At 38.0% G+C, this 72,089-nt stretch overlaps 4 protein-coding genes, 1 long non-coding RNA gene and 1 other non-coding gene across 8 annotated transcripts; 2 read left to right on the forward strand and 4 right to left on the reverse strand.

Moving 5' to 3' along the window:
* Window positions 1-15,299: 15,299 nt before the first annotated feature.
* Window positions 15,300-15,405, forward strand: LOC118488689. The gene has a single exon (XR_004885233.1). It is a non-coding gene; the product is annotated as a small nucleolar RNA R71 (small nucleolar RNA).
* A 7,070-nt stretch (window positions 15,406-22,475) lies between these two features.
* LOC110919367 lies at window positions 22,476-24,017 on the reverse strand. Its single transcript, XM_035985423.1, has 5 exons — window positions 23,866-24,017; window positions 23,369-23,492; window positions 22,887-23,207; window positions 22,676-22,807; window positions 22,476-22,598 (listed from the first exon to the last, which is right to left on the reverse strand). The coding sequence occupies exons 1-5, from the start codon at window positions 24,015-24,017 to the stop codon at window positions 22,476-22,478; spliced, it is 852 nt and encodes a 283-aa protein (XP_035841316.1).
* A 655-nt stretch (window positions 24,018-24,672) lies between these two features.
* LOC118488200 lies at window positions 24,673-29,399 on the reverse strand. Its single transcript, XM_035985424.1, has 4 exons — window positions 28,271-29,399; window positions 26,721-28,182; window positions 25,592-26,652; window positions 24,673-24,779 (listed from the first exon to the last, which is right to left on the reverse strand). The coding sequence occupies exons 1-4, from the start codon at window positions 29,397-29,399 to the stop codon at window positions 24,673-24,675; spliced, it is 3,759 nt and encodes a 1,252-aa protein (XP_035841317.1).
* Window positions 29,400-32,741: 3,342 nt separating this feature from the next.
* Window positions 32,742-33,681, reverse strand: LOC110917931. The gene is made up of 4 exons (XM_022162364.2): window positions 33,445-33,681; window positions 33,315-33,380; window positions 33,101-33,214; window positions 32,742-33,023 (listed from the first exon to the last, which is right to left on the reverse strand). The coding sequence occupies exons 1-4, from the start codon at window positions 33,658-33,660 to the stop codon at window positions 32,856-32,858; spliced, it is 564 nt and encodes a 187-aa protein (XP_022018056.1). The 5' UTR covers window positions 33,661-33,681; the 3' UTR covers window positions 32,742-32,855.
* Window positions 33,682-34,699: 1,018 nt separating this feature from the next.
* LOC118488331 lies at window positions 34,700-37,201 on the reverse strand. Of its 3 annotated transcripts, XR_004884192.1 has the most exons (8): window positions 36,753-37,201; window positions 36,605-36,678; window positions 36,468-36,524; window positions 36,219-36,328; window positions 36,056-36,142; window positions 35,833-35,896; window positions 35,449-35,511; window positions 34,700-34,944 (listed from the first exon to the last, which is right to left on the reverse strand). It is a non-coding gene; the product is annotated as an uncharacterized LOC118488331 (long non-coding RNA). The 3 variants fall into 3 exon arrangements; XR_004884191.1 differs by having other exon boundaries at window positions 36,219-36,524; XR_004884193.1 differs by having other exon boundaries at window positions 36,201-36,524.
* Window positions 37,202-37,312: 111 nt separating this feature from the next.
* On the forward strand, window positions 37,313-42,218 carry LOC110917426 (protein unc-13 homolog). The gene is made up of 4 exons (XM_022161987.2): window positions 37,313-37,944; window positions 38,820-40,139; window positions 40,376-40,565; window positions 40,979-42,218. Exons 1-4 carry the CDS (start codon window positions 37,549-37,551, stop codon window positions 41,911-41,913), a joined length of 2,841 nt encoding a protein of 946 aa, XP_022017679.1. The 5' UTR covers window positions 37,313-37,548; the 3' UTR covers window positions 41,914-42,218.
* The last annotated feature ends 29,871 nt before the right edge of the window (window positions 42,219-72,089 follow it).

A 72,089-nucleotide genomic window follows, 5' to 3' on the forward strand; every position in this document is an offset into this window, starting at 1 on the left:
ACACCACTAATGGATGTTTAATAAGTTTGGCCCGTAGGCACTACATTACTAATGGATGTTTAATAATTGATCATCTTTATTGACGATTTAACCCATGATTTTCAAATCATTAATTTGGGCTTTGGAATCCTTAAAAGGATTCTTATATAAGAATGACGCGTGCGATTTTAACGAATCACATCTGCCAAGATGTTAACATGTTTACAGAGGTTAACTGGGAAATTTGAATCTTTTAATCAGGTCTTACCATCTTGGCCGGGTCTTATAATGACACCTGGCTAGGTTTCACTCTTAAGATTCTTTATTTAATAATTAACGTAGAACAATCCTTAATTGGAATGTTAACGAGGATCTGAATCTAATTATGGAACTACCATCTTGGCCCTGCCTTAAAATGACACATGAGCTAGGTCTTGTCCTTTTTAGATTTTGCCATCTTATTATAATGGTAGATCTTATATAATATAGGAATGATATCTTAACATAATCATTTCCTTTTTAAAAATTTTAAAACAAGTATATGGTTGCCCTAAACGGGGCTTCTTAAGAACATGACTTGCCCATGCAAGGGCTAATCAGAAAAAATAACAAAGAAGTAATGAAACGAAATGGAATTCGTCCTATGTTCTTGTCTAGACTCAAAATGTGCAATTGCGTAACTGAGATTAAACACAAGGCTAGTGTTTAATTCACTCAGTGTTGGCTCTGATACCAACCTGTCACACCCCGATTTCCACGTGTCTCACCGGTGGGACCGGTGGGGGATTACCGTGACGTGGTTGGCAACATAGTAGTCAAACAACACAATTATATGAATGCACAGCGGAAGCATAAAGATAATTATATTTCAACCATTGTTTGTAATATCAAATGTATTACGAATAGTCGAAAATGTATCCACAGGCGGATCGATAGTAAAACAGAAACAATAGTTCAACAGACTTTGACATCTAGAGCTTGCGAGACTTGAGTAATGATGTCTGGAGTAGCCAGCCTATTACGTCTAGCACATGCACTTAACCTTTTTGGAAAATACGTCAGTTTACACTGGTAAATACAACTCAACTGACTCGTTTTGAAAAGAGTTTGTAAATTGATTTGAATGCACTTCGGCACAAAATATCTTTATAACTTGGGACAGTTATTTGTATATAATCCTGTATACAGATTTACTTATTTGCCGTCCATTAGCACCGGTTAGAAGAGCCGGTTTAAGTTATCTGACACGCCACCGGTATAATGCCCACAAGGTAGATTCCTTTAGTGGATTACCAGTTTTTACATAATGCATATGTCAGGTGTACGCCTACACCCCGTGCATAGGTCGTGGCCATTTCGTAAAATGATGCCAAGGATATCCGGGACATGGTCATTTAACCCCAAGGGCCATACATCAAATAATACAGAACAAAGCGGGTTATGTAAATACATTAATCACAATCCGATTTAAATGACTACATACCCGACCAAGCGGTACTTTTATAGTACCGTATCCCAAGCCCGTATAGGGAAATAAGTTAAGAGTATTTACCTGAGCAAAGTATCAATCAAATACAGCAAATGCAAGTACTTTTACTGGGCTCCTAATCTGGAACGAAGGTTTATAATAACCTATTAAAATCCAAACGGGTCTTTAATTTAGCCTTAGCTCAGACCGGTCAGTTTCAAAGGATAACTATGGTTTAATCGCGTGAAAGGCGAAAACCAGGAATGGAATGTGGGTTGGACCCAACAAGTTTGAAGACTTGTTTTATATGGGTATAATAACCACACTCTGGATTTTGGGGTCAAAACAATATGGTTTGACCCGTTTCGGCTAGTTTATGTAAACTAGTTACATAAGCCGAACCGTGCGCGCAAAAGGCGTAACGGTTAACTGTAAGAGTCCTACACAAGATTCCTAAGTCAATATGCCTTAAAGAGGTTGTGGTGTCCATAGGATACCTTCCATAATGGCCGTAACGAGTTTAAATCCATTTTATGCCCCGTAGGGGTATTTCGGTCTTTTTAAAGATTATAAAAGAGGTTTCTGAGTTCTACAGGAAATCTGAGTTTCTCGAACAGTTTATAAAGTCCAAAATACTTTATTTATTATTTAAAATCAGTAGCAACTGGAATCGGGTCAAAAGACCTTGTAGAACTCAAGTTATGGCCGAAAAGGGTATATTCGGTATTTACCGAACCGTTGCCATAACCGCAGGTTATGAGCAGGTTAAAAATAATTAAAAATCTTTAAAAATCCCAAAATATTATTTTACATCAGTGTGTAAAAGGTTTGGTGTCGAAATCCGGGTTTAGATAAGCGTTATGCTAATTGCGCTATTTAATTACTAAAGTTTCCGTAATTTGCGCTATTTAGCATAACTCCTATTTTGGACCTCGGATTGACGTGAAATTTTAGGGACATGCTTAGAAATAAGTAACTAAGGTTATGGTTCTTTCACATGTCCAAAATTCTCGTTTTAAATTAAAAAGGGCGTTACGGTCAACTTTTAAGCATTTAACGGAAATGTGTAAAAGACTCGGACAAACAACGAATCGGTCACAGAGGGTTATACCATCATGTAACCTGGTCCTAAGAGAGTCCTAAGGCATATCTAAATCATACTTTAACGGGTCAGAACTGAAGTCAAAGCAAAAGTCAAAGTTTTGCGACTTTCGGCTCCGAACCGGGTCAAAACAGTAAATGGTCGGATCAAACAAGCTTAGACTAATTAATATACTTGTTATCATGTTATATGAGTGTTAAAACAAGTTACACGCCATCTATATTGCTGATTATGCATAATATCGCAAAATAGCATTCTGTTGACTTTTCCTATGCAAGTTTGACTCGACATTCGGACTAGTTAGAGTGGGAATCAGAGGGTGCCCTTTTAGGGGTTTAATGCCCACATGATTTCCAACACATAACTACCTTTGATTCGATAAACCACTGGACCATTTGTGATTTATCACAAAGTCAACCGTTAGTTACGACGGTGTGACTTCTAAGCTAAAACTAAGTGATAACTCAAATAAGAAAGGAGTAGAACACTTACTGAAGTCCTATGCACGAAATGTGACCACTTGAGAGAAGGTTTGAGCTCCAGAAGTGATCCAAGAATGCAGATGAAGGTGTGAACAATGGGATGCACATCATGGCCTTTATATAGTCCACTTCTCACCATAAGATGTTGACACACAACTCTACCACTGACCACAACTCATCAACATGTGTCCCTAATGCTTAGGGATTGTTTAGGGGTCACTTAGGAAGGTTTTAAATGCATTTCATGACGTTTAGAAGGCTGAACAGGCAAGTTAATCATTTTTCTGCATCTGTGTCTTTCACGCGGCCCGCATGAAGGATTAGGCAACATGGACGCGGGCCGCCTGAATCCTATTGTCAGGAACCGTATCTACAGATGGCTCGCGGCCCGCATTAAGTTACATGTTTCATCAACGCGGCTCGCCTGAGGCCTGTAAATCAAGATTTTCAAATCTTTTGCCATGATGAGCCTGACCTTTCGGTTTCAAAGGGGTAACTTTGCGATTTGGCCCTCGATTATTTACGAATAGGGGCCTCGTGACTATTACCCGCATTGTTAAGTCCCCGGTTAGTTTAATTACTATCCGAAAAGCCTTAACTTTTATTGTTGACGCTTTTAACCCCTCACATACGAATTTGGTCATAACTTTCTCGTTTTAAAACGGAACTTCGCAAAATTTATATCGTATATTCTAGTGAGCGTATTTTACTGTTACAAAGCCTCGGGTTCGTCAAAGGGTCATTCAGAGGTATAAATTAAACATGTTGACACAATTAACCCCTGTAGTTTGTAATCTCTCACTTTCTTCCGCGTTTCGCTCCGTACGATCCATGATTTATTCGTTTGAAGGTACGAGCATCATTTAGGGCTACTATACAGTATATTTACCCCTCGTTGACATTTTTAACCCTCGAATTTACACACTTTCAAGGTTTGTCAACTTTAGTCCTTTATTTAATATTTAATGCCACGTGTAAACTCATGACACGTGTCAACACATTATTGGACACAAAATTTCGAGGTGTTACAAAAATGATAAAAGATACTATGTGATATAAACCTAACAAACTATGTACCATGTGGGTAACATACCAACGGCGTATGATTTTATGGTCTTAAATCTTGCGTTGATAGATAGCCAACGTCTGAGGTTTTGGGTCTTTATATTGTTGAATCATCCGGGGATATCTTGGTTGTCCTTCTGTTGCATCCAGATTATATGCAGACCTAGACACAGTCAGGATATCCTAAAAGATCCCAAGAGGACAAAAACCCAAAGGAATCAAATCTCAAAATGAGAAAATTCCCAATGCTCAAAGAGCCAAATTCGTACCAAAAAGGTATTTGCCTCGCCCTCGTTGGACAAAAACATTGGTCGCTCTGCTGTACGAAAGTACTGACCTGTCACCAATGGTCTAACGTTGTAAATCAAAAAGGATGACATCAGTATACTCACTTGCTATGATGAATCGTTGTGCTTACCTTGATCGCGGGGGTATGCCTTGGAATGGGACACACGGGTATAATAGTTTAATATTACCTTAAGCATATCACGCAGTTGAAAAATTGAAAGTTGAGCGTTAAAGTTTAAGTGGACAAACATATTGGCAATGACATAGACCAGTTTTATTAGGCTCGTACTGAAAAGTGTTCCTTTGTCTGCCTGAGAACGAATTTTGATCCCATTGCAATTGTAATTGTATATTAGGGTAGTTGTTTATATTTTGAGTTTTTATTTGTTTCTAGTTCTTAAAAGGAAAAATTCAAAAATACAAAAATAGTGTCTTGTTTTTCTATAAAACCAAAAATCCAAAAAATAGAGTGCTTATTTGTTTTTCTTAAAATTAAACTTAAAGATTTGACTGATCATCAAAAGATGAAAGAATTTAAATTGTGAAATCCGAGTACAAGTACTTGGATGTACCTAGTGTTCATGTGGTACGTTCCTCTGTTGCATAAGAAATGTTTGCTTATGAGTTTGTGAGCGTGTGCAGAACATGATTTCAATCAAGAACAGGGGTTGATGAAGACTGAGATGTTGTTAGTTGCTGAAGAAGCCTGAAGCAGCACAATAACAAGATGTACGTGAGTCAGAAGAACCGGATACGAAACGCCATCTGACAGTGAAAGTACATTTGAAGAAGTACCGTGAACCTGCTTGAAAGATAAAGATCGAACAAGAAAAGAGATGTTGAGAATCCTCCTCTCACATTCTTTTTGACAAAGATTTTCAAGCAAAGCTGATCTAGATCCTGATATGAAGCTAACCACAAGATCTGAAGATAGAGACCCAGTGCTGAGAGTTCAGAAGTCAAGAACTTCCACAACATCTGCAGCATAGCGACGACCATAGATTCTGTTGAAGACGTTGCTGAACTCATGTTATGAAGACAATTTGATGGCATCAGTCTAGGGGGAGATTGTTAGGCCCTAAAGTGTGAGACTGACGTATCAAATTAATACAACGGGCTATGGTTACGAACTAGGCTTTACCGGGTTAGTTAGTATTAGGTTTTGGAACTTTATAGGTCACTTGGGCCAAGCTTTCTGTCACACCCCAACCGGTGGCGGAATCATCAGGGCATGGCACTGAGCGAAACAGATTGTCCAGAAGTTCCACAACAACTATTAATACTATTCAGTTGAATGATACGTCCCATACCGTATCCCGAATAATACAATAAATTATTACAGATAACAACTAGTCAAGTAATTCTGTTCCGATATCTCAGATTTAAATAAAATAAAATAAATATTGTTTAATTGCTTCTAGAGACTCGATCTGCAAGATCTACAGACAACTATGCTCTAGACGCTTATTCCTAGCTCGCCTTCCTAGCAGATAAGCATCCTAATTGCCTGTCACATACGTTAAAATAAAGTCAATACATGAAATGTAAAGGTGAGCATACAAGTTTGATGTAGCATATAGAGTTCGAAATAGTTTACGCATCACCAGCACGTACACAGAGGAAAACGAAGCATGTTAATTATCGACATAGATCTATCGATACCAATGACTGCGGGTTGACTGTCCGAGACAGTTCGCAATACATGATTACCACCGTAATCCATGCAAGTAATTGTCCTTAACAACCCCCGTGTGAACGAGTGCTGAGTCCAAACTATAGTACTACGTCGTTAAGGCACGTAGACAGCATTCCACGTGTAAACACAATCAACAAGCATTCATTTAGTCACGTAATACATGCATAATCAGTTAGCATTTAAAGTAATTGAGTAGTGTGTTCGATTGTGTTTTAGATAAGTAACGTATGTAACACCCAAAAGTGCTAAAGCAAAAAGGGTTCGAGTATACTCACAGTGATTGATTGATGGATTGAAGGGAGCGCTTGAGAGTAGGGTTAGCCTGAATAGTTCGATAGCATAATGATGAGTAACGTGTCAAATGGAAACGATAAATGTTGGGCCGAACAGCCTGGTCGATCGAACTGTAGGTTCGATCGAACGGGTCGTTCGTTCGGTTGGACAGTCCGTTCGGACAGCCTGTCCGATCGGCCGGTAGGCTCGATCGGTTGGACTGTTCGAGTGGATTGTTTCTTCCTTTGTGTAGGATGTGTTTGTGTATGATGGCTTGTCCTTTTGAAGTTTTCGTTGTAGTATTTGAGAACACTGAAGTGTCCTTACCTTTCAGGTCGATCGATCGAACGGTCCGTTCGATCGGCCGGCTTAACCGATCGGTTAGGAACTTTAGAAATGGGTCCTCAGTGGAATGTCACCTGATCGAACAGCATGTTCGATCGGGTGGCACTCCCATACGTCGAACGAGTTGCAAAGTCGATTAAGGGTTGAAGCATAGTATCTCATGATCCGATGAGTAATGTTATCGAACAGCTCGTCCGATCGAACATCACTTCGTTTAATACTATACTTCATGAAATTGTCAAAGTGGGGGGGGATGTGCTAGCCGATCGGCTGGCCTGGCCGATCGGCTGACATGTCTGATCGGTCAGCATCCTGACCTGGTCGGCCTGTTCGTCTAACACTTCGCTCTTCTGATTGTTTGACGTTATATCGAGGTATTTTGACAACGAGCTGAACCATGGAACCTTCGTTCTTACTTGTTTCTCCTTCTCGGACAGGAATCACCCAAGTCCGGCCGGTGAACGGTTCGGAACGGTGGTTTAACGTTTAACCCGTAATCGGTGAACCTCGTAGATAGAATCCGAATCTTGAACCACACAACCACTAGAATGACTAGTGAGTTGGCTCAAGCTCCATTTCTACCGGTTTGAAGGAATTGAGTGTAAAAGAGTTGAAAGAAAGTTGGAAATCATTCTTTCAATCCGTCACAACATGTAAATGTTTAGATCTGTGATAGATCTTAGTTTGTTTATGTGGAAATCGGTTAGATCCAAGTGATTCTTGGTGGATTGAGGCCAAAACATGAAGTTCTTGAAGAACACCATGATGACATCATCCTAGAATCCTTAGATCTTGATGATTTCACGGTTAGAAATCAAGATTTGAAAGATAGAAAGGTGTAGGAGTGTGTATTGATCAAGAAAGTACAAGATTAGGATGAAAACTTACGGAAATCGGAAGAAATCTGAGAAAAGAAGGGGAGCACGAGCTGGTCGGTCAGAGGGTTTCCAAAAGTGGAAAGAATGACAATGACAGGCCTATTTATAGGCTTCCCAAAGAGGAAAGGGCTGGCCGATCGGCCAGGCATCCCGATCGGACAGCCTGCTCGATCGGACAGTCTGTCCGATCGGCGGGGCCGTTCGACCGGCTAGGAGCCTGTTCGATCCACAGCCTGTTTCGAGTGTTCGGGGCGACGATTTTTGATATTTCGATTTTGATTGAAGACGATACGAGTACGATAGAGTTTCCTATTCAATTTACTTTTAGTCCCAACCACTATATCTACATACAAGCATCTATATACTATATTTGATTTCGATTTTGATTGAGTTCAATTGAGTTTCGAGTTTCGATTTGATTGATTCGATTGGTCACCACACATAACATATAGTAAGCACGCACAAGTAACACATAAGGCACACACACACATAATATAACGCCAAGTTCGCATAATTCGAGTTTCGAGTTCGATTGATGATTTGATTAGCTTGATTATTGATTGATTAACTTTATCGCATTGTTACTTCCTACTATTCACAGTCGTAAATCGTTTCGCGTCGATTAAACATTCGATTACTTCGATTTCTCTTATAGACAACACTTACTCCACATAATACAAATCATAAAATAGACTATTTACAGTCAAAGAAGTCAAACTTGACTTGGACTTTGACTTTGACTTTGACATTCAAAAACACGGGGTGTTACACTTTAGGCCATGTGGGCCAAGCAGGCCCAAGGGGAGCCCATGTAGGGAAGTGGGCTTGAGTTAGTATATAAACAAGTTATTAACTTGTTTTAGGGTTTGAACCTTTGGAACCTTGGGGAACCTCCTTGTTACACAATTTCTCTAGAGCTAGAGTGGAGGCGATTCGATTGTGGTGTACTCATACGCGACATTTTTGCTTGTTCAAGTAATAGAAACGTGTGTGAGTTAAGAGTTATTTCGGTGTTCTTGTTTATTTTCGTTTTGATTCTTGAATCATCTATTGATTGGATTCCGCACAATCAATAGGTTGTTTGATATCATTGAAAGATCCGGTTAAACGGGGTTTACACTGCTGACTCAGACTACTTAGCCGAGGGTAACGTCACCTTCAAAAGAGGGGCTTACCACATTATGCATTAATAACTTAATTAATTATCTTTCAATAATCCGACCCTTTAGGATTGTATCCTTGTTGACTCAAACTATTGGGTTGAGGGTAACGTCACCTTCAAAAGAGGGGCCTACTACAATAACTAAGATAATCTCTTAAAATGTGCAAAAGTGCGGAAATAATCAAAGGTTACATTACACACGAGTCGGATCCAAGTGATTCATCTTGTCTATCTGTCTTTACTTTTACTTTTATTTTCAGCATTTTAGTTAGTTTTATTTTTCTAGTTTAAAAAACCTTTTTCTAACTTTTTGATTTGATTAGACGTTGAGGATAAACCGGTACTAAAAGCTCTAGTGTCCTTGGACGACCTCGGTATCTTACCAACACTATACTACGTCCACGATGGGTACACTTGCCCATATGTGTGTTTAGTGTTAGTGAATATCGTGTTTTATAAATTTAAAACTTGGCTAAAAAGTGTAAAAAGGGCTTAAAATATACACTTAAATATATTACACTACACGCACATCATATGCACTGACACGTAGTCATTTGGTTCTATAACATAGAACCTGTGAGCAAATGAATGCTCCGCATACCCAATGAAAATGCAGTCTATACCTCTTTCCCCTATGTTCCTTATCTTAGGATCAGTGAGCCTCACCATGGCTCTACAACCCCAAACTCTCAGCTTATGCAACTCAGGTGGCTTTTTATACCAAAGCTCAAAAGGGGTGGTCTTGTTGCTTCCTTAAGAAAAATTGCACCAGCCCCAACCCTTAAATACTCAAATAGCTGAAGAACATGATGTATAGCAAATGGTTACTGGCGAAGCTGAGGTTGAAACTGAGATTCTTGATTCAGATTCAGACTCTAGTGAAGAAGAATCCGATTCTGACAGTGAAGTGGAAGTGATTACGTCTGAGAAAGTTGAGGAAACCGTGACACAACCGGATCTGATAACGACTTAGAACTTAGCGGCCCTACTTATGACCTTGCAGAGTGGTGACGGAAACCCTTCGTCCGTACCTCCCACTGAAGATCAAGTTCAAGCTGAAATTGAAGCCATTACAGATTGAACAAGCATCAAACAAAAGACAACGAACCAACACATCTCCTGAATCTGATCGTTTTGGCCCTATTTCCAAACCAGAGCTTGCTTTGTCCACTGATCCAAAGACTGTTGTTGCCACAATGGAAACCAGCACACAAGAGCCTGACGTTGACTTTGATTTTGACTTCGAAACGACACACTCGCTTCCAGAAAGTTCAAGTGGTGTCAGGTTTGAGGCAGGAAGCTCAAGTGGTGCTGGATTCACTGAACACGATGAAGCTGCGTTTCGTTACACAACAGAGAAAAGACAAGTCGTTGAACAAAGTGATAGTGATGAAGATGTGAATGTGGCAAGATTGTGACGAAGAGTGGTTGTATTAGAACATGATGCTGCAATGAAGGAAGCTCAGATTTCAGCGCTTCAACAAGACTCTGCTTTAAAAGAAGCTCAGATTTCCTCTCTTCAGGCTCAAATCTCTAGCAAGGATCAAACAATAGATCAGCTGCAAGGTGATTTAGGCATGTTAATGTCTGTTGTGTATGATCTGAAGGCCAAGTTGGAGAAAAAAGCTTGGAAATGAATTCATTGACAAAGAAGATGAACAATTCAACATTGGCCGTCCAAAGCAAACACCTGAAGAAAGAGCAGCAGCAAATGCAGCAGCTGATGCAGAACATGAAGCAGGCCTGAATGCTTATCTAGCTGCTGAGCCGAAGAAGAAGAGCAAAAAGCGTGAAAAGAAACAAAGCAACAAGCAAATGATTGTTATGAAGAATCAGGATTTGAATCCTCTAGATGAAAACTTCTAGCTCAAAGATCCAACAAAGAGGCCAGATTTTGTGATGGAATTGGGGTCTAGCCACTATGATAAAGTGGGAAACAAGTCTGCGGTCGCAAGCTGGAGGTACAACCATGATAAGAATCTGTGGCTGATTACACGTGAGAGTGGGCACAGAAGATATTACGCCAAGGAATCTCAATTTGAGAGTTGGACGAAGATTGATTTGAAAAGTCTACTGCGAGCCCCATATCATGATTCTGATCAAAACAAGAGAAGTAGAGGATGGATGTTCCATTTTAAATTTGAGAAAGAAGTTAAGAATAACTTCCCAACCATGAAGACTGCTGAATCAGAGATCAGAAGAAACCCTGGTGTTGGTGACCCTTTCACCAAGAGAACATTTAAATCTGTCATCTGGCCTCCGACTGACAAAGAAAAGATAATTCCCATCTCTTGAAAGTTCGCAAAGGGAATTCTAAAGAATTTCAAATTCTGGGTATATGATCCGAAAATGGTCGAAGCTGCTATCGTTACTAACGAATAATCATATATCTTGACATTCAATGATTAAACACCAATTAACTCAATCATATATCTTGACATTCAATGATTAAACACCAATTAACTCAAAATAGATGAAGTGATTCAAGAAAACAACGTTTAGGAACAATCAACACATGAAATAACACATAAAAACTTGGCAAATGTCATAGATCTCTAACAAACACCATGAATTCATGTCCAACATAGATAAACAACTCAAATTGAACTAAATGGCATACAAACCCTAGCCCTTGGTTGTGATCACAAGGGTTTTAGCCACACATGATCATGTTTGATGAAGATATGTTGTGATTTCGGTTGCAATTGGAGAAATCTTGATGTTAGAACACTTTGTGAATGAGTATTCCTTGTTCCTTGATGTCTCCTAGCCTCCAATGGTCCAGAATAGATGAAAAAATATGACCTCCTCCCTTTAGAATCGTCCAAAAATGTGAAAAACCGTCATAGAACCGTAATAGGCCGTAATTTCCGGCGTAGGGCGGAATTTCCGCTCTGCCCACTTCATTTTCCGCTTTAAGTACTGGATACGTTCCCAATTAACGCCAGGAATGGCCGGAAAATACGGCCAGGGGCGGATTTTACGGCACCTGAACCTTGCTTTGCCTCTTTTGCTTCCCATTCTTGTCCCGCATGTTTCCGCTTTGTTCCATGATGCTATATCAATCCAAAATGCCTCCAATCATCATCTGAAACTTGCACAAATAAACTTGACAAAGTAACTTGTTTTTACATGCATTTAATGATAAAAAACGAGACTTGACATGCAAAAACATTATACATCGGAAACATATATCAAAATTCCCCAACTTAAATCTTTTTCGTCCCGAAAAAGAAGATTACAATGGGATCAGATTGGTTTGCAATTCTAAAACACTTCGTCTCCCCGAGAAGTTCAAAATAGGCTTGATAGATGTTGTACATTTTTATGAGTTGCAAATTTCAAGTAACTTTCAATGCAACACTTGGGTAATGGTCAGCTTTTAACACACACATGTTTTCACCAATGCAAGCTAAGGTCATAAGGCATACCCAACCCACAAGACTTACAACAATCAAGAGTTTACAACCAAGCAAGCAAATAAGTACGAATTACCTAATCAAACCTAATATGCCTCAACTTGTTAATACATAGGGTTTCACACTCCTCACAATGTATCACTCCCCTCGGGTTATTTAGTGGACTAGTAAAAATGGTACTAGTAATTTTTCTGAAACGCTCAACCCACAATTGCAACATTATTAGCATATGCTAGTACAGAAATCAAACCGCCACCTATTAACAAAAGACTAAATGCAAATCAAGAGGGCTTCATGGGTTGGCTTGGGTGAATGTTTTGGAATTAATGTTGGACAAATGGCTAAAAGGTGAAGAAATCCGGATCCTACAACATAACACAATAACTAAGAACTAACATATCTTCATCTTTTTTTTTTTTTTGGAACCATGAACTTTGGTCAATTGACCTCTCATGCATAGCAACATTTTTTTTCTTTTTTTTTGGATGGATATCACAATAAACTAAACAAACTATCGACGTTGACCCGGATTTCATCAAAAAGGTTAAAAGAAGAGGTAGAAATGGCTTAATGGTAAATTGGGTGAATATTTGTGGGTTTAACAAATGGAAGGAATAGGCTCGAATTGGTGATCTAATGGATAATGTAGGGTGGTTTAATCAAATGAAATGGTTTTAATCAAGAAAGGGTATCCTAACGCCTCTATCACTTTTGCATAAATCTCAGTTCAAGATCTTGGAATGTATAACTACACTAGTTCTACCATAATGTACAATTTTGGGTAACCCTCTACAAAGAAAAGAGCATGATATATAAGAATGTGCTCGAGTAGGCTCAAATTCTCACAAAAATGGAAGGATATGGGTAAACGTGTGAAACATGTTTTGACAAGCATATGGCATATTACCCTTAATTAGGTATTTCTATCTATTTAACTTGCAAAGTGTACTCTATCAAGCAACTTAAAGGGCTAACCATGCCAAAGGACCTATGCTTATTCACCGGATATAACATGCAATGAATTGTATACCTAATCATACTTGCATGTACAAAGTCAGTTACTTGAATGTGTGTGTTTTTTTTTTTTTTTTTGTACAATCATCACAAATCCTATTATCCCTTCTTTTCGGATCAACTTCATGCCTAAGTATCGCATGCCAGAATTTCATCATTTCCCATTTATGTGTAACACTTTTTCAAGGACTTAACTCATTCATTCATCAATCAAACACGTAGCATGTGTGACATTTAGCAACTTGAGTTCATCTTTATTAGAAACTTGAAACAAATGCGACTACATGAAAATGCAAACTAGCGTACCACACTACTATGTTCCTACATGCAACACACACAAAAACAAATAAACGGACACCATCACATCACTATGCTCATGCAAACACAAAACACAAAACAAAATGGAAAGGGAACATGCACCTGATTGAAACAATCAATGGAAACTGCCACCCGCATCATGACCCGGGTGAGAGTGAGAAGGGGGAAATAAAGACTCCATCAAGCTCATGTGTGTAGCTCGCATGTTGGAAGGATCTTGTTGTAAGCTGGAGCCCAATCCCTCCCCAGTGCGTGATGAAGGATGAGACTGAAGGGGCAACCATGCTGAGAAGTAACCTTGTGGACATGGTTGGTGCTCCTGACCTGAAGTCTGACCGAAGTAACGTCTCATCTTTTCCATGTATTCATACCTGCGGTTGTATTCCCACTCCCTCTCATAAATTCGGCTTTTTTCATAAGCCTCTTGTTTCTCCCACCTTTCTTGGACCAGTTTGGCTTGCTCTTCTTGCCATGTCTTCAAACTATTTTCCTGCGCAGCTCTCCATTTGGCAGCAGCTGCTATTTCCTTGGCTTGCTGAACATACATTTCCCTCTCATATGAGGTCCAATTTCCCCAAGTCGGGGGCCTCTTTTCCCATAAATCGATGCTTTCATAGGATTTACTAAAGCGGAAGGATATGGGGCGGTATTAGTCTCCACACCCTTATCCATCACTTTAGTAAACTCGTTACCCACAACCTCTTGATTTGTTGAATTTTTAAAAGCTTGATGAGGTTGAGTTTTAGTAACATGAGTTTCTATTTCTTGGTCATTATCGGATCCATCACTAACATCCTCCACCACACCTTCAACAAATTTTGATGGAGTTTCAACATTGTGCTCATAAGACTTACCATTTCTAAGAACACATACCTCATTGACGTGTGCATTTTTGTTGCTCTTTGATGATGATCCTTGATGTTGTGGATTGATTGTTGTGTCACTTGGAAGCTTTCCCGGTCGTCTTATAGCTACTTCTTCCGCTAGTTGACCAACTTGTTGGGTTAGAGATCCTACGGTCTTACCTTGAACTTCTTGTTCTTGCACCACCCCTTTTAGGATTCCTAAAATCTCATCTAACTTGGTTGAACCTTCATTGTTTGCATTTCCTTGTGATGAACTTGCTTGGCCTTGATTTTGACTTTGACCTTGTTGGAAATTTCTTGAGTACCCTTGTTGTTGAGTTATTCCTTGTTGGTACCCACCTTGATTGAAACCTTGATTAAATCCTTTATTGAATTGCCCCCGTTGATAGTTACCTTGAAAGTTTTGTTGACGAGGCTGAAATTGTTGTTGTCCACCTTGTTGACTTGATCCTTGAAAGTTAGGATTCATTTGATTAGCGGGGTTGCCATATCGGAAATTTGGATGATTCCGCAATCCGGGATGATACGTGTTAGAATTCATATTCCTTTCCCCGTGTACTTGATTAACTTCTTCGTTACTTCCAAAATTCATAGGGCAATCAAAAGCAACATGCCCCATATCTCCACATATTTCACATAACTCTTGTACCTGCAAAACAAGAGAAACATCCTTTCCCAACTTTTGGCAAATCATATCAATTTTCTTTTCTAATGCATCAAACCTTTCATTACTAGGTTGGTCATTTACAACTTTAATTTGATGTGGTTTAACACTTCGATCAGCGGAAGCTTGAATTTTTAAACCTTTACTTAAAGTTTCTAAAAAATTCCATTCATAATTCTCATCATGAGTTAAAAAGGTTCCACCGCTACATGCAAAAACAACTTTTTGATCCTCGGTAACTAAACCATCATAAAAAATTTTGACCAAATCCCATTTAGGGATGTCATGATGAGGACACATTCTAAGCATTTCATTAAAACGTTTGAAGGCTTCATGAAATGTTTCCCCAACATGTTGACTAAAAGATTTGATAGCATTTCGAGCTTCACTAGTTTTACTCATCGGATAGTATTCCTCAAGAAAAGTTCTTTGCATTTCATCCCATGTTCGAATACTATCAGATGGTAAAGTTGAAAACCATTGTTTAGCTCTATCTTTGAGTGAAAATTGAAAAAGACGTAATTTTACCTCTTCGGGTGTAAAGCCTTGTTTCCCAATGGTGCTACATATTGCTGCATAGTCAATCAAATGTGTGTAAGGCTCGTCTGATGCAACTCCCCTAAAGGTTGGTAAAATAGCCAAGTACTGAGGCCGGATTTCAAATACTCTCCCATTTAAAACCGGTGTAACAATTGGAGATGGGTTTCTAAAGATCGTCGGCCTGAAATGAGTGTCTACTCCGGGTAGTGGTGGATCACCTTCACCACCTGCCATATTTGTGCTTTCGGTATCGCTTTCTTCAGAATCAGAAATGTATGAAGAAGTCGGACTTGAAGTCAAGCTTGCTCTATGGACAATTCGGTTATGCCTTTCTAATCTTCCTATCTCCGGAACAAATGCTAATGGTGATGATCTTCCAGAATGTCTAGTGTGCATGCAATGAAACTCCTACCTGCGCAATCACCACACCAACCGTGACAAAGGATAAAAAGATACAAGACTTATGATATTTTTGGATTTTTAGCAATATTTAACAAAAACAGAAAAGCAATCAACTAAAAACAAACACCAAGCACACGTGCTCCCCGGCAACGGCGCCAAAATTTGATCGACGTCGAAGTACCGATCAAAGATAAGAAGATTATATGCTCCTAAGTACCCTAAATTAGTAGTGGCAAATAGGGTGTCGAACCACGAAGAGCTAGTGGTTGGTGTAAGATCTCAATCGATTGCAAAACATGGTAAAAACTTAAAATTGGATTTGTGTTTTGATTTAAGAAATTAGAATTAACTACAATTGTAAATTCAATAAAGTAACAATGAGCACAACCAAGTATCAAGTTTGATAGCACAATTAGTAATTTAAGTTTGCGAATCTGGTTTGGTAGATTATATAGACATAATCTTGTGACATCATATGCGAATTGAGTATTGAAAGACCTATACTTGTGTATCTAAGCTTACAACGATTGAACACCGATGTAATTAGGCTATCACAAAATGATCACCATCAAATATAAACATGTTAACATAACCTTCAATCATATATCTTGACATTCAATGATTAAACACCAATTAACTCAAAATAGATGAAGTGATTCAAGAAAACAACGTTTAGGAACAATCAACACATGAAATAACATATAAAAACTTGGCAAATGTCATAGATCTCTAACAAACACCATGAATTCATGTCCAACATAGATAAACAACTCAAATTGAACTAAATGGCATACAAACCCTAGCCCTTGGTTGTGATCACAAGGGTTTTAGCCACACATGATCATGTTTGATGAAGATATGTTGCGATTTCGGTTGCAATTGGAGAAATCTTGATGTTAGAACACTTTTTGAATGAGTATTCCTTGTTCCTTGATGTCTCCTAGCCTCCAATGGTCCAGAATAGATGAAAAAATATGACCTCCTCCCTTTAGAATCGTCCAAAAATGTGAAAAACCGTCATAGAACCGTAATAGGCCGTAATTTCCGGCGTAGGGCGGAATTTCCGCTCTGCCCACTTCATTTTCCGCTCCAAGTACTGGATACGTTCCCAATTAACGCCAGGAAGGGCCGGAAAATACGGCCAGGGGCGGATTTTACGGCACCTGAACCTTGCTTTGCCTCTTTTGCTTCCCATTCTTGTCCCGCATGTTTCCGCTTTGTTCCATGATGCTATATCAATCCAAAATGCCTCCAATCATCATCTGAAACTTGCACAAATAAACTTGACAAAGTAACTTGTTTTTACATGCATTTAATGATAAAAAACGAGACTTGACATGCAAAAACATTATACATCGGAAACATATATCAGACATTCATATTGTATGCAAGATCTAATCATCAATCTTAAGCATTCTACTTCATCTCCTTTCTTTTGTTGAATCATTGCTTGTTTGTGTGATTCCGCCACCAAACAAGCTTGTGTGATATCATTGTGATCTCGTATCTGGACTTACAGTCTCCACCCTCTAAAGCTGACAAGCTCCCATGTGACCAATCCCTCAACTTGCAATCTAGGTTTGGAAGTTATGACTTCATAATCTTAAGTTTGGGCCTAGATCTCCATTTTTTCCTAAAGCGTTTTTTTCTTTTCTTATCATGAGGCCCAACCTAATCAACTTTGTCAAAAACCCAATCTTGAGGCCATATTCAAGATTATCATACCCAAATTCAAAAGATTGAATATGGACCCACTTTTGACTTCATCCCTAATAACCTGGGGTTCCACACTATCGTCCCTTATGTTTGGAAGATCATCATAGTTTTCCACCCTTTCTTTTTCTCTACCATCCAAGCCAGCTGCCTTACTGTTACCTACGATACTTTCCTCCCGGGTTCCAGAATTAGGCACCGGTTCAACTTTCGCAGTTACCAGAGTATGTTCAATACCTTATTCGCTGGTTTTGTCCTTTGGCTTGTCACCCCCGCCGAAATCCGCCAAAAATCTCCGCAAACAAAGACAGAGGGTGGTAACGATTGTGATCTATCATTGGAGATCCAAACCTCCCATCTTTTAGATCCCCATGTCACATCTGCTACCTCCGAGATGGGATTCCCATGCGATACCAGGACCCCGATTTCGCTGGTACATAAGGCTCCATCTAGAATGGAGGTTGTTGTCGGCAGGACGATGCGACCCAACCTCCCATAGATCTTGTTTATTACTCTTGCATCCCAAAGGTCCACATGGACTCCCAGAACCGAGAGCCAAGTAATTCTCTTGATTTTCAACATCTGACCATCCCAAATAATTAACTTATCACACCAGTTAGACCACACGACTTCATTTTCGACCAAAAACTTTCTTGCTTTATCAAAATCGGAGAAAGAGAATAACACACATAACCCTCTCAAATATTTAACTGCAACACATCCCATTTCCACTTTCAACACTTCCTCATGAAGGACTTTCAACACTTCCAACGACAACATTACCCCAACAATGAGTTCTTTCGCCTAGATAATGACGGGAGATCCCCGATGTCATTGAAATTCACCATTTTCCTTCTTGATCAAAACTCATCTAATCCAAGGAAGACATCTTTGATATCGGATACACTTCCATTCTTGACCCCATATGTCGTATCCTCCAGAGGCTTGGGATGGGGTCTCAAGTGCATTGATATCCCTTGGGCACCCCCTCCAGTACCTCCACTCTTTTTCCAAGTGTCGTCTCAATTAATACTTAACGACGTTTACTCCTATCACTACCCCATAAATCTTAATCTTTGCTAGCTCGAGTGTCCGAACGTTTTTCCAACTGCATCTTTGTTTTTCTGGAACGAAAGTATCTACCAAATTTTTGTACTGATCGAAAGTCTGCCAAAATCTATCGCTATGCGGGAGGTTAAATATGAAGAAAGTCGTAGCCTTTTCTTAGTTATTCCTCTCTGAGTCTTCTCTTGGACTCCATATTGAATCCTAGGCATCCCCATTCTTACCCAATTTCCTAAGCTCTTCCAGTTTGTGCCTCCGGAGTCGTTCCACATTGTCGAAACACTCTTGTCTTGGATCCTTCTCCTTTGCCTTCCCCCGAGTTCTCATGAGTCATGAGAGTATTATTGTTTTTCTTTCATTCACCAAGTGCAACCTTTAGTTGGGGTGGGTAAAGGAGTGGTTTGTAATTTGTTTGTTTTCATTAATAACTAGTTTAATACCCGTCCGTTGGACGGGTTATGCTAAGGTAACAGACAAAGACAATGTATATTCATGGTTTTTCGGTTTGCTTCTCCTTTTCCTCGTTTCCATCTCCTATTTGAAAATAGTACAACAATCGAACTTTTTTTTTAATTTTAAAACCAGTGAAACATATTTTGCAAAAACATTATCCAAACACTACAAAAATGACATATTAAATTTTAAGAAGCCAAAAACTTAAAAGCAGGTCAAAATAAAAATTACAAACGCACACATTAAGTGAACACAAAACTAAAGTGGGAATGAGCGAATACCGATCCCGTCCCGATCCCGCCCCGACACCGATAATCCCTATCCGAAATTTCATGAATACATGATACCAATACAGAAACATGTCGGTTCGGTTAGATATCAGTATTTTGAGGGAAAAAGTCGGTATTTTACCGGTACAACACCATACCGATAACGAAAAAACCAAAATGTGGATAGCAGTTCCAATACCGAAACATGTCAGGATCAGAATTATCGATATTAGGATCGGGATGACGTCAATATTTTATACCATTTGTTCATGGCCCGTCTAAAGAATATTATAAACAAAAATAACAATTTTAATTTATATACAAAAAACAATATTTACCCTTATGGATAAACATCAGCTTCACCATTTATAATCTACCCACCGTTTGGTTTTCTCCATGCACCTCAATAGTCAACAGGCTATTATAACAGCCACCCACTACTTCCTTTTCTCGATACACATCAAGTCCCCCTCAATCCATCAGATCAAAACACACACAGAGAGAGAGAGAGAGAGGGAGAGAAGAAACACAGACACTACGACACAGAGAAGTCGGTGAACTGCCGATCGGCGAGACCACTCCGGCAAGTGCACATCTTCAACTGCTAAATCGCGCAAAGCTGCAAAGGTCAGATTCGTATAGGGCATAATTAGGGTTTCGTGGTTGGGTTGTGATCAGAAAAAACAATGGACCTTCATTTACTTTTGTTTTGTGTTGATCTGGGTTCTTCAATACACAAAGAGAAACCTGTTTGTTGGGGTTTCTTTCTTTTTTTCTTTTTATGCTTATTATTACTATTATTTTTTGGATGTAAATCTGCGATTAAAGTCTGAAAAAGTATTAGTACGATTCATAGATTTGATATTTGTTCCTGTTGTACGCCTTTCTGAGCATACTTAACTTTCAAAATCGTTTATATCTTGTGTTTTTACATGAAGAATGTTAGATGTAACATATGGACTACTATTTGTGAGGCCAAGGTTTATGTGATGAAAGAACATGAACTATTCTGTTGATTTTGATTATATTGAACTTATGACTAATTATAAATAGTTGTTTAATTTTTAACTAAATACATGTTAATAATTTCCTGTTGATACATTATATATGAGTGTTCTAATACTTATGGGCTTATTCAATAGTTGAACTTGCTTCTTTTGACATCGGTGTATAGTTAGTAAGATTGTTTTTTTCTTCAGGTGCATAAATGTGTTTTAACTGTGTCTACATGGTTAAGTATTATGCCTCTGTGTCTACTTTACTTTCATCTTTGTTTTTAATGTTGTTTAACAACACACCTTGTTGAGGGGTTTGAAGCCGATAACACACCTTCACAAGATTCTGGACAAAGGCTGTTGTTTAACTTATTCTAAACCCACAAAGATTTTACCTTGATGCATACTGCTATACTAATAGTTGTAATGAACTGAAAAAAGTTTACACAGGAAATAGAAGAATAAACTAAAGTTTAACTTATTAACTAAAGAACAAAAAATAAGCAGTTTTAATATTTGATCAACGGTGAAAAAAAAAATAACATCAGCCATTAAAAAAAGGTTCATTCGTTCATTTCTTCATCACAGTAGGTATGAAAATTTATACCAGTACATGAATTTCGGTTTGTCTTACTATGGATGTTTTTATTGTACAGAATGGCTGCGGATGTAAAGATACGCAAAAACAAACTACGAAGGCGAGAACACTTGACAACCTCCTAGAAGATTGTGCGGTGCACTTAAGGAAGTGATTGATGAGAACGATCAATTGCATCTGAATGAATATAACCCCAGCGGTGGCAGCTACGTAATTAGCGAGCTCTGGAATTTCAAGGAAAACCGAAGAGCTACACTAAAGGGGTTATCAGCTACATTCTGAAGTGCACCAATCAATAAAGATCCACAATTTTGTTAGACCAGTACAACGTCTTGTTTACGTTGTATGCTACGGTGTATGTTACGGTGTATGGTACGCTGTATGTTATGCTGTATGTTACGGTGTATGTTACGGTCTTTTGTTATCGAGTCTGTAAGTTCTGTCAAGATTACCAAGTTTTACTTAGTAATATGTTCTGTCCATGTTTGATGCTTGACTGTTTAACTTTTAGTCTTGAGCTCGTTTAAGCTCGATTGGAACGCACCGTGAGTTAGTTTTCTTGAAGCATTTCAAATGATTGGTCTTTGCATTTAAGGAACTTATAACAACCTGGTATTAGTTGATTAAATTTGATTAAAGTCAAAAAAAATTTCGTCTTATATCTTACCTTAATGTGGAAGAAACTTAAAATAGTAAACCCATTGTCTTCGAATCTAATTGAGGTTATTTTACCATGTGATTATCGTTGAAACTGAACTAATTAAGCTTCTTTGTATGTTTATTTACTTACATTTGATGAATTGGAGTGTTTAAAGTTTTTCATGTGAAACGAATAAAGGGGTATCATATAAAAATAGGGTAACATGGGAATGACAATTATGTCACTACAATGGATTTTCTGAAAATAATTTTTTTAATAACGGAGGACTCAAACTGTTATGAATTTATAAGCTCAGCGGCTAAAAAAACCAAATAATAAATTTACGAGCTCAGGTTGATGTTTCACACATATCAAAAGGACGCAAATTGCATTTTGCTCTAATTTATAAAAGGAAAACCTACGTGAACGGTGTACAACCAGAAACAATATAAAATAAAACTGATAGAGAGATAAAACTTGAAATATTGTCGTTTTAATGCAAAAGTAAATGTTAAACAACACGGTGGAAAAGTGTTATAACAATCAAACGTGGTTTACTGCTTCAATTTTCTCGGCTTTTGGATCGTCCTCTTTAACCTCGAAGATAGCCTCTTTTCGACTTGTTGAGTTGATGCACGATGCTCATTTGTCAAAGATGGGATATTTTTGGCATCGTCTACTGACGCATCCTGATGGTTCACATCAACAACCACTTGAAAGTTAAGTATGAAAGCAAGGAATAGAAAGTATAAATATGAAGTTTGTTTACATGTAAAAACAACTACCATTCTTCTTGACTTGTTGCATTGTGGACATCTGATGAAGTTGGTGTACATCTAGCATCATCTACCCGGGAACATTTAGAATTGCCAGTGTCGACCTCATGTTCCACGTTATCAACCACCTAAAGTTGTTACACAAATTTGAATGTAAGCAATATAAAGTATATGCACAAAGGTTTTTAGATATAAAAAAGATTACCGATGACGTATTTTCTTCTTGTTGAGTTGTCGTCTGGTCCGCATCTGACAAATTTGGCGTATTTTTGGGATCATTTGTTGGGGCAAACTGAGAATTAGCATAATCAACCTCATGTTCCGTATCAACAATCGCCTAAAGGTATTACACACACATTAAGAATAAACAAAAAAAAGTATATATAGGAAGTTGATTTACACGTGAAATGAATTACCGATGACAACGACGTTTTAGATTCTGTCGGCAAAATACGTGGTCCCCATAATGACTCGTGTATCATGTCCCATTCATCATCATTGATCCGACATAAAAACTCGCTAGCTTCGTCATGGAGAACATCAGCAGAAGGACATGTTGAAGGAAGTAAAGTGGTAGCAAGATTATTAATATCGTCACCCAAGTATTTTGATACGGTGAAGCGTGGACTGTAAGTAGGTGCCAAATTGTAATCATCAACTCTTATCCTAAAAATCACATGCCGAGCACATAAAGCGTCCATCAGAAATTCATATATCCAATACGGATCATTAGCACCCTATAAAAACACCAAGACAAAGTATTATAAATTAGAAAAAAAAGATAACATAAGCATGAAAAAAAAATCATGAATGAGTATATAGACATGGCCATTTTTAAGTATAAAGATCCAAAGACATATATGTCATAATTAGTACATGATAATATATAAAAATATACCTCTGATAAGGTCTTTATAATCAATTGTTCAGCCGTAAGTCCGAGAAGAAGATTTGCAGCATCGTCAAAGAGAACACATGTAATCTCTTTTTCTTGGTTCCATAATTGAACAGCCAGTTTATACCTAAATAAAGAAAACCGATAACAATATATAAGAATAAAAAAGTCAGATCCACGAATAATAGTCAAAACCCTTTGTGTGTAAGACCACAGTATTAATGTATCAACCGGAACCGGTACCGAATGTCCGAATCAACTGAACGGGTACTTTATCGGTACCAAATCAATACAAACTGACGAAACTTTTCCGGTGCCGCTTACGTTATTGGTCGAAACCGGTTTTACCAATTTATGTCGACAAATATATGTACCGATCAGGAACTGAAACGTACCGTACCAAGTACATTAGGTATCGGTACCGCTACCCAGTTGTGGGGCTGTTAGGTACTGTTTGTTACCGAGGTGATCCCTAGTTTTAAAATCCTACAGAAACTTACGAATGACGGGGATTGACGACATATCTATTGCATTTCAAACAAAGGTAGCGTGCATCTGAAAAAGTCGTCTTCTTACGACATATGGTACACCGAACGTACTTCCAATCCTCCTCCAAATCAACACCAATTATTGTGCCTTCAACATTGTACATTTTTCCCTTTAAAAAGATATGAAGAAATTTAGGCATGACCATGGTAAAAGCTGCTGGTTGTAGACTAAAAAGCACTAACAATACCTTAGCAAGACCATCTTTAATATAATTATAGATGTCAAATACACTAACAACAGACATGTCCTCGTTGCTTTGATCATCCAATGTGAACATAACAGGCGGCACTACACTGTTAACATAAATAAATAAATAAAGTTAGTATTTACAAGTAGACTAATCGTTTGTTACAATGAACGGAAAATTAGGAAAGAATTGCTGTACATGTTTTTGAAGGCCTCAATGACAATAGGGAAATCCAGATTGAGATAAAGTTCAGTGGCAACCGTTGACACTAAACACGGACCCCCTGGTATAATTTGACACTATTATATATAGGTTGAAATATTAACTGATGAAAATACATAGTATTTTAGAAAAAACATACCGTCGAACATTCGGACCTTGCAACCGGTCAAAATAACCAAAATTTGATTATTTCCATAACTGCGGATAGCCTCGTCAGTAAACTTGAGAGCAGCTTTGCCCCATAACGTAACATTAAGTTTGTTGCCACTATATTGTTTAAAGCAACAATGAAAAAAAAACATAGTTACATTATATAACTAACATATACAAAGAAAAAGGACAATAAAATTTACCGCTCATCAGATAAAACTATGTGACGAATCTCCCGATTACATGACTGAACGTTTGAAGATTCAGTGTTAACAGGACCCCATGCGCGTAGTACCCCAAAAACATCTACATTTAAAAGAAAGTTACACATAATGATGTAGATAAAAACAAATGATAGCGTCATCGGTAAAACCTGTCAGATAGTGATCATCATTTATGCGTTTGGTGAGATCCTCAAATGGAGCCAAATCAAAAACATAGCGTTTAAACAACCACGGTTCAATAGACGAAGCAGCGACTCTCGTCCACCGCGAAAATTCAAGATACTTACAACGTCGCAAAGGACGGTACAACATATCATAGGGATGAACAAAAAAGTTATCTATGGTGATGGGAAACCTGAAAAGTTGGTGAAACATGAGTAAACACAAATATGGTAAACATGAAGACAATATTTTCAAATACACACGTTAAACGAATACATTAGTGACAAGAACAATAATATTGAGTACACAGTAAAATACCACCTTTTATACCATGAAAAGAAAATAGTCCATATTTATTCAAAACTATACAATTACCAACCAGCGACTACATTACACCACGTGTTGCTACAGATGGTAAATTGTAGAACACTTCTTTGTAAACAACATTCCTTGTGAGGTTGTTATTGCACTTCCCAGTATTGTCAATGTAAAACCTTAGGCCATCACGAGACGTGACACGGGATGCAACGACGTATAGCTGACCATGTGTAAAGACAGGATTTACCAGATACGCGCAAACATGTTTAAAAGTTTGCCCTTGACTTTTATTGATAGTCATAGCAAAGCAAACCTTTATTGGAAACTGCCTTCTTTTAAAAGAAAAAGGCCAACATGTATTCGTTGGAGTCATATCGATCCTACCAATAAATGCCTTTTCGCCAACATGTGTACCGGTAATAATTACTGCCTCAATAACACGCCGACTAATTTGTGTAACCACCAACCGTGTACCATTACACAAGCCCTTTTGCAAATTTAAGTTGCGCATCAAAATAACCGGTGCACCGATCTTTAACTGTAACCTATGGTTTGAAATCCCAGAAAAATTCAACGTGTTAAGAAACTCAGGTGGATACAAAGCACACATCTCGTCATAGTTGTTTGTGCTTTGACATATTTCATCAGCACTTAACAATTCTTGAAGTTCACCTGGCATTTTTTCAAGGACGTGAAGGTTGATCTTATCGACCTCATCATTCGTTGGGCACAAAATGCAGCGTTCTTTTAAATAGTGAATGTCATTGACTCTCTCTAAAATATCAGGAAAGGTATTGGAAACCACTGCACCAATCGGATTTTCAGAAACCGGGATTAAAAGATCATTAGGCATTTTGATCCACGTAGGTTCATCTTCCCCCACCAATGAAATTGTAGGCAAGCGACCGGCCCCCATGGCCAAGATCCAATTGCTGAACCTTTTCATTTTTTCAAGCGAATCTCCACTGATATTTGCATTCTGTAAGCGCATATTAGTCGTCAAATGAAATACCTTACATGCATTCCATATTGTGTCTGACTTGTTAACAACAGACGCGACAATCTGACTACGTGGGGCATGCGGAACAACCGGTAAAATTTGACGAAAATCACCTCCAAGAACCACAACTTTTCCCCCAAATACTCGATGCCGAGCGTCAACCATGTTATCACGACAAACATCTCTAAAGGTTCGGTCAACAGCCTCAAATGCATACCTGTGTTGTAAAGGTGCTCCGTCCCAAATTATTAGATCAGCAGCGTTGATTAACTGAGCAAGGTTGCTGCCGTAGTCGATCGAACAACATGAATCATTTTCAATATCTATAGGAATGCGAAACCGTGAATGTGCGGTACGACCCCCAGGTAACAACATAGATGCAATTCCGGACGATGCAACGGATAATACAATTTTCCTACGTGAACGAAGGCAAGCAATAAGTGTTCTCCACAAGTACGTTTTACCTGTCCCTCCGCTGCCATATACAAAAAAACGCCACCATTGTTGTTATTCACTGAATCAAGTATAGCATCAAACACTTGCCTTTGAAAAGCATTTAACCCGCTATGTAGCTCATTGAATTTCACAGCTTCTTCTTGCACATTATATGTTTTTTCAGCAATAATCAACCCATTGGAACCATCATCCGTTAAATGAGGATCAAGCTGAGGTAGAGTTGGAAAGTCGGCCAATGATTTGTTGTGATTGTTTAAAATTGAATTTATCTCAACCAACGTGTAGTTAAGTATCTCCTCATCCGTGAACACCACAAGTTGGTTACCTAGAAGTGCTCTCTGTTTGAAAGCAACATCTTCGGATAAGTATTCAAGACAGTCATAAAATAACTTCGACTGATCACTAACTGTGCAGAATAAAAGAATCGTCACAAACAACTCACGCAATTGATTCCCTAACTTCCACTGGTAGGCTTCACGTATATCCTCAACCCATTCAACATCGTCTCCAAGCAAACTTAGTGCTTTACAAGCTAACATATAATTTGGATACTCGACACCGTCAACTGTACGAATTTCTTTGAAGCTATGTGGACCGCGAACAACATTTAATAACAAACGAAGATAATACTTCTCACCCATAGAAGGATTCACATGATAAATGCGACCAATAGTATTACCACCATACCTTGGCATCCATTGCCTATCCTTTTCATGCCACGTGTAATGAGTTGGGTACTCAACGTAGGTTAAATTCCGACCCTCTGGGTGATTCCGATTTGCCTCCATCCATGCAGTGAACTTAGAAAAGGCAGATGTTGATCGTTGTGCTACATCAGCAACATCAGCATCATCTCGGAAATAGACTCTATTACAACCTTCTTCATGGAATGGTAGTCTTTCAACCGCAACTGAACGGTAATTCATGTCAAATGAAAACAGCTTCCAACACGCTTCTATCGCTGAAATGTACCGACAATTTATATATTCTTCAATTTCATTTTCGTTTCGTAACAACGATGCAAAAGACGTTCTACTGTTAGGACCTTCCAAGACTGCAGTTGCACGATCTGGACCTTTGTTAAGATACGTGAATAAGTACTTAACCAACATACCCTGGTTACACCACTCCATATTTATATGGCAACCATATTTGACAAGTAAGTCACGGTTATAAGGAACCACATATCGATTATCAAGCCTAATATCTTGACTACCAACCCGGACTGTTCTTGAATTGTTTGGCCTTTTATAACAGGGCCACCCATCATTTCTTATAAATGTTTCATCACAATAGTTCTTTGGATACCCTTTCGTACATTTCTGATTATGCATACAAGGACTGGATGGATTTAGTTCACCACATGGTCCATGCATCATTTGCTTGCTAATAACTGCAAAAGCAGCAGGATCTTGCAATTCAGAAGGAAGTTCAGCGGATATATATCTATCAATATCTTCCGTTGTACCAATCTTATCCACAGGTTCTAGAAAAAGCAAAGCATGACAATGCGGAAGTCCACGTTTTTGGAATTCAATTGTGTAAATAACTACAAATTAAGCAAAACATATTTTTTAGTTATGAATAATGAAATATATGTTCAATTAAAGAAGGTAAACTTAAAAAAAATAAGTAACGTACCAGCCTTCGTCTTGCCAAAATGATTTTTTTCCTTAAATCTTTAATAAGCTCATCAAGCCGAATTTTAAAAACGCGTGCAAGAATGTCTGGTCTATCTGATGTTGTCCGCCCAGGTGTGGTAGCACTAATGTGACGGTCAACTTCAGGCCATCTCGGGTTGCAAGTCATGGTAATAAAAAGATCTGGTGTCCCAGCCCAACGGCAAATCACCATTGCATCTTGATATTGTTGTAGCATATACCTTGGCCCCCCAGTAAATGACGCTGGTAGAATAACCCTGCGTCCAACAAACTCACACGTTGTTTCTCCATTACATACATGATCATACAATCCGTTATATAGATCTGAACGAATCGTAGCTTGGTTTCGCCTATACCAATCTAATTCACTCTCTAGAACAGCACTATAAGCATCAACGACATACGTCTGAAACAAACGGCCAGATAAGTGCAACGTTCTAGCTTCAGTATCCCTAACATGTAAACGATACCGATAGTATTCCCTTAAAGATATGCTTTTCCTCCTTGCCGACGTATTACGTGATAAGGGAATGTTTGGATGGTACCCATCCTCTCCATAAGGAAAGAGCAACGGATATTGCAAAGACATGTAACTTGGGTGCAGCTCCGAAATGCGTTTTGTAGTATAAGTATCTCGCTCTTGAATAAGGATGTCACGCGAGTCAGTTGGATTACCATCACTTGGAATTAATGCAGCCAATTCGGAAGCTGTGGGTAAATTATATTGACGAGCCTGTGTATTTCGTGTGCCAAGCAAGCGAAGTCTAACTGGTTGCCTAGACGAATCATCAAACCTTTCCCTAGCCATCCTAAACGCTTGTACTAATACATTATTTTCATCAAGCATGGCCAGCAAGTCAACCACCAACGAACGAAAAATGGATTCATCAGAAGATGATGGAACACAGTTTCTTAAAGCATAAAAGCGATTATCAATTTCATGGGCCGTGTCATAAATATATAATTGCGCAAATCTAGGCCGACCATCATCATGAGTTGGAATCAGAGAGCCAATTCTATGATGGTTGTGTCCATTCAAGCGAAAGGCATACGGACCACGACTATCATTTAATTCCGAACATACTCTCCCACCGGTTGACGTCATCGAAAAAAGTGAATTAAAAACTTTGATATGGTCTCTATAAACTGATGACCGTGGCTCAGAATTTATTAAAAATCATATATCAGTAGAATTTTTTTATTGTTTGGTATTGCCTTTTCTTTTATCAATCACACTCTTTGGGTTAAAATTATCGGTAATTATCAAAATAATTTAAATTTAATACCATTTTTTTAAACAGTAACAGATGTGTTAACATTCTTTTGAATGAATGTCAACTATAAATGAGAACCACTAAGACGCCCCTTTAGTGGGGCGTTTTTGTTAAAAAAAATCAAAAAAAAAAAACGCTGAAAATTGATATTTGTTTTGTATTTGTTGACCAATATTAAACACCTCTTTTTATTCGTATATACAGTGGCAATATCAACTAATATCAACCGGAACCCGTTTCAAAGAGCAAATAAACCCACTGGTTTACCATAAAATGTGAAACTTGGAAGGATCAAAATGAAATTGAATCCGTAATGTTCATTCCTCAAAGCTTGATTGATGAATAAACTTTCGCCTAATCAACGCAAATCAACCATTGACCCAAATTTTCACATATGAAATTCCATTACAATTACAAATAATATTTATTTAACATTGCCCTAATAATAACAAAACAAAACATGAAAGGCCTCTCAGGGGTAATTTTGTAATTTAAACATTGAACGATTATTGCTTCACCTCTGGTCTTCCCTCTTCACCATTACAACCTACCTGTTTTGTGTCATGCTTGTCATTGACTACATCTTCAGAGACATAGAGGGTGAGGCCGGAGAGAGATGATAGTATGTTTGATGGGTTAATTTAACGCCGATGAAGATTAGGGAAATTGATTCTTTGGGCGAGCAGATCTGGTAGCAGAGATGCAGCTGGAGGGAAGGGACACCAACAATCGATCGTCAGTTGTGGAGTCGTCATTGAAGAAAAAGACGGAACCTTCTTTCAATCCTCCCAGTGATCAGGTACATATTTCTTTTCTTTGTTAGGGTTTACACAACTTAGAGGGTGTTTGGGTTAGCTTATTATGTGTTTAAACACAAATGCGTATCCAAAAATTAATATCATCTACGACATTTGGAATGGAGTCTTCTTGCTGCATTTGTTGAAAAGTTTTGAAGTTCTCGATGGGTTTGATTTCAGTTTTGGGAGTTTTGAAATTTAGGGTATTGGGTTTTTGATGATGTAGTCTAAACACGAAGTGTATCAAAATATTTATCTCATCAAAGGGGTTTTGAATGGTGACTTGTTGTTGTATTTGTTGAAAAGTTTTAATCTTGATGATGGGTTTGGTTAGGGGTTTGGGTTTTCATTTGTGTACTCTAAACACGGATGTGTATTAAAAAAGAAATCTTATCAAGGTGCTTTTAAATGCTGTCTTCTTGCTGTATATGTTGAAAACTTTTGATTAAGATGATGGGGTAGGCATTCATTTTGTGGTATTGAAAATCTGAGTTTTGGTGTTTGGATGGCGGGGGATCCAGGTTATCCAGGATACAAAAGAGACTGTTCAAGAGCGTGGTTCTAAGTTTATCAACTTAGTGAAAAGTGAGTAAGTAGTTCGTTGTGGACGGTTGTTTTCATACACTATTTCTGTACTCACTGAACGGTTTAAATGTTTAGATAAACAAACCTCTGTTTTGATAGACTATTTTAGTGTGTGTGCGTGTGTAAGTTTTTGGTTTTATGAATAATTACAGTGGAAATAAACAAAGTTGTGTAAAAAAACTTTGTCACAGAAACGCACATTTAAGCAGCTTAGATGTGTGAAATAAATTTTTGAACATAGTGTGTGTTCATTGAAATTTGAAGTTTGCAGTAGTTTTTATCAAATTATTAGCCATACGAGTGTCTAAAATCAAAGGTTACATTTCATACTTGTCTAATTACAGTTAAATGAAGAGCTTGGCTGGCGAGACATTTGTTTGCAGAATTTGGCAGAACATATCTACTGTCACAGGTAATAACTATGTGTTTTCTATTTTTTGATAGATAAAAAATTACTTTTATCTAAAAGACAAAAAAATTAAATTTAGAAGATCAATCATAATCATGCTGAACAAAGGAGAAACCTAAACAAAACATAAGAAAAACATTTTTCAACTGATAATTATAAGGAAAAACATACTTCAATTGAGAAACCAAAACAACCACACAAAAACACTCTTCAACAAATAATGAAAAAACCATCGTTAAATTACCATTTAAAAATAAACAGTCATCTTTGGAATCTTTGGAATCTTTGACTTTTTCCTCACTGACCAGATTGAATCTGCCGTATCAGCGTACTCGTCCTCGACATCATTTTCTTTACCCCTGGTGTTGTTAACAACTTGACAACTTTCATTGGAACTACTAATGTCAATAACATCATCCCATTGCCAAGTTAGTATAGCTCTTGCCCGTTTGTTGGATCGATCACACCTTCGAATCTAGTACAAATGAAAGGCTTGGTTTAGTCGAAAATAGACAAAGAATTTTAAGACAAAAAAGTGAAATTAAGTTTTACACAAAATCATACCAATTCGCTAATAGTTTCCTCAACTTTGTCACCATGCTGTCACATGGTAAATAAAATAAGATTTGAGAACAATATGTTAATACCCCATGAATGTTAGAGAAGGTGTAAGACTACCTTTGGCATTGGTTTGACTGTCTTAGTTACCTTCTTTGTTCTATTTCGTGTGGTTTTCTTCTGTTGAGGATGCTCCATTCTTACCAAGACGTAACTGACAAAAGCTAAACAAAACAAAATACCAGTCTGATATGTATAGGGTAAACAAATAAAAAAACGAAATGAACCACCACTGAAATCGGTTACCCATACCATAAAAAATGGAATATGGCTATACCCCCACTATCAAGAAGTAATTGAGGTGATTACACACATTCCACATATCGTGGTATGGTGGTTATTTTTTATTAGATATTATAAATTACTATAGTACATGAATACTTGGTCAAACATAAATGTTATCCAAAAGATTGTACAGTAGTATATAATAGATAATATAATCTAATTGCTTACAACAGTTGAAACACGAGCCGAATTCTGATCCATTGCATAGCAATCTGATTGTGATCCCATTAATTAGTTGACTCAAGCTTTTAAATACCAAATTACGATAACATAATTACTTTTTACTCAATCAAATAGAAGGAATCCTCCACATAATGTAAACAAATGCCACTAAATCGAAATAACACCTTCCTATATAGCACAAAGGTTAGTGTTACAAAGTCAATCCAATAAATGTTAAACGGATTAACCGAATTAGACAAAAGTGCTAAAAGAGAGGTTAACTTAAAACGGGTTGAACCTTTAAAAGAGGCATTTCATTCAATACAATAAAAGATACAGCCACATGGTCCACCCTAGGAAAGGAAAAACATAAAAACAACAACGTACAATTTCTAACACCACTACAAGACCCATTAAAAACATTTCTGTTTCTACCCAACAACTTTTGATTCAACAACAAAAGCATGCTTAGCTCTTTTTATCACAGGTGTAACATCCTCTTCTTCATCTTCGGTTTCACTATCAATTTGTATCACTTCATCCCACTTCCAAGTCTTTAAAGCATTTGCCCTTTTGTCGAATCTCTTAAACTTGCTAACCTAAAAAAACATTCAAGTAATGAAAATAATAGAATATTAATACGTGTACAAAAGTAAATTTAGTATAATGTATATACTTTTGCCAATTCATAGAAAGATTCACAGATGCTTGCTTGCTGGCTATCCTCGATACTGGATGGAATGTCTTTGTGACCACCATTCGATGCCTCAAACTCCACGTCATCAATTTCCTGTTTTTTAGACAATAATATATCACTTGAATGATAAATTATAACAATAAAATCATAGGTATAAAAAAGCTATTAAATTGATTATAAAACTCCTACTTACCTTATCCGATTCATTTGTAGGTTTACACACGATTGGGCTAAGGAAGGAGTTGTCCATTGATGCAACCTGAAAGAAACAAAAAAGTGGAGTTTACAACCAGCCGAAATAAACAGGTATGTCTGAAGCTTACTTTAACAGCTTTATCCATTGTTGCATCTTCAATCTGCTGCTCCATGTTCAGCAACAAAAACCCAGGATGCTGCTCCATGTTCAACGACATAAACCCAGCGACAGAAGGTAAAGAAAGAAAGCAGGATGTACTATTCATCGGCAAGGTTTCAATATTTATAAGCACATGTATAACTGCAACGGAGCTAAAATATAGGAAGGTGGAGAACATGGCCATTTTTTTAGGAAAAATAAAAACCATTAATAACAGAGGTTTAGGAGGTAACTTCCAGCTAAACAAAACTGTGATTTCCTGAACATAACTTCCACATTTATCGTGGCTTTAGTTATTTTGAAAATCCTCCACATTTATCGGTTGCAGGTAGATAATGGGGCAGAAATAATGGAGCAAAACCACCAGATCATGGGCCAGAAATATATGGAACGAAACCACCACCGGAAACTACCAGGTAACTTCTCTGAACCACCGGTGGTAGCGGTTATTTATGCTAGTTTAAACGGACAGGATTTAATCTCAGCAAGTTTAAACGGCCAGGATTGATTTCAAAAACGGTTAGACTTAATGGGCTTAATATATATATATATATAATTTACTAGGTTATCACCCGGGATTGCTTCCCGGGCAGCAAAATTTAATTTTAAATACTCAAAGTGTATACTTTAAATAACTTAAATAATGTGACGTATTAGATAAGTTAATCACAAAGTGCATACCTTGTTTTTTGAGCATTCTATAAGCATAGAGGTTCCGCGGATTCGGGTCGTGGATTCAAAAGTAGATAAACGTCAAATAATAATGTCAAAACTGGACTGCTTCATGGGCAGGTAAAATTAATTTATATTAATCGAATTATGTCGTTGAATAAAATGAAAAGACATGTTTTCAAACGTTATTAAGTGTTTAAATAAATAAATTAGACTTCGGTGTCCATACTATACTACTATGTGGTACCAAAGACGGACCCAAGATTTTAATTATTGTGAAGACAATCAAGACTTTTGTCGTTAGATGACACTATTTTTTTTCTTGGGGCGGCTCTCTCCTTTTCTTTACATGTGGGTGCACCCCTATGCTACTTGAACCAGTAAGAAGGAACTCGAGGAACCCAAACCCAATTATTATTAATACCCGAACCCAAATACCCATCTTCACATTCCTAAAAAGAAAGAACCCGAGGAACCCAAAACCATTTATTATTAATATTCGAACCTGAATACCTATCTTCAGTTAACTCCCCTGATGGGTTGTATGTATATATCTAAGCAATATGCTTGAAGAAGGAAACACTTATGCAAGGGAAAAAATAACAGGAATAAACCTAAACAAAACTATAGACTTCTCATTAACAAAGTATTGATCCATTTGGTCCCATATACACCCTATTAACAACAATTGCTAAATGTTGACATATTCTGGTGTTATCGTCTGTGAGAAGTTGCTTGAAGGCACTTTCACATGCTGCTATATCAACTGTATCATATTAAATCTTTTCACCAACCACTGTAACATGACAATATACAAAGAAATTTAGCAAATATCAAAAGTAAAATAATGAATTCAATATCAAATACAGAGAATAATTATGATGTAAGATTCATTTGGTTAGTTGACAGATAGATTCTTTACTACCTTAAGAGCCTTTAACAACCCTTCCTTTTTAGTTTACCAGCAGTTAAGAGTTTAATGCATTTTTTTCTCTAAATATTGAATATTTTGACACTTCTAAAACTCTTGAAAGAAATTGGTTCGTTATTATGTAGTCCAAAATAAACCTAAACATGTTTAGTCTGATGGCCATCTTTCTTCTTTTTTCTAAAGACCAACAAAACTGAAATTTTATATCTCATATTAACATAATTTATTATGAGGTATTATTTATATCACATAGTAATGGACATTAACCAAGCAATGTTCTGCAAAACATATGAGCTGTAATTGCTTCTAGTGAAATAATCTATTATTTACAGACATCATAGATTGAAATTATATGGTTCCTTTCGTTACCTTCCAAGATAAAGAAGGATTAAAGTTCCTGGATGCAGAAGCTTCAAGATTTGAACCCACATTCTGCAAAACACATATAATTAATTGTTATAATTAATGCATAATAAGGAACTCCATAAAAACCAAACAAAATTATGGTTTTCACTTGCATCATCAACTTTAGTTAACACAAGACTTTCAAAATTCTTCAGCTGGGGCGCAATCATTCTGAGTAAAAATGTTACAAAGTCGCATAATAAAGGAGATTATATATATTTCTAGAAAAAAAATATAATAAAACTGAAAAAATGGGGAAAGATCACTGTTTTTAGGATGATTTTCACTTGTTTTTTATGTCGGCTTCCCTACGGCCAAGTTTAGGATTGTCAGCAGTAAGAATAATACCTTTGAATCCATTTGTTTCAGCTCTTTTCACCATCAGAGCATACATTTCACGTCTCTTGTAGACCTAAAAACAAATGCAAAACAATATAATATTTCACATTGATATTAAAAAGTTGCTTGATGCAACAATGGAGTACTTGTGTGGGGCATTAGTTTTCTTTAACAGGTTCTCATGGTCACCCAAAGGAAAGAATAAAAGAATAGAGTTATAAAAATTGCTTACATATAATGGAAAAAATCGAACAACATCGCAACCGGAAGAAACCTCCTCTATTGTGCATGTAGACATGAAAGATAACCCCTGAGAAAACTAAACAGAAGTAACATTAAAAGTAATCTAATAAGTTGAAACAATTCAATTGATTTACCATTATGATATTACATACAGTCTGCTTTGGCTGTCAAGATCTCTCCTAAAACACACACATAAAAGAAAGCTTTTCCTGGCCTCTACTGTAGCCGACACCACCACCATGACAAACCCTAGCCGTTATCTCTGTTATAACCCACAGAATACCACAAAGACCGAACAACAACAGCAATGATACACAAAAGGTAACTTATCCGTAAAAAAAAATACAAACAATCAGAGATTTAATTCGCAATTCTAGTAAAACCAACAATCAACAACACACCTGCGAAAAGATAAATCTTCAAACCCAGTAAATGCAGAAAATGAAGGATCTTCAATCCTAAACAAAATAAGCATCAATTTTAAAATTCGCGATTAATGAAAAAACAAAGCAGGATCTTCAATCTTCATAAATATCACCTGCAACGAACTTTCCAGATTCAGAACCCACGCGCGAACAAAGAAAGCGACCATCAAATGCCATCGCAATTTGCCTAAATAAGATATAACAGAGAAATTTCATTACACAAATCTCAAGCGTTTTAAAGAGATATGAATCTAGGGTTACCTGTACATTGAAGAGGATGATCGGTGTGAATATCTAGATGAAGCGACCAAGAAGATGTAGGAGATTAGGGTTTTGTCTCAGATCAAGAAAATAAAAGGGCTTTATATATGGATTCGGATTGTTGGTTGGATCGGGTTAGGATTTACGGGGCTTCCACAACAAAACCATCTAGTAACACCAAGATTGATTGGGAAAGATGAAGATGTAGAGATAGATTCTGAGAGAGGATGTAGCGTCTAGGGTTTGCTGTAGGATGAAGAGGATGATGAGTTTATGAGAAAATAGTATATAAAGGATCCACTTTACAAAAAGTCGGGTCAATAAAATGGATTCGGATCCCGCGTAATTGAAAAGCGACCCAGGATTTTCCCGCCAAAACTGAATCTAGGAGGCCCTAATATTGCGACACGTGTCCCAAATTTTATTCGTTTATTATATATAATAGATAATAGATTATTGACTTCCAAGTTCCAACTCTAAAATGATGAATGCATCAATATTGGTGGCGTTGGGGGCCCAACGTTGAATCCCACAAACAGACGCGTGACATCGGAATACACGAATTATTCAAAACCAACTTCCCAAACCCAACAACAAAAACAAAAAAACCCGTTTGCTTCACCGCGTTCAGTTTACCTTTTCCAATTCCAACACTCGTCTCCTCTCAACTGTAAAGCAAATTAAAAAAAAAAAAAAAAACCTCATACATCATTCATTCTTCATACTAAAGCAAGCATCATTCCGAAAAAAAACCCAAATAATCCAATCAACAAACCCACCGATCATCAATTCAATTATGCCAATTGAGAACAGCCTATCCGACCCGTTTAACCAACCGGGTCTGGATCTAACCGACTCGGAGCTCCGAGAAACCGCGTACGAGATCTTCGTCGGCGCCTGCCGGAGCTCGGGCGGAGGCAGGCCGTTGACCTACGTGTCTCAGTCGTCGGGTAGGTCGTCTGACAAAACGTCGGCGTTGCCGTCGTTGCAGAGGTCGTTGACTTTGACCACTGCGAGTAAGGTGAAAAAGGCGTTGGGTATGAAGGTTAAGAAGAAGAAGGAGAAGGAGTCCAATGGGCCGGAGTTGAATGGGCCGGCGACTGTGGGGGAGTTGATGAGGGTCCAGATGAGGATCCCGGAGTTTGTTGATTCTAGGGTGAGGCGTGCCTTGTTGAGGATTGCTGCTGCTCAGGTAATTCTCAATTTTGATACTTGTTTTTTTTAACGACCAACAAAAGCCTGATCATGTTGCCACTGTGTTTTGCCCAATGGAAAGAATTGTTTTGTTTGATTTTTTTGGTGATTTTAGGGTTTTGGAAAGTTGTAAAGATTACATGATTGGGGATTTTGTTTCTTTTTAGGGTTTATATGTTTTTTCTGTTTGGGATTTTTAGGTGGTTTGATTTTTGTTAAGTTAGTTTGTGCGAAATTTCAATCTTTTACTTAGGTCAGTGGGTGTGGCTTAACGCCACCCCGCCACCTCATCCTCCATAGCGTCCCGGGGGCGCCATCGTAAGCTCGCCAGCACGTTAACGAGGGGCAATTGATTTGAACGATGAAGATGTTGGTCAAAGGGGGGGGGGGGGGCTATAGTGTAAAGGGGGGCTTTATACGACACCCTGCAAGTTAAAGGAAGCGGCTTTAAAGCCCCCTGTGTGACGTGGCGTTGACGTGACACTGAGGTGGCGTGATAAAGCCCCTAGGGGTTTTATACCACACCCTCCAGCCTTAGCATTTTTCGGAAAAACGTTCTTTTTAAGTTGTCAAGATTTTAGCTTATGAAGATCATTAGGCCTTAATTACAAGTATTATGATAATTTGCAAAGAACACATTTTTTTCTTAAGTTTGGAGATTAGGGTTTTGTAAGTTTGCAAAGAGCACATGATTGGTGGCTTATTTTTTTTTTACTGTTTTCCTGTTTTTTTGTGAGCTTTTAGCTGGTTTTGATTGTTTTTAAGTTACTAAATCACAATCTTTTATCTTAATATTTTTGCAAAAACTTGCATTAAATTGTCAAGATTTGTGCTTGTGAAGATTAGTAGGCCCTAATTACAAACAATTTGCAGCTTGGCAGGCGAATCGAGTCGGTCGTTCTACCCGTAGAATTTTTACAGCAACTTAAATCTTCTGATTTCCAAACACAACGAGAATACGAGATATGGCAGAAAAGAAACTTGAAAGTACTCGAGGCCGGGCTGTTACTCCATCCTAAACTACCTCTTGACAGAAAAGACCCGGCAGCTCAACAACTCCGGCAGTTCATCCGTGGGGCCCGCGAAAAGCCTATTGAGACCGGAAGACACAGTGAAGCGGTTCAAACTCTACGGAAAGTTACAATGCAGCTTGCTTGTCGGTCAGTTGACGATTATGCCCCTGACACGTGTCACTGGGCAGATGGGACCCCTTTGAATCTTCGGCTCTACCAAGTTCTTCTCGAAGCTCTTTTTGACGTTGAAGAGCCAACGTCCATGATTGAAGAGGTCGATGAGGTGTTGGAGCTCATAAAAAAGACGTGGGGCATTTTGGGAATCGACCAGCGGTTCCATAATCTTTGTTTTTCGTGGGTTTTATTTAACCATTATGTATCCACGGGTCAAGTTGAGAATGATTTTCTTTTTGCTGCGGATAACTTATTGCTAGAAGTTAAAAAGGACGCAAAGTCAACTTTGGATTCCGGATATTCCAAGGTTTTGTGTTTGACGATGAACTCGATGTTGGAATGGGCCGAAAGAGGGCTTTTAGCTTACCATGAGTCGTTTTACAGGGGTAATATTGACTTAATGCAAAGTATTCTCTCTCTTGGTTTGACTGCAGCCGTTATATTGGCCGAAGAAAATCCTCACGAGAATGGTAGAAGGAAGATCGATGATGTTGCAAATACCAACGTTGACATTTATATCAGGTCATCGATGCGCAAGGCTTTTAGTCAGGAGAGTGAGAAAGTCCGCATAAACCGGAAGTCAGCGAAAAGTCAACTAAACCATCTTCCAGCACTATGTATGCTTGCGCAAGATGTTACCGACTTGGCATTTACCGAAAAGGAGATTTACAGTCCAATATTACAAAAATGGCATCCTCTTGCGGTTGGTGTAGCGGTAGCAACTCTACATTCTTGTTTTGGACAAGAGGTACAGAAGTTTGTTTCAGGGATCAAAGAGTTGACTCCTGATGTCATACAAGTGTTGATAGCAGCCGATAAGTTGGAAAAAGATTTGGTACAGATGGCAGTGGAAGACTCGGTCAACAGTGATGATGGTGGAAAGTCGATAATTCAAGAGATGACTCCTTATGAAGCTGAAGCCGTGATAGTAGATTTGGTCAAATCTTGGATAAAGATTCGAGTTGGTAGACTTGAAGAATGGGTTGATCGAAATTTGCAGCAAGAGGTATACTTGGATCGTTATGAAAAAAATCATATGTTAAAGTTGAAAATAATAATATTTGTAAATATTTAAATTGATAATCTAACGAATAAATAGGATGTGTTTATATCTAGTAGCATGACATGTTAAATTGAATGATCTCAGTGTATTTTATTACTTACCGAATGATCACTACAGCAGAATTTTGTATGCCTTTAATGCACAAAATACATTAACGGTTTGCTTATTTTCATTTATAGGTGTGGAACCCGAAAGCAAACAGAGAACGGTTTGCTCCTTCGGCGGTGGAGGTTCTAAGAACTATTGATGAAACTATGGAAGCATTCTTTTTGTTGCCAATACCAATGCATCCTGATTTACTTCCCGAATTAATGAGCAGTCTTGATACATGCCTTCGAGATTACATATTAAAGGCAAAAGCCGGTTGTGGTAAGTGGAACATGAACTTGTTGATCGTAAATAGTCTAGATGTAGGAAAACGGCCAAGATGGATAACGGGTAAAACTGGCCGGGTTGACTCAAAAACATTCGCTTTTGGCATATATGAATTTTTGTTTATAACTAGTTTGTCAAAAGTTATTATAATTATAATAATATGATACTTTGAATAAAATGATTTAGGAGGTCCAGGCGACTTTCTACCCGTTTGACTCGGTTCATTTTTCGCTTAAGTTTCAGATTTTACCCGTTTGATTTGAGTTATGCTTGACCTCTAATGGGTAAAGTAAGAAACTTTAGCTAAAAATGAAGCGAGTCAAACGGGTTGTTTGTCAATAGTTATGATAATCCATTTTTCTTATATATTTCTTAAAAATTAACTTTCTGTTTCTTCTTATTTATAGGATCTAGAAGTTCATTCCTTCCAATATTGCCGCCTTTGACCCGATGTAAAGGCGGGTCAAAACTCAACGGTGTATTCAAGAAAAGAGACCGGTCACAAATGCTTCAAAGGAGGAAATCTCAACTGAACACCATAGACGACAACGATCCCTATGATATACCACAGTTGTGTGTTCGCGCCAATACTTTTCATCACATCAGAAAAGATTTAGAACAATTAGAAAAAAGGACGGTTGCCCACTTAAAAAGTATCGGGATTCGTGACGGTATTATAAACAGCTCAAGAAAAAACTTCGAGTTATCTTTGGCTTCTTGTGTAGAAGCGATTCAACAAGTATGTGAGGCGGCTGCGTATAAAATCATATTTGAAGAGTTAAAGCATGTATTTTGGGACAATTTATACGTAGGAGACACTTCATCTTCAAGAATTGAGCCTTTTCTGCAAGAGCTAGAACAGAATCTTGAAGTTGTAGCAGTAACGGTACAAGATAACACAGTTCGAACGCGTTTGATCACAAACATAATGAGAGCTTCATTCGAAGGTTTTTCGTTGGTTTTGCTTGCTGGAGGGCCTTCTCGTAATTTCACTCTAGAAGACTCATCAATTATACAAGAAGATTTTCGGTTTCTTATGGATTTGTTTTGGTCAAATGGTGATGGATTACCTCGCGAATTGATAGAAAAACATTCAGTCACTGTCAAAGGTGTGCTACCCCTTTTCTCCATTGATACTTGCAGCCTTATTGAGCAATTTAAATCCATAATGTTGACTGATGGTCATGGTTCATCCACCAAATCAAGACTTCCTTTGCCTTCAACACCTGACCAGTGGGGCCCGAACGAACCAAACACGATCTTGAGAGTGTTGTGTCATCGTAACGACAAGGCAGCTACTACCTTCCTTAAGAAAAATTACAATCTGCCAAAGAAGCTTTGAGATTAATTGTGTTTATGGTTATAAGTTATAACATAAGTGTGTACAGAATATGATCAAGTTCATGACATGGAGCGTTCTTCAATGGTCCATCCGAGAATAGTGCCGAGTGGTTTTCGGGTTTATTTATTTTTGATAATTTTTTTGGTGCTTTTTTTCTGGATTGGGTATGTGAAGTGTTTGGGGTGAACCTATGCGTAACTTTTTGCTAATATGTATAGAAATGAAAGGAATATAGTGAATTTGTTTTTCTAAAGACACATTTGAAGTTATTTGATCATTAATGATTGATGGTAATTATGCCTTTATACAAACACGATTCGCATTTATATTCGTGTCAAGAACATCAAACAGACCCCTTATAACTAGAATTGTGAAACCTTAACACGACCCAGTTAGCTCATTTATCAAAAGAGTAAATTGCACAAAACGTCCTTTATGTTTTCTCAAACTTGCAGGTTTCATCCTCAATGTTTAAAACTTGCTAAAACATCCTTTAAGTTTATTTTTGTTGCTGGTTCAATCCTTTACAACTAACCACGTTACTTGAATCAGTTAAATTCCCTCACATGCATAATATGTGTGGGTAAACTCGTCATTTTAGTTGATCTTCTTATTAAAACCACAAAAAACACTTAGAATTAAAAACCCTAACACACTTGAAACCCCAATCCCCCCCCCCCCCCAAAAAAAAAAAATCCCTTCATCCTCCAACCATAACAAGGCTTTCCCCCATACTGATCTAAGATAACTCATGTACCATTGACGAATCTGACCACTATGTTTACGGATCCATCGTCTCCACAAAATTAACTTCTTTTATCAATTCCGATTCACTGAGCACTTACTCACACAACTGTTTTTCCCCCAAACAGAAGAACTTTAACCACTTGAATCCATTTCTTATCTTCTCATCCAAAACCTTGCACTCAGTCCTCTGCACTTCCTCAACACTAACCTTCTCAACCCCAAGAATCGACAAACACTCGTCCAACATATCTCATCGAACATTACAATACACTTGACAATACTCTTTCTCATAACCAGACCTGATCATCCTATCAACAATCCCTTTTAGCTCCTTAATCGCATCCGTATAAATCAAATGAACATAAACATCACTTCGAAGCTCAAACTCTTTCATGAAAATAATCACTACCTCCACAATCATCTTCTCCATAACTACTCTCAAAATCATCCTCAATTACAGTCTCGTTAACCGCAAACGAACCCGAACCCTTACGGATCGATCCGTACAACTGATCTACATCTAACGAAATAGTATTAGCAAGATAAAACTCATCCTCAAGCTCGATCTACTACCTCACTGTTACAATAGGATTGAATATTTAGGTTTTCTATCAATTTGATAATTGTATCAACAGCTTAAATGTGTGTTAGGGTTTTTAATTCAAGTTGATGAAAAGGAAAATGGTTTTGAGTGTCTTTTGTGGGTTTTATGAGAAGATCAACTAAAATGACGAGTTTACCCTCACATGTTATGCATGTGAGGGAATTTAACTGATTCAATTAACGTGGTTAGGTATAAAGGATTGAACCAACAACAAAAATAAACTTAAAGGATGTTTTTAGCAAGTTTTAAACATTGAGGATGAAACCTGCAAGTTTGATAAAAGATAAAGGACGTTTGTGCAATTTACTCTTATCTAAATGTGTCAAATGGGTTGGCGAGTAGTAATTAAGTTGTAAATGGTTTTATCAGGTTGATGTAATGTAAAAATGGGTTAAATGGGTCAAAAACAAATTAAGCGAGTTAAACAAGTCAACCTCGATATGACCTGTTTATTAAGGAAAAATTACACTTTTCGTCCTTTATGTTTGTATCAGATTGCAATAGATAGCCTTTAACTTCAATAATTACAGTTACAATCCTTTATTTGCAAAACTCATTACACCCTAAGTCCTTTAACACTAACCCAATTAAAATCTTCAGTTAAGTCATATCACATAAGGGTAGTTTAGTCTTTTAACTGATTAAATTAAATTAAAAATAGTTTAATAAAAAACAATAAACAAATATATATATATATATATATAACATATCAATATCAGATCTGAGATCTCATCTCTCTCACTCTCAACCCTTCTTCCCCAACCAAACTCACCACCACCTGCCACCACCGTTCGGCATCGTCGCTGCAGTAGTGTCCGGCAACCAACCTCTTCAACGAACCTATCTCTCCATCTCTCTCCCACTTTCTCTCTCTTCAACCAACCTCCTCCACCACCACAGTAGTATCCAGCAACCACCACCACCAAGTACCACCACCACCGAATTCCATCACAGAAAAGCCCCCAAAATCAATCATCAATTTCACTCTGTAAAAACCTATACTCAATCAGTCACGGAGATGGTGGAGATTGTGAGAGTCGCACCTCCGATGCGAAAGTGTTCCGGTAACGGAATCTGCTTCATCATCGCCGGAATCTGCTTCATCATCGCCAGGTGGAGGTTCAAGCTGTTGATCCATGATTTTTGCAGCTGAGGGGGTGTTTGCGTGAGAACCGCTAAGCTAGATCTTCAATCTTTTGCAACCCTTCAATCTATCCCTTTTTTTCCTATTCGTCCAATCTCCTGTGGCAGTAGCCCCCCTTTTTTAATTCTTCCATATGATATTTTATAGTACAAATTAAAACCTTTTTTTCCTATTCGTCCAAGTTGTTTGTAGGATCGCGAGACGACCTAACGAGTCGATCAGAAGAGTTCTCAGACTGAATCAGAGGCGGAATTCATTGATTCGGTCTTTGTTTAGCTTGATTTCACTATTAACTACTGATTGTATTGATCGGAAAGCAATTACAACTCAGTCTTCACACCGGCAGCACCTTGGTATGGAATTGCACAACTGATATGTGATTTCGCTCTTGGGACCCTTTATATAGTGATGATGATTTCGCTTTTATGTACATGTACATATAAGCGAAATCACCATGTGTACATATGAGCGAAATCCCTAGGTACCCTATGAGCGAAATCACCAACCTAATTACATACATTATCCAGTTTTCTCGTAAAACGAGCCTAATCTATACAATGCAATCTATGACTCGATCCAAGACGAAGTCGACAGATGTAGTGCACCAACAAACTCCCCCTCAGATGTTGACGAGTCGTTCATCGAGTCATGACAATGCTGTGTCTTCACTTCTTCAGTCTTGATCAGTCTCTAGGCTTCTTTCTCTCTATCTGAGACTCGAACGAAGATGTAGTCGACAGACAACTGCACCAACAGACTCCCCCTTGAATGTTGATGGAATCTTCAGTGAGAGTCTTCATAATGACAATTCTTCAATCTTGATCGGTCTTCTTCAAGAACTTTTCCTGGAATTATGTACCCGGATCTTTCTCTGGTTCTAACTTTCGTCAGACTCCCTCCATCATCGAGCTGGGATTGTTGTCTGGAATTTGTTATCACCTTTGAAATCAAATCCTGGCTTTTTCAGATTAAGCTCTTTTCAGGTCCTGATACATCTCCTGGCTTTCCGTAGCAACAGGATCAGAAACCTACACATTCTCAAACACTCGATTACAACAAACCATGTTGTGATTCAAATTAATGAATCAACTAAACATTCGAGAATTTTCACATTTAAACCTTATCAAACTTTAAAACATTTCTAAATCTGATTCAACATTTCAAACCAATTAATCAAACCATCTGTTCATCATATTTAGCCTTTGAGATTTTGAATATCAGCTTTCCAACATCAGTTGTCGAAAATCTTTTTGGATTTTTCAAAATATGAAACATAAATGCAAAAATTGAAATTAAATGCAGAAATGAAATATGTACAAACATATTTTTGTGAGTTTGCGAAAGAGAATCATATCAGTGTTTAGACACATCACAAGCACCGTTAAAGCTTTTAATCGTTTTAAGTTCTAAACGATTGACATTGATTGACGATATAGTTGTCCACTTAAACTCAATCTTAAAAACTTTCGACATGCTTACCGATATGTTTATGTATATTAATTTTGCACTCAATTCTTATGGACCCCACGATCTCAGCATATCCCCTCATCATGCAATACACTGACTCAAGTAATGCCTTTAAACTTTGATCAACTATGATTTGTGCGAAAACAAAGCAGAATGTTTAAACATTAACAATCAGGTCGATACTTCCGTATACGCAGAGAAAGTCCAATGTTTAAACAAAATAAAGAAAAATAAAACAAGTTGAAGTTGTTTAGGCTTTAACCACCAGGTCGATACTTCCGTATACGCAGAGGAGGTCCAAAGCTTAAACGAAACACCAAAGAAAATAAAGCAGAACGTTTAGGCACTAACATCCAGGTCGATACTCACGTATACGCAGAGGATGTCCAATGCTTAAACAAAATAAAGAAATAAAACAAGTTTAAATCTTTGCAAAATGAAATGCACAATCATAGTGTCATTTTTAGTGAAGTTGTGAAAGTTCACACACTTAACCAGTTTTTATGTTTTTGGCATTCAGCGATTACTGAGCAGGCACACAATCAAGAAGGACAAAACTAAGTACTATGCTTTTGATCATGTTTTCCACTAGAACTAGGCTTTTTCTTTATGTTTGTATCGTTATTGCAAATCTACTAGCCTAGCTGAGCCTATCGTCACATCTTTAGTGAGACCGTTTATCACTTTTAGACTTTACATTTCTTTAGCATGCTGTGATAGTCCACTGATTTTCTATCATTTCCTCTTATTTCAGCAAAACTCATTTTTAAATTTTTTAATGTTTTTGACATTTTCAAATTTTCTAATTTTTTAAAATTTTTCTCCCCCTAAAATCAAAATATGTTTCAATTTTGATTTTCTGGGAAAATTTGAAACAAAACTGTACAAACTTGACAACTTGATGAGAATCACTTCAATTCTCCATCCACCTGGCGTAAACAATCAGAACTCCCCCTTACAACAAACTATCTTCCCATTATGATTTCAAAACACTTAAGTTTGTTTTAATCAAAATGGTTTTTCCGGAAAAATTAGTTTGTTTACCAATCATTTGTAGGTTCGGGGTCACTTCATCACCTTGTTTTCTTTATACACATGATAGATTTTATAATTTCAGTTTTAAATCTCGAACATCACTTGTAGAAAATCAAGTACAACTTAATGTCCCTGATTTACCACATGTTAGGCGAAAAATCACCAGAGTAAAATTTCTCAAGAAATGTGTCGATTCATGTTCCACGCTTACCAACCTGGGAACTCCGGCAAGTCAGGTTTTTCTATTTAAACAGATTCACCCAAGCCTGACAATCCTTGGGTGATTTTGAATTCTTGTTCAACAATGGTGGAAAATTTGCATCATCCATTGTTAAACCTGAATTCTCCATTTTTACCTCAACCAATGGCTCCTCTGGCTTTGATGAACCAGAATCATTGCCTGCACATCGCTTGTCTGACTTTGATCTGTCAGATTCATCGCCTGAAGGTGGCTTGTCTGATTTTGACACATCAGATTCATTGCCGACCATTTTCTTCTTCTTCTTTTCTTCTTTCGTCCTCAGATTTGTATCCGATGAGTTCGTCTTGCTTGACTTTGCAATCGAGGGAGTCGATTCATCAGAACTCTTATTCTTACCAACTGATGAACCCGAGGACAAAATTTTCTCGAGATACTCGCTCGCCTTCTTCCTCTTTTTCCTCAGTCTGTCTTTCTGCCCCTGAGAAAGTTTAACTTTCTTTTCTTGAATTGTCTGTTCTTGAACTTTAGGTTTTAGAACCTTCTGTTAATGGGGCTTGACATTGACTGGAATCTTTGCCAATTTTTGAGACTTAGCCCTCAATCTGTCATTTGATCTCCTTGGCAAATTTCTGGCAATGTGACCTCTGATTTGACAATTATAACATCTTCTCGTCTCATAGCTCCAATTCTGGCAGTTAACAGCAATGTGTCCTTGATAACCGCATCGGTAACACATTCTGTTATCGTACTGATGCGTGTGTAGTGTAATATATTTTAGATGTATATTTTAAGCCCTTTTTACACTTTTAGCCAAGTTTTAAATTTATAAAACACGATATTCACTAACACTAAACACACATATGGGCAAGTGCACCCATCGTGGACGTAGTATAGTGTTGGTAAGATACCGAGGTCGTCCAAGGACACAAGAGCTTTTAGTACCGGTTTATCCTCAACGTCTAATCAAATCAAAAAGTTAGAAAAGATTTTTAAACTAAGAAAATAAAAACTAACTAAATGCTGAAAAATAAAATAAAAATAAAAACAGATAGACAAGATGAATCACTTGGATCCGACTCGTGTATTAGTAAAACCTTTGATTATTTTCGCACTTTTGCACTTGTTTAAGAGATTATCTTAGGTATTGTAGTAGGCCCCTCTTTTAAAGGTGACGTTACCCTCAACCCAGTAGTTTGAGTCAGCAAGGATACAATCCTAAAGGGTCGGATTATTGAAAGATAATGAATTAAGTTATTAATGCAAATTATGGTAGGCCCCTCTTTTGGAGGTGACGTTACCCTCGACTAAGTAGTCTGAGTCAGCAGGGATACAGTCCTAAATAGCCGGGTTATAGTATTAATAGTAGTTAACTTATGAGGGGGTCAAAGAGTTTGGATCCCCGCCATCCAATACCTATGGGTATTGAAGGAGATCCTACTAAATTTGACCCAGGTCCCTTGCAGGACCTCTAAACGCTGAACAAGGGCAAGACCCTTACCAAACCGTTCCCTTAACCCCCGAACAGGTAGCCAACATACCTCCATATAGACCGTGGAGATATGAATGGTGAAAATCTTTTATTTTATATAGACAGTAAAATAATGCCAAGACACCACGGACAAACGACAAGGAAAGATCACCTTCAACATAAGCAACTAGTTATTAAAGTCATTAATACAACACCAAATAAAAAGTGCAAAAGATTAAAAATAAAAAGTATTATACTAAACACTTGTCTTCACCAAGTGATGTAAGAGACTTAGGCAAACATGGCCTTGATTGTCAAGAACTCTTACGATCAATCTTGGATCCCGAGACGACTCACACACTCTATGATGGACAATGGATGATGGTGGTGGATGATGGTGTTATGGTGGTGGTGGGTGGTGGGTGAAGTGTGAGAGAGGTGGTGTGCCAAGGGATGAGTTGCAATGAAACCAAGCACTCCTATTTATAGGCTGAACAGAAGGCTGGGCACGGCCCCGTGTCCGCTGGGCACGGCCCCGTGCCTGTCTGACACTCTCTCTCTTCATTAATTGTAATTCGCAATTACAATTAATGCGCCTGTAGTACTTTCGCCACGCCCCCGTGTTCACTGGGCACGGCCCCATGGTGGGCAATAGAAGCTTCTATAGGTTTGTCTTTTCTGCTGCTTCTTGGGCACGGCCCCGTGCTGGGTGAGCACGGGGCGTGTTCAGTCTTCTGCCTTCTCTATTTTGCTTGGGAGGATGCTGTCGAGGGGTCGGGCAATCCACTTATGTTTCTTTTCTTGTATTTATGTTAGATTTAGCTGTCTTTTTGCTTTTTTTGTTAATTTGAGCTCATTTAATCCTGAAAATACAAAAGAAAGACAAAAACACTATTTTTCCAACATTAGTACTAAAAAAGGGTTAGTTTTATGCCTCATTTGATGTAATTTATATGTTGCATTTTACACACATCAAATACCCCCACACTTGAATCTTTGCTTGTCCTCAAGCAAAACTCTTTAATATGTGGCTTACACTCCCAAATGGAATGGGTAGAAGAGAAGGTTTTGGCTTGTCATAGAGTGTCGGGAATCCAAGGTCTTTATTGGGTTTTATTTTTATTTATTTACAATCCTATTCGTTATGATTTATTTAGAACGTTTCATAAGAGAGATTACTTATTTGGGCATAACATGCCTTTTTTTTTAAATTCCATTATATACAAGTTCACATACCTCACGGGAGAAATCACTCACACTCGGCCGAAGGTGTATTTTTTAGTGAATCACTCGAGAGCGGCATGGAACTTATTTCTACCATAGGCTTGCCAAGCAATCAATCCTCCTCCTTTTTAACTTGTTACCTTTGTAAATATCAAGAGGACTTTTTGGGTAAAGGCTTGGGCTAAAGGTGGGTAGTTTGGTTAGTGGTTAGTAGAAAAGGGCGAAAAAACGTAAAAAGCGTCGGTTTTCGTAAAACATTTTGTTTTAGTGACTTTTTTTTTATTCTTAATGAAGTATTTCTACAAACAAGCTTTTGTTTTAAGAGCTTTGTTTGTTTATTTCTAACTTCATCATTTTTTTTAGTCACACGTAAACCGAGCTTGTTACTAAAATAAAGGGTAAAAATAAAAAAGGTTTTTGGTGGGTAAAAAGGTTTTAGGGTAAAGAAATGAAAGGTTTAGGCTCAAAGGGGTTAACTAGGGGGAGTTTTTGGGTAGGTGAAAAAAAAATAATGGTTTTGAAAGAAAAAGGGTTAGTCCTAATGCCTCCATCATTTACTTACTTGGGTTTAAGTTGGTAAGGACCGGGAATGAATTGTCGTGGCAAGTTCTAGAGTCGTAAGAACCAAGCGGCTATTCACACAAGAAACGAAAAATGAGCATTTAGCTTAAAGATGTGTATTTGTATGCTCAATAAAGGCTCAAAACTCACTTTTTGTGGGAATGGGTTTTTCTATGTGATCAAGCATATATAATCGAATTTTAACTAAGATTGTCATGCCGTTTCATAATTTTCTTATGTTAGTTCTTTTTATCACGACGCTATCGGTTGTAAATTTGTAACAATATAACCTTGTTAGTCTTAGAATTCCCAACTTAAACTTTAGACAAGATAAAAAAAAAATTGAAAATTTTTGAAAAAATTTTGGGGTGATTAGCGGTTCCAATAGAGTTTTGTGTAAGGCTTGTTTTTAGGACTTGCAAAATTCAAGGTTTTAGCATCCCCCCACACTTAAATTACACATTGTCCTCAATGTGTCCTAAAAATAAAATTTTAGGTTGATTAGATGTGTAACATGGTGTTTAAAAGCAAAAATTTATGTTACTGGCAGTCTGGACAGGGCCCCTGTCCGTTGGACACGACCCCGTAGTGAACTGCCAGTAATGAAAACTTACAGAAAATGGACACGGGGGCGTGGTGGCTAGACACGACCCCGTGTCTCACAAAAATCTGCAGGAAAGTAACCAAACAGTAGGTCTGGGAGGTGAGCACGGGGGCGTGTCGGCTGGACACGTCCCCGTCTGAACAGTCTGTAAGCCTGAAAAATAGGTTCCTTCCTCCGGTTTTTCCATCCTGGCCTTACGAGTGCTAATGCTTAGCACTCTAAGCCTTGTTTTGTACCTGTTTCATCACTACAAACCACACCAAGTAATACCAACATCCTACATTACCATCATTAATTGTTCCAAGCATAAAGTAAAAGAAAATAAAAGTAGTCAAGGAAAGTAAATTGTTCAACACTTGGCACGCAGGCCACAAACTGTTTTGATAGATAAAGGGACTTTAACCTGTGGGCTCACCATCAACCCGCTCCCGCTCCTTCAACCCCCTAGTCCATGTCTTCATCGCTGTCATCACCTCCATCCCCATGACCCGCCATATACTCCCGGATGCTGCCGATGTCGTCTTGTATATCGTTGATGTTTCGTTCGATAGCTCCGACCCGGTGATATGTATTGTTGGCAAGGTTGTAGGTGTTCCTGGTACACATGAGGTTTTCCTGCAAAAGATCATGTAAACTTTGAAAGTTAGGAAAATCGCCTCCTTGTGAGGAGGATTGACCCGGATCACCATAGGGTTGATACTGGTAGTGAGGAGGTGGTGCGTGAAGAACTAGGGCCTCCTGTGGGTTCCATGCATGGCCTTGCATCCTCTGAAAACTCACTGACCCGTCTTCCGCCTCATAAAGTAAGTTCATGGCTCGGCAAACATGGTAGTCAACTCGTCCCGACCATGGGCTTCTTTCAAAGGACCTAGGGATGTGCGTGAAGTGCTTGAAGAGACGATACACCCACCCTCCAAAGAAGATAGGTGTTGGAGCACGAGCAAGGCGGTTCAGATGCATGTTTCGCAGCATGAGATAGGGAACATCAAGGGGCTTTTGGTTGTGGATGCAGTGAAGGACTACCAAATCTTTTAACCCCACAACGCCACTACTGTCATGACGTTGGCTAAGAGAGTAGGTGAGGAGCCTGTGAATGTAGCGATAGAGTGGATCCCTCAGCTTAGTACTCTTGGTGATGCTAGGGTTGTAGATTCCTTCACTGATGCGTGTGTAGTGTAATATATTTTAGATGTATATTTTAAGCCCTTTTTACACTTTTAGCCAAGTTTTAAATTTATAAAACACGATATTCACTAACACTAAACACACATATGGGCAAGTGCACCCATCGTGGACGTCGTATAGTGTTGGTAAGATACCGAGGTCGTCCAAGGACACAAGAGCTTTTAGTACCGGTTTATCCTCAACGTCTAATCAAATCAAAAAGTTAGAAAAGATTTTTAAACTAAAAAAATAAAAACTAACTAAATGCTGAAAATAAAATAAAAGTAAAAACAGATAGACAAGATGAATCACTTGGACCCGACTCGTGTATTAGTATAACCTTTGATTATTTTCGCACTTTTGCACTTTTTTAAGAGATTATCTTAGTTATTGTAGTAGGCCCCTCTTTTGAAGGTGACGTTACCCTCAACCCAGTAGTTTGAGTAAGCAAGGATACAATCCTAAAGGTTCGGATTATTAAAAGATAATGAATTAAGTTATTAACGCAAATTATGGTAGGCCCCTCTTTTGGAGGTGACGTTACCCTCGACTAAGTAGTCTGAGTCAGCAGGGATACAGTCCTAAATAGCCGAGTTATAGTATTAATAGTAGTTAACTTATGAGGGGGTCAAAGAGTTTGGATCCCCGCCATCCAATGCCTATGGGTATTGAAGGAGATCCTACTAAATTTGACCCAGGTTCCTTGCAGGACCTCTAAACGCTGAACAAGGGCAAGATACCAAACCGTTCCCTTAACCCCCGACCAGGTAGCCAACATACCTCCATATAGACCGTGGAGATATGAATGGTGAAAATCTTTTATTTTATATAGACAGTAAAATAATGCCAAGACACCACGGACAAACGATAAGGAAAGATCACCTTCAACATAAGCAACTAGTTCTTAAAGTCATTAATACGAAACCAAATAAAAAGTGCAAAAGATTAAAATAAAAAGTATTATACTAAACACTTGTCTTCACCAAGTGATGTAACAGACTTAGGCAAACATGGCCTTGATTGTCAAGAACTCTTACGATCAATCTTGGATCCTGAGACGACTCACACACTCTATGATGGACAATGGATGATGGTGGTGGATGATGGTGTTGTGATGGTGGTGGGTGGTGGATGAAGTGTGAGAGAGGTGGTGTGCCAAGGGATGAGTTGAAATGGCTCCAAGCACTCCTATTTATAGGCTGAACAGAAGCCTGGGCACGGCCCCGTGTCCGTCTGACACACTCTCTCTTCATTAATTGTAATTCGCAATTACAATAAATGCGCCTGCAGTACTCTGACCACGCCCCCGTGTCCGCTGGGCACGGCCCCGTGGTGGGCAACAGAAGCTTCTATCACTTTTGTCTTTTTTGCCAGGGCTGACCATTCTGGACACGGCCCCGTGCTCGCTGAGCATGGCCCCGTGTTGAGCTGGACACGCCCCGTGTTGAGCTGGGCACAGCCCCGTGTTCAGCTGGGCACAGCCCCATGCTCAGCTTACTTCTTGTTTTTGCTTTGGGAGATGTTGTCGAGGAGTCGGGCATGCCACGTTTCTTCCTTTTCTTTGTATTTATGTTGGATTTGGCTGCATTTTTGCTTCTTTTGTTCATTTAAGCTCTTTTAACCCTGAAAATACAAAAGGAAGACAAAAGCACACTTTTTCCAACATTGGTATTTAAAAAGGGTTAGTTTTATGCCTCATTTGATGTAATTTATATGTTGCATTTTACACACATCAAATACCCCCACACTTGAATCTTTGCTTGTCCTCAAGCAAAACTCTTTAATATGTGGCTTACACTCCCAAATGGAATGGGTAGAAGAGAAGGTTTTGGGCTTGTCTTGAGTGTCGGGAATCCAAGATCTTTATTGGGTTTTATTTTTATACTGTTTACAATCCTATTCGTTATGATTTATTTAAAACGTTTCATAGGATAAATTATTTATTTGGGCATAACATGCCTTTTTAAAATTTCATTTATATACAAGTTCACATACCTCACGGGGGATCACTCAACACTCGGCCGAAGGTGTATTTTTTGTGAATCACTCGAGAGCAGCGTGGAACTTACTCCTACCATAGGCTTGCCAAGCAATCAATCCTCCTCCTTTTTAACTATATACCTTTGTAAATATCAAGAGGACTTTTTGGGTGAAGGGTTAGGCTTGGGCTAAAGGTGGGTGGTTGGGTTAGTGGTTAGTAAAAGGGCGAAAGGCGTAAAAAGCGTCGGTTTTCGTAAGATTTTTTTTTTGACTTTTTATTTTAATGAAGCAATTTTTCAAACAAAGTTCTTTTTGATAACCTTGTTTGTTTATTTCTTTTGGCTTCATTATTATCATCATTTTTCTCTCTCTTTTTTTTTTTTTTTTTTTTTGATAAGGAAGTCATAAGAAAAACCGCGCTTTGGTACTATAATAAAGGGTTTAAAATGAAAAAGGGGTATTGGTGGGAAAAAAGGGTGTTTGTTTTGGGTTAAGAAATGAAAAGGTTTATGCTCAAAAGGGTTAACTAGGGGGATTTTGGGTAGGTGGTAAAAAAAAAAGAAAAATAATGGTGTAGAAATAAAAAGGGGTTAGTCCTAATGCCTCCATCATTTACTTACTCGGGTTAAAGTTGGTAAGGACCGGGAATGTATCGTTATGGCAAGTTCTAGAGTCGTAAGAAACCAAGCGGCTATTCACACAAGAAACGAAAAATGAGCATTTAATCTAAAGATGTGTATTTGTATGCTCAATAAAGGCTCAAAACTCACTTATTGTGGGAATGGGTTTATAATGTGATCAAGTATATATAATTAAATTTTAACTAGATTTGTCATGCCTTTTCATAATTTTCTTACGTTGGTTCTTTTTATCACGACGCTATCGGCTGTAAATTTGTAAAAATATAACCTTTTTAGAACTTGTTATTCCCAAATTAAACCAAGACAAGTAAAAAAAATGAAAAGTTTTTGAAAAAATTTGGGTGATTAGCGGTTCCAATAGGGTTTTTGTGTAAGGCTTTTATTAGGACTTGCAAAATTCAAGGTTTTAGCACCCCCCCACACTTAAATTACACATTGTCCTCAATGTGTTCCAAAAAATAAGTTTTTCGGTTGATTAAAATGTGTAAAAGTAGGTTAAAAACAAGATTTTATGTTACTGGGTAGTTGAACACGGGGTGGTGTTGGCTGAGCACGGCCCCGTGTCCAGACTGCCAGTACCAAAAGTAAACAGAAGGCTGGGCACGGGGGCGTGTTCAGTGAGCACGGCCCCGTGTCCAGGTACCTGAACTGGGCATTTCTGCAAATTTTTGGGCACGGGGGCGTGTTGGGTTGAGCACGACCCCGTGCTGAACTTGCTGTAATGAAGAAAAATTGTCGAGAGGCTCTTTTTTGTGCATGGGGTGTTGGTTCAAGCTTCCCTTAGTATCCTTCACCATCCCGAGTGTGTTTTATTCCTGCAAATTAAAACTAAACTAGAAAGCATAAAAGTTAAACTAATCTAAAATTAAGGATAGTTCCGCGGAATGCCTCCGTGGTGCGCCACGTTTATAAGGGTCCTTGGCTAGACCCTCCTTATCGGGTGGTTCTAGCTCATCTTCAATTAGGAGGTTATTATTGCCAAAAGGATATTTCATTGAGCGCTGAAGATCTATGCTCCTTTTGAATGCCCCTAACTGAAGAGGTAGATTACTAAATTTCCGGCTTTTCAAAGCTTCATGAGTTTTTACAAAAGGTCGTCCCAACACTAGGGGAGCGTCATCGAGGATGACGAAATCGGTTGGAATAACCATTTGATTTGTTTGAACTAAAACATCCTCAACTACACCGATTGATTTTATTACTTTCCAATTGGATAGAAAAATGGGTATTTGAAGTGGAGAAAAATCACTAATACTTAACTTTTCAAAAATGTAATTAGGCATTAAGTTAACACAAAGATCTTTATCAATGGTGATATTACTAATAAATGAATTTTGAAAGAAACATGGAACCGGTGTAATATTAATTTCAAAAGAATCTTCTTTTATTAGTGAAGTTTGATCATTAGTTAACTTAACACTTACCATTTCTTCAATTTTAGTGTTAGTGTTTAACTCTTTTAAAAACTTAGCATGAGTTGGTACTAAACAATGATTTTCGAAAGAAGGTGACAAGAGATTAATTTCTTCAAAATTAGACTCTTCTTGAATTTTAACGTTATCGGCTTTACCTTTTTCGTTGTTTAGCTCATGTGTCGGTTTTTCACTTATTTGTTCTTCCATTTTTACATTTTCAACTATCTCTACGTTATTATTACAATTTAATTCTTCTCTTGCGCGGGACTCCTCTTCCCTTGCACGAGCTTCTTTTATGCATCGTTCGATAGTTTTAATGTGTTCTAATATCCTATCGGTCACTTCAGTGATAGAGAAAGGATTGGGATCCTCGAAGCTTGAATCCGGTTGTTCGATCCTTTGTTCATCATAATACCCATATGAAGTAGATGGTTCACACCATTGTTCTTCATTGTAAGTATATGATGGATAAGGGTCGAAATTTTGTTCTTCATAGTACTCACATGAGGTGGGTTGTTCACGCCATGGTTCCTCATAATAAGTGTATGAAGGTGGTGGCTCATATCTTGACTCTTCAAAGTACGAGTACGAAGGCTCATACCTTGATTCATCAAAATACGAGTATGAGGGAGGAGGTTCATACCTTTGGTCTTCATAGGATGTGTATGAAGTTGATGGCTCGTACCTGGGCTCCTCATAATGGTTGTATGAAGTGGATGGTTGAAACAAGTTACAATATTGTACCGAGTGCGGGTTACCACAATTAGTGCAATAGTCTCTCATATAATCATCCTCCTCATAGGTGTAGTTGTAACCTCTTGAGTATTGATCCATAGGGATCACTCAACAGACCACAACTGAGTCTCGGGACCAGAAAAAAAAAAACAAAGATGGAAACAGAGGCTGGACACGACCCCGTGTTGGGTGAACACGGCCCCGTGTTCAGGATCTGTATCTGGGCGTTTTAATTAAAGTTACTGGTCTCGTTGGACACGGGGGCGTGTTCACTGAGCACCGCCCCGTGTTCAGACTCTGTATCTGGGTATCTAACTAAAAAAATGCAGCACGGGGGCGTGTTCAGTGAGCACGGCCCCGTGTTCAGGCTACAATAAATGCAAACTAAACTAAAATGCAGAAAAATGTGCGCGCGTTTTAAAAAGGTTTTGAAAAACTGATTAGGCTGTTGATTTTAAGCTTTCTTAAAATCCTTGTGTCCCCGGCAACGGCGCCAAAAACTTGATGCGTGTGTAGTGTAATATATTTTAGATGTATATTTTAAGCCCTTTTTACACTTTTAGCCAAGTTTTAAATTTATAAAACACGATATTCACTAACACTAAACACACATATGGGCAAGTGCACCCATCGTGGACGTAGTATAGTGTTGGTAAGATACCGAGGTCGTCCAAGGACACAAGAGCTTTTAGTACCGGTTTATCCTCAACGTCTAATCAAATCAAAAAGTTAGAAAAGATTTTTAAACTAAGAAAATAAAAACTAACTAAATGCTGAAAAATAAAATAAAAATAAAAACAGATAGACAAGATGAATCACTTGGATCCGAATCGTGTATTAGTATAACCTTTGATTATTTTCGCACTTTTGCACTTGTTTAAGAGATTATCTTAGTTATTGTAGTAGGTCCCTCTTTTGAAGGCGACGTTACCCTCAACCCAGTAGTTTGAGTCAGCAAGGATACAATCCTAAAGGTTCGGATTATTGAAAGATAATAAATTAAGTTATTAATGCAAATTATGGTAGGCCCCTCTTTTGGAGGTGACATTACCCTCGACTAAGTAGTCTGAGTCAGCAGTGATACAGTCCTAAATAGCCGGGTTATAGTATTAATAGTAGTTAACTTATGAGGGGGTCAAAGAGTTTGGATCCCCGCCATCCAATGCCTATGGGTATTGAAGGAGATCCTACTAAATTTGACCCAGGTCCCTTGCAGGACCTCTAAACGCTGAACAAGGGCAAGATACCAAACCGTTCCCTTAACCCCCGACCAGGTAGCCAACATACCTCCATATAGACCGTGGAGATATGAATGGTGAAAATCTTTTATTTTATATAGACAGTAAAATAATGCCAAGACACCACGGACAAACGATAAGGAAAGATCACCTTCAACATAAGCAACTAGTTCTTAAAGTCATTAATACGAAACCAAATAAAAAGTGCAAAAGATTAAAAATAAAAAGTATTATACTAAACACTTGTCTTCACCAAGTGATGTAAGAGACTTAGGCAAACATGGCCTTGATTGTCAAGAACTCTTACGATCAATCTTGGATCCTGAGACGACTCACACACTCTATGATGGACAATGGATGATGGTGGTGGATGATGGTGTTGTGATGGTGGTGGGTGGTGGATGAAGTGTGAGAGAGGTGGTGTGCCAAGGGATGAGTTGAAATGGCTCCAAACACTCCTATTTATAGGCTGAACAGAAGCCTAGGCACGGCCCCGTGCCCGCTGGGCACGGCCCCGTGTCCGTCTGACACTCTCTCTCTCTTCATTAATTGTAATTCGCAATTACAATAAATGCGCCTGCAGTACTCTGACCACGCCCCCGTGTCCGCTGGGCACGGCTCCGTGGTGGGTAACAGAAGCTTCTATCACTTTTGTCTTTTCTGCCAGGGCTGACCATCCTGGACACGGCCCCGTGCTCGCTGAGCACGGCCCCGTGTTGAGCTGGACACGCCCTGTGTTGAGCTGGGCACAACCCCGTGTTCAGCTGGGCACAGCCCCATGCTCAGCTTACTTTTTGTTTTTGCTTTGGGAGATGCTGTCGAGGAGTCGGGCATGCCACGTTTCTTCCTTTTCTTTGTATTTATGTTGGATTTGGCTGCATTTTTGCTTCTTTTGTTCATTTAAGCTCTTTTAACCCTGAAAATACAAAAGGAAGACAAAAGCACACTTTTTCCAACATTGGTACTTAAAAAGGGTTAGTTTTATGCCTCATTTGATGTAATTTATATGTTGCATTTTACACACATCAAATACCCCCACACTAGAATCTTTGCTTGTCCTCAAGCAAAACTCTTTAATATGTGGCTTACACTCCCAAATGGAATGGGTAGAAGAGAAGGTTTTGGGCTTGTCTTGAGTGTCGGGAATCCAAGATCTTTATTGGGTTTTATTTTTATACTGTTTACAATCCTATTCGTTATGATTTATTTAGAACGTTTCATAGGATAAATTACTTATTTGGGCATAACATGCCTTTTTAAAATTTCATTTATATACAAGTTCACATACCTCACGGGGGATCACTCAACACTCGGCCGAAGGTGTATTTTTAGTGAATCACTCGAGAGCAGCGTGGAACTTACTCCTACCATAGGCTTGCCAAGCAATCAATCCTCCTCCTTTTTAACTATATACCTTTGTAAATATCAAGAGGACTTTTTGGGTGAAGGGTTAGGCTTGGGCTAAAGGTGGGTGGTTGGGTTAGTGTTTAGTAAAAGGGCGAAAGGCGTAAAAAGCGTCGGTTTTCGTAAGATTTTTTTTTTTTTTTTGACTTTTTATTTTAATGAAGCAATTTTTCAAACAAAGTTCTTTTTGATAACCTTGTTTGTTTATTTCTTTTGGCTTCATTATTATCATCATTTTTCTCTCTCTTTTTTTTTTTGATAAGGAAGTCATAAGAAAAACCGCGCTTTGTTACTAAAATAAAGGGTTTAAAATGAAAAAGGGGTTTTGGTGGGAAAAAGGGTGTTTGTTCTGGGTTAAGAAATGAAAAGGTTTAGACTCAAAAGGGTTAACTAGGGGGATTTTGGGTAGGTGGTAAAAAAAAGAAAAATAATGGTGTCGAAATAAAAAGGGGTTAGTCCTAATGCCTCCATCATTTACTTACTCGGGTTTAAGTTGGTAAGGACCGGGAATGTATCGTCATGGCAAGTTCTAGAGTCGTAAGAAACCAAGCGGCTATTCACACAAGAAACGAAAAATGAGCATTTAATCTAAAGATGTGTATTTGTATGCTCAATAAAGGCTCAAAACTCACTTATTGTGGGAATGGGTTTATAATGTGATCAAGTATATATAATTAAATTTTAACTAGATTTATCATGCCTTTTCATAATTTTCTTATGTTGGTTCTTTTTATCACGATGCTATCGGCTGTAAATTTGTAAAGATATAACCTTTTTAGAACTTGTTATTCCCAAATTAAACCAAGACAAGTAAAAAAACAAAAAGTTTTTGAAAAAATTTGGGTGATTAGCGGTTCCAATAGAGTTTTTGTGTAAGGCTTTTATTAGGACTTGCAAAATTCAAGGTTTTAGCACCCCCCCCACACTTAAATTACACATTGTCCTCAATGTGTTCCAAAAAATAAGTTTTTCGGTTGATTAAAATGTGTAAAAGTGGGTTAAAAACAAGATTTTATGTTACTGGGTAGCTGAACACGGGGTGGTGTTGGCTGAGCACGGCCCCGTGTCCAGACTGGCAGTACCAAAAGTAAACAGAAGGCTGGGCACGGGGGCGTGTTCAGTGAGCACGGCCCCGTGTCCAGGTACCTGAACTGGGCATTTCTGCAAATTTTTGGGCACGGGGGCGTGTTGGGTTGAGCACGACCCCGTGCTGAACTTGCTGTAATGAAGAAAAATTGTCGAGAGGCCTTGTTTGAAGTAACTCGTATCTTGCCCTAGGATCGAGCTCACTTGCATTGAACCTTGTGAACTTTGCCATCTGAAAGAATACACCAAAAGTTAGCACGAAACAGTGAGATTTTGAAAGAAACTGCAAACAGCGGGCTGGACACGGCCCCGTGTTCAGCGAGCACGACCCCGTGTCCAGACGTCTGTTACTCAAAAACTTCATTTTTCGTCCCGGTCCCAGAAATCTGAAAATTTTTTGCCAAGTAGGTGCGATTTCCCCCAAAAATGAAACCCCAAGTGCCGTTTTTCCCAAAATAACCCGTTTACCCCTTCAATTTTATCTTTTTCGGTTCAAAAACAAGGGTTTGAGGTTTTGTGAGAAATCAGGAAAATCTATCAACAATACAAGTGTATTTACTTCCCATTATACTAATCCAAACTAATACTAACAGATTATATCAAAAATTTGAAGTTCGATCCGGAAGAACTTGAAGAACCCTAGATTTTTCCCCAAATTTTGATGTTTAACTACATGCAATTAACTAATCTAACTACTAATGATGATAGAATCATACCTTGATGTTGTTAAACGTGGAGGTAATGTCGGAAATCTGTGGAAAATCGCCTTGAACCAGAGCGTTTTCGGCAAAACGGGGCGTGTGGAATGAGGTAACTATTATGAAATGAGGGTTTTATCCCGACAGTTGCGTCGACACGCCCCCGTGTCCAGCGGACACGGCCTCGTGCCGAGCAAAAGTTTATTTTTTTTAGGTGCTCGTGTGAGTGCCCGTTTTTCCGAAGACATGGTTAGAAGACTTACCGGTTTCGATGTATACTCGCTTGTTCGTAACATGTCGGGTATGATGTGGATGCTTTTCATTCGTCAACCGTTTGAAGTGAGATCTCTTCCTCTTCATCCTCAATGGATCCTTGATAGAGTTTCAGCCGTTGGCCATTGAATTTAAATGGAATTCCATTTCGAGCTTTAATTTCTACTGCACCGTGAGGAAAAACATGGGTGATAGAAAAAGGTCCTGACCACCTAGATTTTAGTTTGCCAGGAAATAATCGAAGTCGTGAATTAAACAACAGAACTTGGTCTCCTACTCGAAATTCACTAGGCTTAATATATTTGTCGTGTAAATTTTTCATTCTTTCCTTATAAATTTCGGAGTTAGAGTATGCATAATTCCTTAATTCGTCTAATTCATTCATTTGACAGAATCGATTTTTACCTGCAGTTTCTAAGTCTAAGTTTACGCTTTTTACTGCCCAGTAGGCCTTGTGAGCTATAGTGGTTTTATAAGCAGTTCGAAAAGCCCATAAGGCATCATCTAATTTGTCAGCCCATTCCTTTTTATTTAAACCTACGGTTTTTTCAAGTATTCGTTTTAAACCTCGGTTAGTCACTTCGGCTTGTCCATTTGTTTGAGGGTGATATGCTGTTGAGACCCGGTGATAGACCCCATACCTTGTTAAGATTTTTTCGAGTTGATGATTGCAAAAATGGGTACCCCTATCACTTATCAAAGCTTTTGGTGTTCCAAAACGAGAGAATAATTTTTTCAGAAATTTTACCACTACTCTTCCATCGTTTGTTGGAAGAGCTTCGGCCTCTGCCCATTTAGACAAGTAGTCAACTGCCACGAGTATATATTTGTTTCCTTTTGACGGTGGGAAGGGTCCCATGAAATCGAGTCCCCACACATCAAAAATTTCACAAACGAGAATGCCATTCTGAGGCATTTTGTTTTTGGAAGAAATATTACCTGATCTTTGGCAAGCATCACATGTCTTTACAAGATCTTGTGCATCTTTGTAAATGGTTGGCCAGTAGAATCCTGAATCAAATACCTTTCGTGCGGTACTAGTGGCACCATGATGTCCTCCGTATGGACCTTCATGACAATGACGGAGAATTCTTCGTGCTTCATTACCATGGACACACCTTCGGATGAGTTGGTCGGCACACATTTTGAAAAGATAAGGGTCTTCCCAAAAGTAATGCTTTACATCAGCAAAGAATTTCTTTCTTTGATGATGCGGCCATCCTTTGGTGACTATACCGCTAGCTAAATAATTAGCATAGTCGGCATACCATGGTTCTTGTCTGCTCTCCATCATTTCCAAGGACTCTGTGGGAAATTTTTCGTTGATTTGCTCGTCCCTGGTTGCCTCCAAAGCTGGGTCTTCTAGGCGTGAAAGATGATCTGCAGCAGTGTTTTCTGCTCCTCTTTTATCTTTGATTTCAATGCCGAATTCTTGGAGGAGTAGAATCCATCTGATCAAACGGGGTTTTACGTCTTGTTTCTTGAAGAGGTATCGGATAGCTGCATGATCTGTATAGACTACAGTTTTAGAAAGAACGAGGTAAGAACGGAATTTATCAAAAGCAAATACCACAGCTGGTAACTCTTTTTCAGTAGTTGTGTAATTTTCTTGTGCATCGTTAAGTGTCTTACTAGCATAATAAATTGGGTGGAAATGCTTTTCTTTTCTTTGTCCCAAGACTGCTCCAACAGCAAAGTCACTTGCATCACACATGATTTCGAAAGGAAATTTCCAATCAGGCGCTATCATGATAGGTGCATTGACTAGCATTTCCTTGAGGGTTAGAAATGCTTAATTGCATTCCTTGTCAAAGATGAAAGGTGCATCTTTTTCAAGTAATTTTGTTAGAGGTCTTGAAATTTTCGAAAAGTCCTTGATAAACCTTTTATAAAATCCGGCATGCCCTAAGAAACTTCTGATTGCTCTAACGGAGGATGGTGGAGGTAATCGAGAAATAGTTTCTATTATTGCTCGATCAACTTCCATACCTTCGCTTGAGATTTTGTGGCCGAGTACTATTCCCTCTGTTACCATGAAATGGCATTTTTCCCAGTTAAGGGCGAGGTTAGTTTCCTCACATCGGGAAAGCATTCGTTCAAGGTTATCGAGGCATTGGTCATATGAGTCTCCAAAGATAGAAAAGTCGTCCATGAAGACTTCCATTGTCTTTTCTATCATGTCATGGAAAATGGCCACCATACAACGTTGGAATGTTGCAGGTGCATTACATAGACCGAATGGCATGCGTCGATAGGCGAAAGTTCCGTAGGGGCATGTGAAAGTTGTCTTTTCTTGGTCTTCAGGTGCTATCGGGATTTGAAAGTAACCTGAAAAACCATCCAAGAAACAATAAAATTTATGACCGGATAGTCGTTCTAACATTTGATCAATGAAGGGCAAAGGAAAGTGGTCTTTCCTTGTTGCCTCATTTAATCGTCTATAGTCTATACAAACTCTCCATCCTGTGACGGTTCTTGTTGGTATTAATTCATTTTTTTCATTAGTTGTTACCGTCATACCTCCTTTCTTTGGGACTACTTGGACGGGACTTACCCATGGACTATCGGAGATAGGGTAGATTAATCCGGCGTCAAGTAGCTTGATGACTTCATTTTTAACCACTTCTTGCACATTGGGATTTACTCTTCGTTGTGGTTGAATTACTGTTTTGTAGTCATCATTCATTAAAATTTTGTGCGTGCACATGGAAGGACTTATTCCTTTAATATCTACAAGCTTCCAAGCAATCGCATTTTTGTGTTTTTTAAGAAGATTAACTAATTTTTCTTTTTCTACGCTACTTAATTTAGACGAAATAATTACAGGTAAATTACCATCTTTGTCTAGAAAAGCATTTTCCAAACCTTTAGGGAGTTCTTTGAGCTCAATGGGTGGGTCTTTAGAAGACACCTTATTTTGTGGCTCATCTAGATCAAGAACCTTAAAGGTTTGTTCTATGGCGACCTCTTCTTCAACAAAGTGGTCATCTTCTTCAGTTGTATCGGGTGGCTCATCTTCATCTTCAATTAGGGGGTCATTATTGCCAAAAGGATATTTCATTGAACGCTCAAGATCTATGCTCCTTTTGAATGCCCCTAATTGAAGAGGTAGATTGTTGAATTTCCGGTTTTTCAAAGCTTCATGAGTTTTCACAAAAGGTTTTCCCAAGACTAGAGGAGCGTCATCGAGGATGACAAAGTCGGTTGGGATAACCATTTGATTTGTTTGAACCAAAACATCCTCAACTATACCGATTGATTTTATTACTTTCCGATTAGATAGAAAAATGGGTATTTGAAGTGGAGCAAAATCACTAATACTTACCTTTTCAAAAATGTAGTTAGGCATTATGTTAACACAAAGATCTTTATCAATGGTGATATTACTAATAAATGAATTTTGAAAGAAACATGGAACCGGTGTAATGTTAATTTCAAAATGAACTTCTTTTATTAGCGACATTTGATCATTAGTTAACTTAACACTTACCATTTCTGTAACTTTTACATTAGTGTTTAGCTCTTTTAAAAACTTAGCATGAGAGGTTACTAAACAATGATTTTCAAAAGAAGGAGTCAAGAGATTAATTTCTTCAAAATTAGACTCTTCTTTTAATTTAACGTTATCGACCTCACCCCTTTCGTTGTTTAACTCATGTGTCGGTTTTTCACTTATTTGTTCTTCCATTTTTACATTTTCAACTATCTCTTCGTTATTATTACAATTTGATTCTTCTATTTCGCGGGACTCCTCTTCCCTTGCACGAGATTCTTTTATGCAACGTTCGATAGTTTTAATGTGTTCTAATATCCTATCGGTTACTTCGGTGATAGAGAAAGGATTAGGATCCTCAAAGCTTGAATCCGGTTGTTCGATCCTTGGTTCCTCATAGTACTCATATGAAGTAGATGGTTCACACCATTGTTCTTCATTGTAAGTATATGATGGATAAGGGTCGAAATTTTGTTCTTCATAGTACTCATATGAGGTGGGTTGTTCACGCCATGGTTCCTCATAATAAGTATATGAAGGTGGTGGCTCATATCTTGAATCTTCAAAGTATGAGTATGAAGGCTCATACCTTGGCTCATCAAAATATGAGTATGAGGGAGGAGGTTCATACCTTTGGTCTTCATAGGATGTATATGAAGTTGATGGCTCATACCTGGGTTCCTCATAATAGTTGTATGAAGTGGATGGTTGAAACAAGTTACAATATTGTACCGAGTGCGGGTTTCCACAATTAGTGCAATAGTCTCTCATATAATCATCCTCCTCATAGGTGTAGTTGTAACCTCTTGAGTATTGATCCATAGGGATCACTCAACAGACCACAACTGAGTCTCGGGACCAGAAAACAAAAACAAAGACGGAAACAGAGGCTGGACACGGCCCCGTGTTGGGTGAACACGGCCCCGTGTTCAGGATCTGTATCTGGGCGTTTTAATTAAAGTTACTGGTCTCGTTGGACACGGGGGCGTGTTCAGTGAGTACGGCCCCATGTTCAGACTCTGTATCTGGGTATCTAACTAAAAATATGCAGCACGGGGGCGTGTTCAGTGAGCACGGCCCCGTGTTCAGGCTACTGTAAATGCAAACTAAACTAAAATGCAGAAAAATGTGCGCGCATTTTAAAAAGGTTTTGAAAAACTGATTAGGCCGCTGATTTTAAGCTTTCTTAAAATCCTTGTGTCCCCGGCAACGGCGCCAAAAACTTGATGCATGTGTAGTGTAATATATTTTAGATGTATATTTTAAGCCCTTTTTACACTTTTAGCCAAGTTTTAAATTTATAAAACACGATATTCACTAACACTAAACACACATATGGGCAAGTGCACCCATCGTGGACGTAGTATAGTGTTGGTAAGATACCGAGGTCGTCCAAGGACACAAGAGCTTTTAGTACCGGTTTATCCTCAACGTCAAATCAAAAAGTTAGAAAAGATTTTTAAACTAAGAAAATAAAAACTAACTAAATGCTGAAAAATAAAATAAAATAAAAACAGATAGACAAGATGAATCACTTGGATCCGACTCGTTTATTAGTATAACCTTTGATTATTTTCGCACTTTTGCACTTGTTTAAGAGATTATCTTAGTTATTGTAGTAGGCCCCTCTTTTGAAGGCGACGTTACCCTCAACCCAGTAGTTTGAGTCAGCAAGGATACAATCCTAAAGAGTTGGATTATTGAAATATAATGAATTAAGTTATTAATGCAAATTATGGTAGGCCCCTCTTTTGGAGGTGACGTTACCCTCGACTAAGTAGTCTGAGTCAGCAGGGATACAGTCCTAAATAGCCGGGTTATAGTATTAATAGTAGTTAACTTATGAGGGGGTCAAAGAGTTTGGATCCCCGCCATCCAATACCTATGGGTATTGAAGGAGATCCTACTAAATTTGACCCAGGTCCCTTGCAGGACCTCTAAACGCTGAACAAGGGCAAGACCCTTACCAAACCGTTCCCTTAACCCCCGACCAGGTAGCCAACATACCTCCATATAGACCGTGGAGATATGAATGGTGAAAATATTTTATTTTATATAGACAGTAAAATAATGCCAAGACACCACGGACAAACGATAAGGAATGATCACCTTCAACATAAGCAACTAGTTATTAAAGTCATTAATACAAAACCAAATAAAAAGTGCAAAAGATTAAAAATAAAAAGTATTATACTAAACACTTGTCTTCACCAAGTGATGTAAGAGACTTAGGCAAACATGGCCTTGATTGTCAAGAACTCTTACGATCAATCTTGGATCCCGAGACGACTCACGCACTCTATGATGGACAATGGATGATGGTGGTGGATGATGGTGTTATGGTGGTGGTGGGTGGTGGGTGAAGTGTGAGAGAGGTGGTGTGCCAAGGGATGAGTTGCAATGAAACCAAGCACTCCTATTTATAGGCTGAACAGAAGGCTGGGCACGGCCCCGTGTCCGCTGGGCACGACCCCGTGCCTGTCTGACACTCTCTCTCTTCATTAATTGTAATTCGCAATTACAATTAATGCGCCTGCAGTACTTTCGCCACGCCCCCGTGTTCATTGCGCACGGCCCCATGGTGGGCAATAGAAGCTTCTATAGGTTTGTCTTTTCTGCTGCTTCTTGGGCACGGCCCCGTGCTGGGTGAGCACGGGGCGTGTTCAGTCTTCTGCCTTCTCTATTTTGCTTGGGAGGATGCTGTCGAGGGGTCGGGTAATCCACTTATGTTCCTTTTCTTGTATTTATGTTAGATTTAGCTGTCTTTTTGCTTCTTTTGTTAATTTGAGCTCATTTAATCCTGAAAATACAAAAGGAAGACAAAAACACTCTTTTTCCAACATTAGTACTAAAAAAGGGTTAGTTTTATGCCTCATTTGATGTAATTTATATGTTGCATTTTACACACATCACGTACCAATCACCATTTTCAGTCCAAATGCTCAAATCAAAGCACTGTTTGGCTTGGTGATAATCCTTTTTCCTCTTCATCGCTGGATTTGACTTTTGAGCACTGTGGTCCGACCTGCACCACTTATTTCCAACAATTTTTGAATTATCAATCTTTCCTTTTTGTAATTTTTGATTTTGATTGGATGATCGATCTGATGAGCTGTTATTCTCTTTTTGAATATTTTCTCATTTTTAATTTTTTGTTTCTGTTCCGCTTTCTTCTTCAAAGGTTTTTGCTTAGAGCATTCACCTTTTTCAGTTGATTGTAGAACAGTTTTCTGAAAATTTTCTTTTAATTTCAAAAACAATTTTTGTTTTTCAATTTTTTCATTTTCATCATCAGATTTCTCATCACAATCTTCAACTTTGACATTGTCAAAGTTTGTGACATCGTCACTTATTGGAACAGAATTGATCGGTTTTGGACAGGGAAAATTCAAACTATCTAATGAAGTCACAAAACCTTTCAATTTCTTTTCAAGTTCATCAATCTTGTTTCTTGAATTCTCAGCTTCATTTTCAAGCTGAGATATTCTTTCCAGATGAGACTTGATTGATTTTTCATTCTCATTCTTCATGTTTTCAAGAACAGACTTTTCATTTTCCAAAACTTTTATCTGTTCTTGAAATTTTGTTTCATTAGCTTTCAGATCCTTGTTCTCAATCTTTATCCAGAAATCTTCATTTTCTGATTTCGACTCCTTTTCTTCTAACTCTTTAATTTTCTTTCGAGCACATTCACCTTCTTTTTCAAGTCTAATAATTTTCTGAAGATGAGAATTTATCATTTTTTGCTTTTCGATGTTGTTTTGACTAAAAACATTTCTCCCATCTTCAAGAATTTTTATTTGACTTTGAAATTCTTTTTCCATTTTTAATTTTTAATTTTTCATTTTCAAAAGTTTTGATTTTATCTTCATAGAATTTTCCATTTTCTTTCAATTTCTTGTTTTCTGATGTCAAACTGTTCAAATTATTTAACAGTTTGTCATTTTCAACTTTCAGTTTCTCACAGATTTCCTGAAACATAAGAATCTGTTTATTATCGGCTTGCTTCTCATCTTTCAACTTCTTGACTTCCAATGTCAAACTTTCCGCATCTTTGAAGAGTTTGTCATTGCCAGTCTTAAGGTTGTCACATTTGTAACACACTGATCCAGAATTTGAGGATTCATTCTTCACAGATTCTTCATTCTTTGACATTTCCTTTGTCTCTGTCTTGTATGTTCCTGCACAAACGATTTTAACAAAATCAAGAGGATATAAATTTGTATCAATGTAACATCCCCTTATAAAATCATATTTCATGTTTTGTTTTGCAGCAAAACACATACATATTCTCCTATCAATTTCAGTAATTACATCCAAATTGGTTTTATCTAGATTTCCCAAATTCAATTTATCTAGATTCTCTTTGATTTTATTCATCAATATTTTCTTCTTATCAGAATTTTCATAACTATGCTTTTGAAGCTTATTGATGAAATCAGATGGATGTAATTTTGAAAATTTAGGCTCTTATTTTAATTTCTTTAAAACATCATCCCATTCGGCAGGTAAAGCATCTGCAAACTTTGATATCTTTTCAGTATCTGTCAATTTTATTCCAAACGATTTTAACTTGTCCATCAAGTAATCAAATCTCCTTTCCATCTCTTTCACGGTCTCATCTTTTTGACATGGAAACCTTTCAAGTCTAAGAATCCAAATCTTCTTATCATCTTGTTCATATATGCTCATTTGATACCAACCATATCTATTTAACCTTTCAGTAAGCTCATTCTCCTTTTCATCAAACATTTCTGCCATATTTCAAATAATCCCGACAAATTTCAAACACAAGCAAAATCCCAATGTACTTTGGAGCGAAATCACCTATTTTAGTCTTAAAAGCGAAATCCCAACAAGACACAAAAGCGAAATCTAATCCATCAATGACATATGAGCGAAATCAGGGTTATGTTGACACAAGAGCGAAATCAGATCATGTCCAAATGAGTGAAACCTCAAAGTGTCAACTTGAGCGAAACCTCAAGAGCGAAATCAGGGGTCTGGGTGGTCCTATGAGCGAAATCAGGTGTATTGAGGGGACATATGAGCGAAATCCGGTATCTGTATGATCTTAAGAGCGAAATCAGATGGTCCAAAAAAGCGAAATCATAGAATGTCCGTAAAAGCGAAATCACTTCGCACATCAATTTGGTCCATTTTTACTCCGTATTTCAGTCTCAAACTTTCAAGGGTTTGTTTATGTCCAATTATACACAATCTGTGAAATTTTGAGTGAATTTTGACCGGTAAATCTCTCTGAAATGATGAAAGAAGGTGTAGAAATCAGAATTTTTGAGCGAAAACGAGCTAAACGGTAAGAACTCTTCCTCCTGAGCTCTGATACCACTTGTAGGATCGCGAGACAACCTAACGAGTCGATCAGAAGAGTGCTCAGACTGAATCAGAGGCGGAATTCATTGATTCAGTCTTTGTTTAGCTTGATTTCACTATTAACTACTGATTGTATTGATCGGAAAGCAATTACAACTCAGTCTTCACACCGGCAGCACCTCGGTATGAAATTGCACAACTGATATGTGATTTCGCTCTTGGGACCCTTTATATAGTGATGATGATTTCGCTTTTATGTACATGTACATATAAGAGAAATCACCATGTGTACATATGAGCGAAATCCCTAGGTACCCTATGAGCGAAATCACCAACCTAATTACATACATTATCCAGTTTTCTCGTAAAACGAGCCCTAATCTATACAATGCAATCTATGACTCGATCCAAGACGAAGTCGACAGATGTAGTGCACCAACAAACTCCCCCTCAGATGTTGACGAGTCGTTCATCGAGTCATGACAATGCTGTGTCTTCACTTCTTCAGTCTTGATCAGTCTCTGGGCTTCTCTCTCTCTCTATCTAAGACTCGAACGAAGATGTAGTCGACAGACAACTGCACCAACATTGTTGAATAAAATAAATATAAACCCTCCTTCTTTTCTTTTTGCAGCTGAGGGGGTGTTTGCGTGAGAACAGAGACAGAGACGGGTTGGTGGTGTGTCAAGTGGAGAAGAAGATGGATGACAAAATGTTAGGGTTTTATTTATATATACTTTTAAATGATTGGGTAACATAAAATGACTAAATTACCCTCATGTGCTTTGCACATGACCAGACTTAACTAATAAATTTAACTGGGTTAGTGTTAAAGGACGTAGAGTGTAATGAGTTTTACAAATAAAGGACTGTGACTGTAATTATTGAAGTTAAAGGCTATCCATTGCAATCTGATACAAATATAAAGGATGAAAAGTGTAATTTTTCCTTTTATTAAACTGATCAAATGAACATGACCCATTTACTAAACGAGTTCGATATTGAAATCCAAAACCCAACATCCGTTGATCAATTACCTGAATTCTCTATATTCAAGTTTGTTGGTATTCAAATTTTTGTTAAAGTTCTTGAATTGAGGACCAATCATTATCAATTGTTTAATGAACTGATTCAATAACACAAAGCTCTTATACCGCTTGTTTGATCGGCTTTCACAACAAACGCTAATACTCGGTTTGATTAATTGATCAAAAGGTAATGTTGATTTGCAGCAGAATTTTAAGCAATTAATTAAGAACCAAGTTTGATCAAATATAAAAAAAATAAGATGAACACAAAATTGATTCAGAATCCCTAAATTCATTAGATGTGATTCCTAGCAAAAAAAAAAAAAAAAAAAAAACTAGCTAAGATTATATAAAAACATAAAGAGATATGAACAAGTAAAGATAAGGTTCAACAAATCATTACTTGATTTATCCTGATATTGTCCATATCAACAACAACAATTTATTTATAAGTAGGAAGTCTTCTTCACTAGCAAGTTGCCTAGTAGTAGCAACTTGGTCTTCACAGTTTGTAACCTCTTCAACATTATCAAGTTACCAATTTGTCTTCAATCACGTGTTCCCATCAATAAGAACACATCTTCAGCATTAAACACTTTGTTTTCTTCATTAACTTCCCATCATTATCAAG

The sequence above is a fragment of the Helianthus annuus genome, chromosome 16 (genome assembly GCF_002127325.2).
Source record: "Helianthus annuus cultivar XRQ/B chromosome 16, HanXRQr2.0-SUNRISE, whole genome shotgun sequence".
NCBI classification, from domain to species: domain Eukaryota; kingdom Viridiplantae; phylum Streptophyta; class Magnoliopsida; order Asterales; family Asteraceae; genus Helianthus; species Helianthus annuus.

Excerpts from the sequence above, each read along its gene's own strand:
- LOC110919367 (XM_035985423.1), bottom strand. The coding sequence starts at position 24,017 with ATGTACAATGTTGAAGGCACAATAATTGGTGTTGATTTGGAGGAGGAT. Across the intron at positions 23,493-23,865 it reads GTCGTCAATCCCCGTCATTC|GTATAAACTGGCTGTTCAAT; the intron begins GTAAGTTTCTGT and ends TTCTTTATTTAG. Across the intron at positions 22,808-22,886 it reads CTAAAACGTCGTTGTCATCG|GCGATTGTTGATACGGAACA; the intron begins GTAATTCATTTC and ends TAATACCTTTAG.
- LOC118488200 (XM_035985424.1), bottom strand. The coding sequence starts at position 29,399 with ATGACGTCAACCGGTGGGAGAGTATGTTCGGAATTAAATGATAGTCGT. Across the intron at positions 26,653-26,720 it reads GGGTTAAATGCTTTTCAAAG|CGGAGGGACAGGTAAAACGT; the intron begins GCAAGTGTTTGA and ends TGTATATGGCAG. Across the intron at positions 24,780-25,591 it reads TGAGGCAGTAATTATTACCG|ATGTTTTTGGGGTACTACGC; the intron begins GTACACATGTTG and ends TTTTAAATGTAG.
- LOC110917931 (XM_022162364.2), bottom strand. The coding sequence starts at position 33,660 with ATGGCCATGTTCTCCACCTTCCTATATTTTAGCTCCGTTGCAGTTATA. Across the intron at positions 33,381-33,444 it reads CAATGGATAAAGCTGTTAAA|GTTGCATCAATGGACAACTC; the intron begins GTAAGCTTCAGA and ends TGTTTCTTTCAG. Across the intron at positions 33,215-33,314 it reads CTACAAATGAATCGGATAAG|GAAATTGATGACGTGGAGTT; the intron begins GTAAGTAGGAGT and ends TCTAAAAAACAG.
- LOC110917426 (XM_022161987.2), top strand. The coding sequence starts at position 37,549 with ATGCCAATTGAGAACAGCCTATCCGACCCGTTTAACCAACCGGGTCTG. Across the intron at positions 37,945-38,819 it reads TGAGGATTGCTGCTGCTCAG|CTTGGCAGGCGAATCGAGTC; the intron begins GTAATTCTCAAT and ends AACAATTTGCAG. Across the intron at positions 40,566-40,978 it reads AAAGGCAAAAGCCGGTTGTG|GATCTAGAAGTTCATTCCTT; the intron begins GTAAGTGGAACA and ends TCTTATTTATAG.